General features: G+C 53.1%; 1 protein-coding gene and 2 long non-coding RNA genes across 3 annotated transcripts; 2 read left to right on the forward strand and 1 right to left on the reverse strand.

The window, feature by feature from the left end:
* Positions 1-27,167: 27,167 nt before the first annotated feature.
* Positions 27,168-27,810, forward strand: LOC135577668 (uncharacterized). Its single transcript, XR_010469338.1, has 2 exons — positions 27,168-27,311; positions 27,596-27,810. It is a non-coding gene; the product is annotated as an uncharacterized LOC135577668 (long non-coding RNA).
* A 997-nt stretch (positions 27,811-28,807) lies between these two features.
* LOC135577676 (uncharacterized) lies at positions 28,808-29,849 on the reverse strand. Its single transcript, XR_010469342.1, has 2 exons — positions 29,753-29,849; positions 28,808-29,297 (listed from the first exon to the last, which is right to left on the reverse strand). It is a non-coding gene; the product is annotated as an uncharacterized LOC135577676 (long non-coding RNA).
* A 13,309-nt stretch (positions 29,850-43,158) lies between these two features.
* LOC135577680 (uncharacterized) lies at positions 43,159-45,057 on the forward strand. Its single transcript, XM_065047803.1, has 4 exons — positions 43,159-43,268; positions 43,749-43,898; positions 44,095-44,249; positions 44,563-45,057. The coding sequence occupies exons 1-4, from the start codon at positions 43,164-43,166 to the stop codon at positions 44,801-44,803; spliced, it is 651 nt and encodes a 216-aa protein (XP_064903875.1). The 5' UTR covers positions 43,159-43,163; the 3' UTR covers positions 44,804-45,057.
* Positions 45,058-71,867: the final 26,810 nt, after the last annotated feature.

Raw genomic sequence — 71,867 nt, forward strand, 5'->3', positions numbered from 1 at the left:
CTGCCCCCCCCACCCTGAGCCCCACGATCAGCACCTGGTGCGGGAGAGGAGCAGAACTCGACAGACAGAACCAGAAATGCGACTGCGGGGAGAAGGAAACACCAAGAGAGTTACAGCTTCCTTGCTTGTGAGCGGCGGAGGAAAAAGCTGAGACGACTCAATGTGAGTGAAAAAGCATAGTTGATTTTATTGGTCCAGGGTACACATATTTATACAGATAAACTAGATAAAGCATCTTAGATACAGCATCCCAGATCCAGCATCCCGTATACAGCTTACTAGATACAGCATCCCAGATACAACGTCCTAGATACAGCATCCCAGATACAGCGTCCCAGATAGAGATTCTGAGGTACAGCGTGCCGGATACAGCATCCCGTATACAGCATCCAAGATAGAGCATCCTAGATCGAGCATTCCAGATACAGCATCCCAGATAGAGCATCCCGGATACAGCATCCTATATACAGCATCCTAGATACAGAATCCTAGAAACAGCATCCCAGATAAAGCACCCCAGATACAACATCCTAAATACAGCATCCAAGACTCAGCATCCTAGATACAGCATCCCAGATACAGCATCACAGATACAACATCATAGATATTGCATTCTAGATACAGCATCCTAGATACAGGATACCAGGTACAGCATCATAGCTACAGCATCCTAGATACAGCATCCCAGATATAGCATAACAGAAACACCATCCTAGATACAGCATCTCAGATACAGAATCCTAGATACAGCATCATAGATACAGCATCATAGATACTGCATCCTAGATACAGCATTCCAGATACAGCATCCTAGATACAGCATCTCAGATACAGCATTGTAGATACAGCATCTTAGATACAGCATCATAGATATTGCATCCTAGATACAGCATCCCACATACAATATCCCAGATACAGCATCCTAGATAGAACATCCCAGATACAGCATCCTAGATACAGCATCCCAGATACAGCATGCCAGATACAGCACCCCAGATACAGCATCCCAGATACAGCATCCCAGATACAGCATCATAGATACAGCATCCTAGATACAGCATTCCAGATACAGCATCCCAGATACAGCATCATAGATACATCATCCTACATACAGCATCGCAGATACAGAATCCCAGATACAGCATCCTAGGTACAGCATCCCAGATACAGCATCCGAGATACAGCATCCCAGATATAGCATCCTAGATACAGCATCCTAAATACAATATCCCAGATACAGCATCCTAGATACAGCATCCCAGATTCAGCATCCTAGATACAACATCCCAGATACAGCATCCTAGATACAGCATCCCAGATACAGCATCCCAGATACAGCATCCTAGATACAGCACCCCAGATATAGCATCCCATATACATCATCCCAGATACAACATCCTAGACACAGCATCTCAGATACAGCATCCCAGATACAGCATCCTAGATACAGCATCCTAGATACAGCACCCCAGATACAGCACCCCAGATACAGCATCCTAGATAGAGCATCCTAGATACAGCATCCTAGATACAGCAGCCCAGATACAGCATCCTAGATAGAGCATCCTAGATACAGCATCCCAGATACAGCATCCTAGATACAGCATCCCAGATACAGCATCGTAGATACAATATCCCAGATACAGAACCCCAGATACAGCATCCAAGACACAGCATCATAGACACAGCAGCCTAGAGACAGCATCCTAGATACAGCATCGAGATACAGCATCCCAGATACAGCATCCCAGATACAGCATCCCAGATACAGCATCCTAGATACAGCATCCCAGATACAGCACCCCAGATACAGCATCGTAGATAGAGCATACTAGGTACAGCATCCTAGATAGAGCATCCTAGATACAGCATCCTAGATACAGCATCCCAGATACAGGATCCCAAACACAGAATCCCAGATACAGCATCCTAGATACAGCATCCTAGATACAGCATCCCAGATACAGAATCCTAGATACAGCATCCTAGAGACAGCACCATAGATACAGCATCCTAGAGACAGCATCCTAGATACAGAATCTCAGATACAGAATCCCAGATACAGCATCCCAGATACAGCATCCTAGAGACAGCATCCTAGATACAGCATCCCAGATCCAACATCCCAGATACAGCATCCCAGATACAGCATCCCAGATACAGCATCCTAGATACAGCATCATATATACAGCATCCTAGATAACGCATCCCATGTACAGCATCCCAGATACAGCATCATAGACACAGCATCATAGATACAGCATACTAGAGACGGCATCCTAGATACAGCATTCCAGATACAGCATCCCAGATAGAGCATCCCAGATACAGCATCCTAGATACAGCATCCTAGATAGAGCATCCCAGATACAGCATCCCAAATACAGCATCCTAGATACAGCATCCTAGATAAAGCATCCCAGATATTTGATACCCAATAGAGAATCCCAGATACAGCATCATAGATACAGCATCATAGATACAGAATCCCATAAACAGCATCCTAGATACAGCATCCTAGATACAGCATCCCAGATACAGAATCCTAGATACAGCATCCTAGACACAGCACCATAGATAAAGCATCCTAGAGACAGCATCCTAGATACAGAATCTCAGATACAGAATCCCAGATACAGCATCCCAGATACAGCATCCTAGAGACAGCTTCCTAGATACCGCATCCCAGATACAGCATCCCAGAGAGAGGATCCCCAATACACCATCCCAGATACAGCATCCCAGATACAGCATCCCAGACACAGAATCCTAGATACAGCATCCCAGATACAACATCCCCAATACACCATCCCAGATACAGCATCCCAGATACAGCATCCCAGATACAGTATCCTAGATACAGCATCCCAGATAGAGCATCCTAGATACAGCATCCCCGATACAGAGTCCCAGATACAGCATCCTAGACACAGCATCAGAGATACAGCATCCTAGAGACAGCATCCTAGATACAGCATCCCAGATACAGCATCCCAGATACAGCATCCTAGATACAGCATCCTAGATAGAGCATCCCAGATACAGCATCCCACATACAGCATCCTAGATACAGCATCCTAGATACAGCAGCCCAGATACAGCACCATAGATACAGCATCCTAGATACAGAACCCCAGATACAGCATCCTAGATACAGCATCCCAGATACAGAATCCCAGATACAATATCCTAGACCCAGCATGATATATACAGCATCTTAGAGACAGCATCCCAGATACAGCATCCCAGATACAGCATCCCAGAAAAGCATCCTAGTTACAGCATCCTAGATACAATATCCCAGATATAGCATCCTAGATACAGCATCCCAGATACAACATCCTAGATAAAGCATCCCAGATACAGAATCCCTGATACAGCATCCCAGATACAGCCTCCTAGATACAGCATCCTAGATACAGCACCCCAGATACAGCATCATAGATACAGCATTCCATATACAGAATCCCATATACAGAATCCCAGATACAGCATCCTAGACACAGCATCCCAGATACAGCATCCCAGAAAAGCATCCTAGTTACAGCATCCTACATACAATATCCCAGATACAGCATCTTAGATACAGCATCCCAGATACAACATCCTAGATACAGCATCCCAGATACAGCTTCCCAGATACAGCACCCCAGAAACAGCATCATAGATAAAGCATCCCAGATACAGAATCCCTGATACAGCATCCCAGATACAGCCTCCTCGATACAGCATCCTAGATACAGCACCCCAGATACAGCATCATAGATACAGCATTCCATATACAGAATCCCATATACAGAATCCCAGATACAGCATCCTAGATACAGCATCCCAGATACAGCATCCTAGATACAGCATCCCAGATACAGCACCCCAGATACAGCATCCTAGATAGAGCATCATAGATACAGCATCCTAGATACAGAACCCCAGATACAGCATCCCAGATACAGCATCATAGATACAGCATCCTAGATACAGCATCCCAGATACAGCATCCCAGATACAGCATCCTAGATACAGCATCCTAGATACAGCATCCTAGATACAGCACCCCAGATACAGCATCATAGATACAGCATTCCAGATACTGAATCCCATATACAGAATCCCAGATACAGCATCCTAGATACAGCATCCCAGATACAGCACCCCAGAAACAGCACCCTAGATAGAGCATACTAGATACAGCATCCTAGATAGAGCATTATAGATACAGCATCCTAGATACAGCATCCCAGATACAGCATTCCAGATACAGCATCCTAGATACAGCATCCTAGATACAGCATCCCAGATACAGGATCCCCAACACAGAATCCCAGATACAGCATCCTAGATACAGCATCCCAGATACAGAATCATAGATACAGCATCCTAGACACAGCACCATAGATACAGCATCCTAGAGACAGCATCCTAGATACAGAATCTCAGATACAGAATCCCATATACAGCATCCCAGATACAGCATCCTAGAGGCAGCATCCTAGATACAGCATCCCAGATACAACATCCCAGATACAGCATCCTAGATACAGCATCCCAGATACAGCATCCTAGATACAGCATCCCCGATACAGAGTCCCAGATACAGCATCCTAGACACAGCATCATAGATACAGCATCCTAGAGAACGCATCCTAGATACAGCATCCCATATACAGCATCCCAGATACAGCATCCCAGATACAGCATCCTAGATACAGCATCCTAGATAAAGCATCCCAGATATTGGATCCCCAGTAGAGAATCCCAGATACAGCATCCTAGATACCACATCATATATACAGCATCCTAGATATAGCAGCCTCGATATAGCACCCCAGACACAGCATCCCAGATACATCATCCCAGATACAGCATCCTAGATACAGCATCCTAGATACAATATCCCAGATACAGCATCCTAGATACAGCATCCCTGATACAGCATCCTAGATACAGCATCCCAGATACAGAATCCCAAATACAGCATCCTAGATACAGCATCCCGTATACAGCATCCCAGATACAGCACCCCAGATACAGCATCATAGATACAGCATCCTAGACATAGTATCCTACATACAGCATCCCAGATACCTTACCCCAGATACAGCATCATAGATACAGCATCCTAGATACAGCATCCTAGATATAGCATTCCAGATACAGGATCCCCAATACATAATCCCAGATAATTATCCTAAATACAGCATCCCAGATACATCATCCCAGATACTGCATCCTAGATACAGCATCCCAGATAAAGAATCCCAGATACAGCATCCCAGATACAGCATCCTAGATACAATATCCTAGATACACCATCCTAGATACAGCATCCCAGATACAGCACCCCAGATACAGCATCCTAGATAGAGCATCATAGATACAGCATCCTAGATACAGCATCCCAGATACAGGATCCCCAACACAGAATCTCAGATACAGCATCCTAAATACAGCATCCTAGATACAGCATCCCAGATACAGAATCCTAGATACAGCATCCTAGACACAGCATCCTAGATACAGCATCCTAGAGACAGCATCCTAGATACAGAATCTCCGATACAGAATCCCAGATACAGCATCCCAGATACAGCATCCCAGATACAGCATCATAGATACAGCATCCCAGATACAGCATCCCAGAGAGAGGATCCCCTATACACCATCCCAGATACAGCATCCCAGACACAGCATACCGAATACAGCATCCTTGATACAGCATCCCAGATACAGCATCCTAGATACAGCATCGCCGATACAGAGTCTCAGATACAGCATCCTAGACACAGCATCATAGATATAGCATCCTAGAGACCGCATCCTACACACAGCATCCCAGATACAGCATCCTAGATACAGCATCCTAGATATAGCATCCCAGATACAGCATCCCAGGTACAGCATCCTAGATACAGCATCCCAGATACAGCATCCCAGATACAGCATCATATATACAGCATTCTAGATAAAGCATCCCATGTACAGCATCCCAGATACAGCACCATAGACACAGCATCCTAGATACAGCATCCTAGATACAGTACCCCAGATACAGCATCCAAGATATAGCATCCCAGATACAGCATCCCAGATACAGCATCCTTGATACAATATCCCAGATACAGCATCCTAGATACAGCATCCTAGATACAGCATCCCACATACAGCATCCCAGATACAGTATCCCAGATACAGCATCCTAGATACAGCATTATAAATACAGCATCCTAGATACAGCATCCCAGATACAGCATCCCATATACAGCACCCTAGATACAGCATCCCATATACAGCATCCCAGATACAGGATCCTAGATACAGCATCCCAGATACAACATCCCATATACAGCATTCCAGATACAGCATCCTAGATACAGCATCCTAGATACACCACTAGATACATTAGGTTTTTTGGGGGGGTTTTCAATTTCCTCTGTTGACACGTCGTATAACAACTGTTTGCTGCAGTGCTCATGAATTAACACGAGGATGACTGCAGAAACTGTTTGGCTTTTGGTTTATTGAAAAATTATGATTTAATTCAAAAAGCAATAAGATCTTGCAGTGGTCTTCTAATACCTAGTGACAGCTTTTTTAGGTACTGGTTTGGAACTTTGAGATGCTATTGGATATGCAGTGGCTGTTCCATTGTGGAATAGTGCAGGAGTAAACTCTTGCATTTCAGCATTCCGGGCAGATCTGCAGCTTGATAAAGACCTCAGGCTGTTTGGTTCAATCAGACTTTTGTAGATCCCACCTTCACTGCTCAAAGCACCGGCTGCCAATGTGTTTTCTGGTGTTGTCACTGCTTTCTGAGCAAAGACGGCAGAGGCAGCAGCTCTGCTGGTGGTGTCTGTTTGATTGAAACATGGGTATCTACAGGAACTTTAACCTGAAAGCTCAGAAAGCTGTGGTCGGTGGTATATCTGTGTAATGTTTGTAGATTCTTCTGCAGATGTTCTTATGCCAGCGAGCACGGAACGTTTGTGAGTGTGACCTGCTGTGCGGTTAGAAGGAAGAAAGATGTGTGAGCTGCAGCAGCAGGAAGGCTGCAGCCGTGTAAGCCGGGGTGCAAACGGCACGAAACGGGCTGCAGCGGCGGAGCCCTCGGTCCCGGGCCGTCCCGGGCGGGCGGCGGAGCCCTCGGTCCCGGGCCGTCCCGGGCGGGCGCAGCCCGAGCGCTCCCGGCCCCGCTGCCGCTGACCCGCCGGGGCCGGGGCCGCGCTGCGGGCGGACAGCGCCGCTCTGCGGCCGCCGGCGGCTCCGGGCCGGGAGGGGGGGCGGGGCCCGGTGGCGGGCGCGGACGGGATTGGCTCCTGCGCGGGATGGGCGGGGCCACGCTGCAGAAGCGCGCGGGCCGAGGAGCGCGTGCCGGCGGTGCGGCGGCGGGAGCAGCGCGCGAGGAGCGGCGGGGCCGGCGGTGAGCGAGGGGCGGGCGGACAGCGGGGAGACTGGACGGGGCCGCCCCGGTCCCGGCTGAGGGGGGAGGCTGGAGGGGGAGGGACGGGCTGGGTTCGGCAGGAGGAAGGCGAGGGGCAGCCAGCCGCGAGAGCGCGGCCCCGGGCCGGGCCGGGCAAGGGGCGAGGGGGAAACACGCGGGCGGCTGTGAGGGAAGGGAGCCCCGGGCTGAGCGCTGCGCGGGGCTCGGGCGGGGCCGTGGGGCGGAGGGGGGAGCCCGCGGTGCCGCAGGGCAGAGGGAGGAAAGCGAGCGGGAGGGGGCAGCGCCGGGTCGGGAGCGGCGCAGGCGGGGCCGGGGCCGCCGTGGGGGCGCCAGGGGGCGCGAGGGGCGGGGGCGGCGCTGCCGCGGGGAGGGGCCGGGAACGGGGGGAGCGGCGGGAGCGGCGGAGGAGCCTGAGGGCGGGACGGCGCGGAAGGAGCTTGGGCGGGAAAGGCTGAGGGGGCTCAGGGAGGGGTGACATCGGGGAGGCTTTGGCGGGAAAGGCTGAGGGTGCTCATGGAGGCGGTGACATCGGGGAGGCTTTGGCGGGAAAGGCTGAGGGGCCTCAGGGAGGGGGTGACATCGGGGAGGCTTTGGCGGGAAAAGCTGAGGGACCTCTGGGAGGGGGGGGACATCGGGGAGGCTTTGGCGGGAAAGGCTGAGGGACCTCAGGGAGGGGGGGACATCGGGGAGGCTTTGGCGGGAAAGGCTGAGGGACCTCAGGGAGGGGGGACATCGGGGAGGCTTTGGCGGGAAAGGCTGAGGGAGCTCAGGGAGGGGTGACATCGGGGAGGCTTTGGCGGGAAAGGCTGAGGGAGCTCAGGGAGGAGATGGCGTCGGGGAGGCTGCAGTGGGCAATGCTGAGGTAGCTCAGGACGGGATGGCACTCAGGTGTGGTTTCAAAGGGAAATGCTGAGGTACCTTGAGGAATGGACGCTGGGCTGGGAACTATGAACACATCAGGTTGGTTCAGAGAGTGTTTATGACAGAAATTTGTGCAGTGAAGGATTCCAGCAAAGAGAGGGAGAAGAGCCAAACTTAGATCAGGCCTCCTAGGCCGCCTGCAGGTTTGGGGACAGGGATGACGAGGTTGTTAATCCGGTCCTAACTGTTTCTTTCTCTGTCCCTCTCTTGCAGCACCTGACTGAATGGAGGAGCAAGTGGACGGGAAGCTCCTGCGCCACACACAGATCACATTTGTTATAAATAAGAGCCAATAGATGGATTCTGAGCCAATCAATCGATTTTATTTAGCAAGCGGTAATTAGGCAAAACTGCGCTGGGTGACCGGGGGAAGCTCAGTTCCGCCAACAGGCACACCACTCAACTTTTCGTGTGTGCTTATATATGTTATACGCTCGTTCACATGCTGGGAATTTCCGTCTCTGGAACTTTGTTACCTGTGGCACCATCCGGGAGTCCTGTTACCTGTGGCACCGTCCGGGAGTCCTGTTATCTGTGGCCCCATCCGGGAGTCCTGTTATCTGTGGCACCATCCGGGAGTCCTGTTACCTGTGGCACCATCCGGGAGTCCTGTTACCTGTGGCACCATCCGGGAGTCCTGTTACCTGTGGCACCATCCGGGAGTCCTGTTATCTGTGGCACCATCCAGGCAATCCAGGCATTGGCTTAACTACTACTACAAGGTTCTACAAAACATAATCAAACTTGCACAAGCGCAGTTACTGCTTACAACAATATGCATAATATAATTGAATCCTACTCGATTTGTTCAACATTAACTATTTTGACCATCACTTATTACAATTCCCCCCTTTTTTTTTTTTTACCCATTTATTTGTTGATCAAATCGAATTAACGCTTTTCGGGCTAGTAAGGTCATTTCAGCTTCTTCATCAGTTCCATGTTTCTGTAGCAGCATAAGGTGTACCCGCTCTACACGGTTTTTAACTAGTCCAATAAGTCGATTTAGGACACAGGGTCCAAAGGTTAGGGTGAGTAATAATATCATCAAGGGTCCAGCTACTGTGGATAGCAATGTAGTTAGCCACGGGGACTGAATAAACCAGGACTCGTACCAGCCTTTTGCAGCTTCTCTTTCCCTTTTTCTCTGTTCCAGTCTCTCCCTTAATTTCACCATCGAGTCTCGGACTACCCCTGTGTGATCTGCATAGAAACAACACTCTTCCTTCAAGGCTGCGCGTAGTCCACCTTGCTGTAAGAAAAGGAGATCCATCCCTCTCCTGTTTTGCCACACCACTTCAGATAGCGAGGTTAGAGATCTCTCTAAGGCGGTTACGGAGTTTTCAATTCTCTCTGGGTCCTCATCTATCGCAGTCTTCAAGGAACTGAATCCTTGATTCTGTTGAACAAGTGAAGCTCTCCCTGTTCCTGCTCCGGCTGCCCCTAACCCTAGCAACGTGGCTGTAGTAATGGCTGTAATGGGTTCCCGTTTGGTACGATGGAGCCCTGTATCCCAAATATCATACATTACATTTTCTTGATGATACAATATCCTTGGGATGATGGTAACTAACATGCAATACTCTCGGGAACTGTTCAACACCTTTAAAGACACACATGGAGTAAGTCCCGTCCTAGAACATATCCATTTTGTTCCATTCGGGGGAATAATATATCCTGTGGTTTCGTTAAGGCTCGGTACGATATTCCCACAAAGTGGTCTCTTGGAATTTGGTACTTTACCTATACAAGTCCCTATCCCAGTTCCATGTTGCATAGTTATCCCTCTTTTCTGCTTTTCCCAAGGACACTGAATAGGCACAGACTCCTTGTTTATGGTATACCGACGATTATCCCCTATAGCTTCATAAAAGGGTGGATTAACATTATAACACAACCAGCAACTACTGGTTAAGTTGGGTTGAGTATAGTTTAGGGTTTGATAAGCAGCCCGGATAATTTCCCGTAGAGGATTCAAAGATTCCGAGGCTTCAGTATTCAGAGATTTCAAGGCTTCAGTGACAGTTTCCTCTTTTACTATTATATTCTCCTTCTCTACTGTCCTTGTCTCCTTACCCAGAGGGGGAGGGGATTTTACTACTGGATTGGGACCTATCGCTCGAGGGGTCGGTTTAACTTCTTCCTTCTTTATGAAGAACATGCCTCCCCTATCATCACCCGGTTCATAATACCGCATTCCCCAGGTTTTCCCAACAAGCCATCCACTATGTTCAGGGTTTGTTATGTTAAGGAATATATATTCATACTCGCCATCACTGTCCCGCTCGTTTCGGTTGCGAGGATAACCGAGTTTTAGTCGGCGGCCTTGGTTCACGACTCCCGAAGGAGGAATGCATCCTACAGGTCCCCATCCAACCTTTAAGAACTTATCAGTATTTGCCGGAGGAATTGGCCAGCTTGAGGCAATCGTTTCACACCCCCAGTAAGCGCAGTAATAGTGTCCTGGGGTATTACAATACGAGGGCCCTGTGCTGGGGCACATATAAAACCCCATTTTGTTAAGGCATGGCTCAATCTGAACTAATTGGCAGAAGGTTGCAGTAAAAGAAGGTGACCCTGATGTGGTCTGTTGTTGTATTATCGTTTGGTCCTCCCATCGATAGAGGGTCCATTTAAAAGGTTGGTGAGAACTCCCCTGCTTTATTGCTATTATTACCGGTAAGGTAAGGAGGATTAGGGAGAGCGACCCGGCCCCTGGTTGGCTGAAAATCAGCCAGTGGAGGTTCATTTTGTTGAGGGTTGTTCTGCTTAACGGAGCTGCTTTATTTTAGGAGTTTTCGGAGGCACTTGCCAATCCCCACAAGGATACCCCTCTGCCTTGCCCTGGGCCTACTCTGTTGCTTCAGAGTAGCCGGGTAAGTTTTCTTCTCGGCAGCAGTTGTAGTCTTCAGGGGACTGCCTCCTGAATCCTCTCCTTGTTCTGTCACAACCCACTTTCCAATACTCAACCCAATAGGGCTATTTTCAAATACAAGGGTTTGGCCACTGTCCCGAATCCTCACAGGGTCTGGAACATTCCCGTATTTTTACTAAACGCTTCTTACACTTCCTCTTGGTTATTTCCCAAATGTCTGGACTTATCAGTGATTATTAATATCCTACTGGTATCTAAGGTTTTTCCCCAACGCTCATTACACCATCGTTCAACATAAGGAAACTTTTTCACTGCTGTATCCCGCACCCGTGACACACGCGACGTACCCACGGATTGCATTGCTTACATACAGGACATGCGATGTGCGACTTATGTAATTCCTTACAGTTGTCCATAAAAAGCCTGGTATCCAGGGCTATGCGTCATGTGTCTGTTTCCTCCTGAAGGTCAGCTTCAACTCATCCGGTTCCCCGGTGACTTCCCAGTCTGTATGTAGGATAGGACCTTTTACTCGACTAGCGTGTGTCCATCCTCTTTCTGCGGCGCGGACTGCGGTATCTGTGGTGAGTAAAACAAGGAAAGGTCCCTCCCAGCCAGGGGTTAACGATGATTCCTTCCATGTTTTTACGAGTACTTGATCTCCTGGCTTAATACTATGTATTGCTACATCTAAAGGTGGTCTTTGAACCACCAGGCCTCGCTTTAACAGTTCTTGCCTCCTTCTCATGAGTTCTATAAGATATTCTTGTAACATCTTTTCTTCCACTTTAGGGTGTTCGATTGGCTTCTCCAAATCATAGGGCATTCCATATAACATTTCAAAGGAGGAAAGTCCTGTATCGGCCCTCGGTTGTGTCCTTATGTTCAAGAGGGCTAAGGGGAGGCACTTCACCCAGTTCATTCTGGTTTCTATCATTAATTTGGTCAGGTGCTTTTTAATTTCTCCGTTCATCCTTTCAACTTTTCCTGAACTCTGGGGGTGCCAAGGAGTGTGATACTCCCACTTGGTTCCCAGAGCTTCTAACGTTTCTTTGATTATTTTGGAAGTAAAATGGGGTCCTCTGTCCGAATCGATAACTGACATGATCCCATATCTAGGTATGATATGCTCTAATAATATTTTTACTACTGTCCTCGCAGTGCCCCGAGCTACCGGAAAGGCTTCGACAAAGTGAGTTAGGTGGTCTACCATAACTAGAAGGTATTTATATCTGCCTACCTTTGGTAACTCCGTAAAGTCTACCTGAATCCCTTCAAATGGCTTTTTGGCTAGTTGTCTTCCCCCAGGGATTCTCTCCCTAAGGTGCTGTTTATTTATCCTTTGACATGTTAAACATTCTCCAACAATTCCTTTTGCTAGATCATACACCCCCATAACCATATACTTGTTAGCGAATTCATCTACCAGAGTCTGCACTCCCCAATGGGTTTGTCTATGAAACTCTCTCAGGACTTGCCAAGCCGCTCCTTTCGGGAGCATTTCCCTCTCATCCGGTAGCCACCACTTCCCCTCTCGTTCGACTATTCCCATTTGCCCCAATTTCTCCTTTTCCTGATTTGTAAATCTCATAGCATACTTAGTTTGTACAGGATCCTGTTCGACTGCTTTTATTGCCAGTAGTGCAGCTTTCTTAGCTTCTTCGTCGGCTAAATTATTTCCTCTTACTTGCGTGGAGGTTCCCTTCCGATGGCCCTTTACGTAAACTACTGCAATTTGTTTGGCCCCTCTTGATGCCTCCAGGGTTTGCTTTATTAAGGTCTCATGTTGTCGAGGGTTAAGATTGCGGGGTGACAATAAAACCCTGGCAGATGTATTGTTAACCCCCTCTCCCCCCCACTTCCCCCTTGTGCCCCTCCCTCTCCCCTTTTCCCACTCAGGACAGGCGATCGGGAGGGCAAGAAGGACAGAGAGAAGAGAGCTGGAAAAATTAAAGATGTTTTACTAATGCTACTAATAAGAATAGAGAAAATAATACAAAATATACAAAACCAATCTTGAAAGTCTCAGCAACTGCAGAGCCGGCACCCAAAGTCCTGGACTGGACTCTGCAGCCAACCGGAGCTGGATTCAGTCTGTCACTGGCCTCAGTTCGCAGGGACGACTAGCAAGGTCCTCTCCTAATGTCGGCCATGAGCAAAAGGGAAAAGCAAAGGCAAAAGGGAAAAGGGACGAGATCCTCGTGATCTCCCACTTTTATATGAAGTATTCACGTGAATGGAATGTTATACACAGTTGGTCAGTTTCTTGGTCACTTGTTTCTCGTCGCCCCTCTCGCGAGATGTCCATCCGTGCTTATCAATAAGTTTGCATTCCATTGCTAGGTTTACCAAAACATGTGTCTGGTTCTCCAGGAAAATGCAGTTAATATGAAGCTTTAGCTGACAGGCAAATTCACTGAAAGATAAACTTGTTTTTTAACAAAACCAGGACATTCCACCCCTTATAATATGCCATTCACTGAATGCTTAAACCTTATCAATACAATCTATCAATACAATCTAATTACTCACCACTACTATATATATATATACATATGTACATATATACACAGGAGTAATTAATCAGTTGACCATCCTTTGAAAAGTTCATTAAGTTCATTTTGTCACGACAGTCTCCAGGGCAGGAAAATGGTACAAGTGCATCTCACGACCACTGTTTGTGGGTTAAAGACATCAACTTCGAAGAAGTTGTCAGGCGCCACTCGAAGAAGCTAGCTCTGGTTTCATCATCACTGTTTTGGTCTGAAAAACACTTATTAAACACTGTTAGCATGGCAATTCACATCATGCAGTTCAGTATTGCATATTTTCACCTAAACTCAAATCCCCTTGGGGTGAACACCAAACTTCTCCATCCTTAAGCATCACCCACCAGGTGCTGCCAGGTCCCTGGGCAAAAACAATCCCGCGAATGGGCTTGACTTTGCTGAGCCAGGATTAACCCAGACTGCCTTTCCTAACATGTTTTTCATGTGTACTACAGGGACTTTATCTCCTTCTACAGTCCGCAGAATTTCTGATTGGGCAGATCCAGCTCCATTAGTTGATCCCCTGGTGTTGACCAACCAAGTGGCTTTTGCTAAATGTGAATCCCAGTTTTTAAAGGTTCCACCACCCAACGTCTTTAGTGCAGTTTTAACAAACCATTGTACCTTTCCATTTTCCCAGAGGCTGGTGCATGATATGGAATATGATATACCCACTCAATACCATGTTCTTTGGCCCAATTGTCTATAATACTGTTATTGAAATGAATACCGTTGTCTGATTCAATTCTTTCTGGCGTACCGTGTCGCCAAGGACTTGCTTTTCAAGCCCCAAGATAGTATTTCGGGCTGTAACATGAGGTACGGCATATGTTTCCAACCATCCAGTGGTTGCTTCCACCATTGTAAGTACATAACGCTTACCTTGACGTGTTTGTGGAAGTGTAATATAATCAATCTGCCAAGCTTCTCCATACTTATACTTTAACCATCGCCCGCCATACCGTACAGGCTTTAACCGTTTCGCTTGTTTGATTTTGGCGCAAGTCTCACATTCATGAATAACCTGTGAAATAGTGTCCATAGTTAAATTCACCCCTCGATCGCGAGCCCATTTATATGTTGCATCTCTACCTTGATGCCCTGAAGCATCATGGGCCGATTGGGCTAGGAAAAGTTCACCTTTATGTTGCCAGTCCAAGTCCACCTCAGCTACTTTAATCTTAGCAGCTTGACCTGCTTGTTGGTGGTTTAGATGTTCCTCGGTGGCTCGACCTTTAGGCACATGAGCATCTACGTGCCGAACTTTCACAGGCAGGCTCTCTAGCCGAGCAGCAATGTCTTGCCACAGTGTGGCAGCCCAAATGGGTTTAACCTCTGCGCTGCCAGTTGCTTTTCTTCCATTGCTGTAGCCACCCCCACAAGGCATTTGCCACCTTCCATGAGTCAGTATAGAGATAAAGTATTGGCCACTTCTCTCGTTCAGCAATGTCCAAAGCCAGCTGGATGGCTTTCACTTCTGCAAAATGACTAGATTCACCTTGTCCTTCAGTGGCTTCTGTAACTTGTCGTGTGGGACTCCACACAGCAGCTTTCCACCTTCGATGTTTTCCTACAAGACGACAGGATCCATCTGTGAACAGTGCACACTGCTTATCAGTCTATTATACTCTTATCAGAGTATTATACGGTGGTGCTTCTTCAGCACGTGTTACCTCCTCCTCATCTGGAGACATCCCAAAGTCTTTGCTTTCTGGCCAGTCTGTAATCACTTCTAAGCTCCCTGGGCGATTGGGATTTCCAATTCGAGCTCGTTGCGTGATCAATGCAATCCATTTGCTCCACGTAACTTCGGTTGCATGATGTGGAGAGGGAACCGTCCCTTTGAACATGCAGCTCAGCACCGGCAGTCGAGGTGCCAGGAGGAGCTGTGCTTCAGTACCGATCACTTCTGAAGCAGCTCGAACTCCTTCCTATGCTGCTAGTATCTCTTTTTCAGTTGGAGTATAGTTGGCCTCAGATCCTTTGTATCCTCGACTCCAAAAACCTAATGGTCAACCTCGGGTTTCTCCTGGTGCTTTCTGAGGCTCCAGGTAAGTCCATTATCTCCGGCTGCGGTGTAGAGCACATTTTTAACATCTAGTCCAGTCCGAACTGGTCCAAGGGCCACCGCATGAGTTATCTCACGCTTCATTTGTTCAAAGGCTTGTCGTTGTTCATGGCCCCACTCAAACTGGTTCTTTTTACGAGTCACTCGATAGAGAGGGCTCACAATCTGGCTGTAGTCAGGAATATGCATTCTCCAAAAACCTACAACGCCCAAGAAAGTCTGTGTCTCCTTTTTATTAGTAGGTGGAGACATTGCTGCGGTTTTGTTGATCACGTCCATTGGGATCTGACGACGGCCGTCTTGCCATTTTATTCCTAAAACTGGATCTCTCGGGGAGGTCCCTTGACCTTGCTTCGTTTTATGGCAAAACCAGCATCCAAAAGAATCTGAATTATTCTCTCACCTTTCTCAAAGACTTCTTTCGCTGTGAATTATTCTCTCACCTTTCTCGAAGACTTCTTTCGCCGTGTCGCCCCATACGATGATGTCGTCAATATACTGCAGGTGTTCTGGAGCTTTACCTTGCTCCAGCGTGGTCTGGATCAGCCCATGGCAGATGGTAGGACTGCGTTTCCACCCCTGGGGCAAGCGATTCCACGTGTACTGGATGCCCCTCCAGGTGAAAGCGAACTGCGGCCTGCACTCTGCTGCTACAGGAACAGAGAAAGATGTATTAGCAATGCATTGCGAGATGTCCATCCGTGCTTATCAATAAGCATTCCATTGCTAGTTTTACCAAAACATGTGTCTGGTTCTCCAGGAAAATGCAGTTAATATGAAGCTTTAGCTGACAGGCAAAATCACTAAAAGAGAAACTGGTTTTTAACAAAACCAGGACAGAAGGGCTTCGGCCTTTCATCGCAGGCTTAAGTGCTGCAGCCAAGGCCGCAGCGTGGGCTTGAGCATGTAGTTTTGCCTTTTCTACCTCCTGTTGCGTGATCGGTACCCGTGTGCAAGCTTCCACCATCTCTGCTAGAGAAGCAGTTTTTCCCAAAGCGGCTCATATCTGTTGGCATTGGGTGTTTGCATTCATCATGGCCAAATCTTTCCCCACAGCAGCTTTTGCCTCTGGAATCAGGTTAGGAGAAGCATCTATAGCTTCTTTTAAACGGTCCACAAACTTCATATATGGTTCCCCAGGATCCTGCTTTATTGTAGAATAGGGTGGCACAGGGTTACCTATATTGGGTAACTCACTGCTGCCAGAGCAAGCCCTTGCGCTTGCTGCAAAACCCTTGGATTATCATTACTATCACTGCTATACAATTCCCTTGTGCTTCCCTGTGGATCAGTAAGTCGACGCATATTTGCAAACCCATCTAACCCAGTCTCCAGCCCTTTTCCATACCACGATCTCAAATATTCATCTGCTCCTCTTACGGACCACATCCCACCTTCAACACATTGTCTAGCCCATTTTTGTGTTCGCTCCCTTTTAATACGGAGCTCCTCAGGAGTGAGGTCTAATTCCGCCCCCTCCCTTTCCTGTTTTCCCCGTTTTTCACATCCCCTGCCAGTTGCCTCCAGCCCGTCCTTCATCGCATCTGACGCCTTTTGATATGCTCTTAACCACCAAGTTTTACTGTTACCGCCATCTAGTCGCCTCACGGCGTCTAGAACTTCTTGCATCTGGCTCTCCTGCCGTCTCAGTAAGTCCTTCGGGCTCTGCACGTGGCTCTCCTGTCGCGGTTGAGACGGACAAGCGACATGGACCGAGTTCTTTCAAGATGAAAGGAATGGATGCTATTGATTGCTATAAGTGCATTTTTATACAATTCTACCAGTTCATGTGTCTTTTCACTATTGGTTACAAGTTACAGCACTAACATCTCACTGGTTAATTTTGCTGTCATCCATGTTATTCTTCTATCCCCTTCTCTCTCACGGGTACATCTCTCCTCTCTCACGGGTACAACTCCATATCTCCGGATACTCCTTTACTCCCATCCTTCTCAAGGGTAAATCTTAATATCTCCAAGGCTGATCTCTGCTCCCATATTTTCTGACAAGGATTCCACAGACCCGCTGTAGTTTCCCACACTCTCCTCCTGGAAGCCAGGGCGATTCTGCGGTGCTGCATTCTCGTGCTCCACCGGGTCCTCCGGCAACGGCACTTCAGCTGGATTAACCTGTCCGGGCTCGTTGAACCTTGCTGGTTGCTGCCGTTGCTCGTCGGAGGCAGGCGATGGCTCAAAGGGCGCAGAGGGTATAATTTGCTCTCCGCCCCAGAAATCCAAATCTGACACGGGACATACCAGCGGTATCGATTGTTCAGAGTCCTCGGAGGGGGGGCAGCTCGCGGCGGGCGGCTCCGGGGGGACGGCACACAGCTCCGGCTCCGCTGAGACCTCCTGCATCAGCCGCCTGACCTCCCGCCACGGCCCGGCGAGGTCGCAAGCCTCGCGGCTGCCCCTTGTGACCGCGTCCCACAGTTCGGTCCCTGTGTCCTCCCGTGTACCGGGAGAAAAAAATCCGTCGTCGAAGGGGACACACGCCTTCCGCTGGGCGAATCGCAGCAGGCGCTTTAACGCGTCTGTTTCAAAATACCTTCCTGTTCGTGCAGCCAGCTGCAGAATACTCTGCATTATGATTTTTTCTTCCGCGGATGCCGTGTTTCCCACGCCACCTGCTTCTCCGCAGGCCTGCTTTCCGCTATTCTTCAAGCGCAGGGCTAACTTCGCCCTCCAGGTGCCTTTCCTGGCGTCTTCATGTCCCAACGATCTTGCTTCGATACGAAGTATCAAGTCGGGGTCACCAAAATGTTGCTCTTTCCACGCGAGACACGGCACCTGACACAGCAATGTGATGTTCACAGAGTTCGCTTTATTGCCGGAGCGGGCTGGCTCTATAGCAAAGCTGCCCTGTCCACGCGCCTTACAACAACGCTCCTTTAGTTTCTTTTGTCTCTGGCTTCACCTCTCAGCCAGGCTGGCGACAGCCCCATCCCCCCGGGGCGGGGGGGCTCTGCCACTACAGAAAAGCAAAGATTGGTGAGAAGAAATAAGGCAAAAAGACAAGGGATTACAATTACCCACAGGAGGAAAACCCTGCTTATAGATCTTATGGAAAATAGCCCAGGAATCAAATGTCACCTCATGCTGGATATGTGGGGGGTCTCAAATGACTGATACATCGCATGAACCTCTTGTAAGCTAGTGTCGCGGGTAAATTCATCAAATACCTCTATTGCTCCCACTTGGTACCCAGGTCTACCTAATGGATATTGGTCTCGAAATGGTAGCCTGGTGGAAGAAAACAGGGTTCGTGATAGCATGTGCATTTCTGGGTTTACTGTTTGTGCCGTGTATGATCCTGTGCTTTATTCGGTTAATACATCCAGTAGTCCAAGGCATGCAAATCTCAGGCATGCCCTATAGATCCTAAAAAGGCAACTTAGCAAGATTTGTCAGGAAGCAAAAATTCAATGGGCTCAGGCCTTGCCAAGAGTGGTGTTGTGTATTAGAATTAAACCTAGGAGCGGAATGTCAGTAAGTCCGTACGGAATTCTGTATGGCAAGCCATATGAAGCACCGGATCCAGATCCAAGTGTACATGTCAAAGGTAATCAGGATTTCTACAATTATGTGTTGCCTCTCGGCAGGACACTGAATCAACTCAGATCCGCACTAGTGTGGAATCGCCCACTAGCACTTGAGAATCCGGTACATGATACAGAGCATGGAGACACGGTGTATACAAGAACCTGGAATAAAGGAACTTTAAAAGAACGTTGGGACGGACCCTATCAAGTACTCTTAACCACATTAACCGCAATTAAGGTTGCTGGAATAGACTCCTGGATACACTACACCATTCAACACAAGAACCGAGAGGTTTTTGACACCTGCTTTCTTGTCGGTGTCCTACTGAGCACTAGCACAAAGCCAAGAGTGTTGCTCAGCAGCACCAACCACGTCTGCCAGGAATTAGTCTTCAACATGAACCAGGGGCAGCAGAAGGCAATCACCAGCACCACAGACAGCAAAGGAGAAGTCTGCAAGATCCCGTAAGGCTGGAATAGACTGTTGGCATCTGCTCTCCACGGCAAAACCGGAGGAGAGCGTAGAGGGAAAAGAAATGAAAGTCATTGACCGTGAAAAATGCGTGGCGAAACACAGGAGGTTCTGACACAAAAAGACCCTCCCGGGAGCAAGCCATGACTTCTGGAGCCAGCATCTCTGGCCCGGGATGAAGGCTTGCCCATTGCCGTGCGGCCACTTGGGGTGCAAAACTGGGGTTTGAGAGGGGCTGTTGCCCCCCAGTGTCTTGCTCTGCCTGGAGATGTCTGTGCAGAGGTCCCTGGACAGGACGCCTCTTCCTCAGTCAGCGCTGGCAAAAGCCATCTGGGGACACGCTCCGTCCTCTGGAACTCTTCCTTGTGTGACTCGCAGCTCACGTGTGACAGCGCTGCTCCAAACTTGGCCATCTCCAAGGACCGGCTTTCTTTGGGATGTGGGGTTCACTCTCAGAGGAATCATGGCAGCCCTGCTTTCTGTGCTGGGGTCTCCCTTTCAGCTATGGAGCAGCTTCAGTTCTCCGTGCAAAAGGATCTTGCAATGGCTGTGTAGATAGCAGCAGCGTTTCTGAAGCATCAGAGGAGATGTCAGAGCCATCAGGCTGAGGGACGGGAATGCCAGCAAAAGATGGCCCGTGTTTCAAAAGGGAGGCAGCCGTGCCAGCTGGAGAACCTCTCTCGCAGCTCCATCCCCAGCAAAGAGCTGTCTCTAGAGCAGTTCGTGCTGCTTACAGGCAAGATCAGCCTTTGCATTTGAACCACCTCCTTGCAGAGGTGACAGGAAACATACTCTGGTTTATGTCGTTCTAGCTGCAAAGGCCAGGCCAGTGTTCATGAGGGAGCAAGCGATGAGCACATTTCCTGGTCGGCAGCCGCTGGCTCGTGCCAACGGTCAAGAGAGGCAGAAGAAATCCCTTCAGAACAGCTCCCTCTCAAAAGACATCCTTCTGCTTGATGAACCGCAGGGAAAGGCGTCCTAAACCAGGCACTTTGACCTTGTTTTCAGCCCAGGTTCCCAGTGCTGGTGCACTCGTGAGCCAGTCGCTGCACATCTGCCACCAAGGGGAATCGCCTCCGAGGCCAACTGTGCCGTGGGGAAAGGAAAGGGTGAAACGTCGGGAGAGTTTGATTTAGTGCACAACACGGATAAAGCCATTCTCTCTGCAATTAAAACTGAGGGTGTTTAATTCAGTGAAATGAGATTTCATTCCCCGTGACCTGTGCGATTGTCTTTTGAATCTGGGCACGGGCTGCAGTGACCTGCCACAACATTTGAGGTGTCACCAGCTGCATTGTGGGTGGTAAAGTGGGAAAGGCAGGAGGGAGCCTCAGCATCTCCCATCCCGTGGATGACTTCATCACAAAGGACCAGGGCGGCGCCCGCTGGCTCCTGGGGCGGCTGTTGCCGGGCAACAGAGACACTATATTGTCCCCTGTCGCCTGTGCCCCTCGCCCATTTGGTCACTGGCCGTGGTGGGATCACTTGCCGTGGTGGGATCACTGTGGTGGTGGACTCATTTTGGCAGTTGGATCGCTTTTGGTGGTGGGATCACTACTGGTGGTTGCATCACTTTTGGTGGTTTGATCGCTTTTGGTGGTTGCATCACTTCTGGTGGTGGGATCACTTTTGGTGGTGGAATCGCTTTTGGTGGTTGAACCGCTTTTGGTGGTTTGATCACTTTGGGCACTCGGATCGCTTTGGTGACTGGATCGCTTTCATCACTCGGATTGCTTTCGGCACTTGGATCTGTTTTGGTGACTGATCGCTTTCTGTGGCAAGAAGGAGCAGGAGAAAGGCTGCTGGCTGCCCATCCCTCCAAGATCAGCTCCGGACAGAAAAGCTCCCGTCTTCCCACACCAGGCTCCGTGTTTTCCGGCAGAGCAGCAGCGATGGCCACACTCGGTCTGCTGGAGATGCTGAACGCCGCCATCGGGACACCCAATTTGGGGGTTGTTGACTTCGTGGCGCTTCACAAGTTGCTCGAGGCCATCATCGGGCAGCTGGGCCAGCAGCAGCTGTCTGTCCTGGAGCCAGGGCAGAGCCCGGCCCCCGGCCTGGCAACGGACCAGGACAGCAAGGACCAGCCTGGCCAGGAGAAGGAGGAGGACGGAGCCCTGGGCACAGGGCAGCAGCTCTGGAAACCAGAGGAGCAGCTGGAGGGGACCGGGAGCAACTCCGAGGTCTCCTCCATGGCCAAGGAGCTGATGCCAACAACAACCGAAGAGGAGGAGAGAGCCGTCTCCAAGGTAGATGCTCTTGCTGGTCCCTGGGTGCTCCCCCACGAGACGCCCCCTCCTCCGGGCTCCGCGCTGCCGTCGTGCCGCCCTCAGCCCAAGGGCTGGGTTAAGCCCGAGCTCCCGCAGCAGAGCACAGCGGGGCCCAGGTCCCCAGGGACCCTCCCCTGGGCTCACCCCCCACCCGCTCTCCCAGAAAAGGGCTTCGCTCCAGCACCTGTGGGAGGAGATCAACAAGTTTAAGGAGGCGCAGTGCGGCCTGGCAGAGGACGTGCGGGCCATGCAGAAGGCGCACTCTGGCATGGCAGAGGACATGCGGGAGATGCAGGAGGCCATGCAGAAGGCGCATTCTGGAATGGCCCAGGACATCCAGGAGATGAAGGAGGCGCATGTCGGCCTGGCAGAGGACATGCATGCCCTGCAGGAGGCGCATTCCGGCCTGGCCGAGGACATCCAGGAGATCCAGGAGACGCTTGGCCTGGTGAGCATCCCCTGGTGCCCTGGGAGGGAGCTGGGTCCTCGTCCCTCCCCGCTCCTGCTGCCCTGTCACACTGTGCCCGTGCCCCACGGCCATCGGTGTCAGCAGCGTGAAGGGCAGCAGGAGGGAAGAGTGGGAAGGGTGTCCCAGGAGTTGCTAAGGCACTTTTGAACTAGAGAGCCCTCAAAACAGATCCAGGGGAGGGGAGGAGGGGAGATAAAGCTCTGCCCGTGCAATTCAGCCACGGCCCCCAGGCACAGCCCTGCCCGCCGTCCCTCTGTCTCCTGCCCCAGTTCATTTGGGGATACTCTTTAAATCCCGCTCCCACATCTGAACGGGTGTCCCTCTCCTCGCCCAGCTCCAGGGGAAGCCCCAGGACGCTGCCGGGCTGCGCAGGGACAGGAGGCGGCTGCGTCCCCCACTCCCTCGGGGACACCAGCCCTCCTGCCTCGGGGCACAGCCTGTGGGTTGGGGTGCTGGGCAGTGATGCTGCGGGTCCCATCCCTGGGTGTCCCATCCCCCCAGCTCCATGGCTGGGCTGACCCCGTGATCCCTTTGCATTTGGGCTCTCATGTTCAACACGAGTTTGGCCCTGTGAGATGGTGGTTTGGGGACAGGGACTGGGGACATGGCGGGGGGTTCTGGGGTCTGTCCTCACGGCTGCCCAGCTGCCAGTAAACGTGCTGCCCTTTGCCTCTTCTTCCCAGGAGGGCGGTGGGGGCCAGTCCGCCCCTGCTGAGCCCACCCAGGTGGCCATGGACAGCCAGGCCAGGAAGAGCTCAGCACTGGGGCCGAAGGGACGTGGGACACGGCCTGGGATGGAGACCGGCAAGGGGACTGCAGGGTCTGGCTCCCCAGGGATGCGAGCAGGGACACAGGGGGAACCAGCGACCCCTGTGAAGTTGTCAGGCGCTCCCTCTGATCACAAGAGGTCTATTGGTGCCGGCGCCACCACCCCGGGGATGCAGGCAGGATCCCGGGGCACCCAGGCCAGCACCTCGGGGCTGGAACCAGGATCACGGGGCACCCAGGCCAGGACCTGCCTGGGGACACAGCTAGGGGCCACTGATGCCCAGGCCAGCACCTCGGGGATGCAGCCAGGATCCCCTGGGACCCACACCAGCACCCCTGGGGTGCAGCCTGGGTCCTCCAGCTCCCAAGCCACCATCCCAGGGGATGCCCAAGAGCCGGCCAAGCCCTGGGGCTCCACCAGCACCTCCAGCTACGAGTCGGAGATGCGGGAGGTTCTCTCCCAGGTTGGGCAGCTCGGCCACCTCTGCACTGGTCTGAAAGAGCAGGTGGAGCAGCTTAAATCTACCAAAGCAGAACATGCGGATCTTGAGAACTTGCGCCGGCTCTTCCCGAAGGGAGGTGAGAGCACGGGAGGACTGGCGGGGGTTGTTTGGCGTGGGGTCACCCTGGGTCAGGGGCTCGTCATGCTCAGAGACCCCCTCACCGACAGCACATCCCCTTGCACCATGTCCCTCTAGGCCGGGAGAGCATCACCAGCATCCTGGCCGACCTCAGGTGCCAGGTGTCCTTCCTACAAGACATGGCCAGGGCCCTGCACGGGGAGGAGGAGAAGGTGAGCCGGCAGCAGTCCCCGAGGGGCTGCGGGGATGCCAGTTTGGGCAGGGAGGGGGCAGCCGAAGGGTCCCCGTGCCGGAATGACACAGGGGGCTGTGCCCTCACCGCCCCCACTGCCGTTCCCAGATCAGCAAGGTGGAGGATGCTCCCAGAAAGACGAGGGGGGCTGGAGCCGGCAGAAAAGCAGGCGGCAGCGGCCAGATGACCCGACAGCCGCGGTAAAAGGATGGGAGAGGGTTTCCTACCCCGCAGGGCTGCGAGGGATCCTGGGGTCTGGGAGCATCCCAGTTTGGGGGCCGAGGGACACCCCCATGAAGGCTAAGCCTGCCCCTGCCCCCATCTCGCTGGCCAGGCCCAAGGGACAGAAGGTCAAGGCAGAGCGGAAGGAGCTGGGGAAGCAGCCGGAGCCGACCCAGGCCGAGCTGGAGCAGTTTGCGGCCAAGTACGTGAATAAGTTGGTGATGGAGACAGCGCAGCAGCTGCAGGCAGAGGTGAGGCCCGGGGGCAGCGCTCCCAGCCCCCGCTGGCTCGGGGGGAGTCCTGGCGGGGTCCCGGCCACGTCCCCTGGCTGGATGGGGCCATGGAGCCTCCACGGCACCTGGGCTTGTGGGCGGCACCCAGCCCGGCTCAGAGCTGATTCCTCCTCCCCTGCCAGCAGGTGGACGAGCCGAGGGCGACGGTGCAGAGCGGGGGACACGAGCACGCAGGGTGCCACTTCTGCAGCCCGGACACCAGGGTGCTGCTGGGGAAGCTCCTCCAGCGCTGCGAGAAGCTCGAGGAGCAGGTGCAGTCCCTGGCCCAGAAGGCGGGCGGCAAGGTGGACAGTTATCCAAAGTGGAGGAGACAGGTAAGGAGATGCGGTGTAGGGGGCTTGAGCTGCCAGGACCCCCCAGGCATTTCTGCTTTGCTCTAACGTGGGGGAGCCCCTCGCTGCCCCCCTAATTGGCTTGTCGGAGTCAGCAGCACGGAAGGGAATTAAAGCCTTGGAGCAAATGTCCTGCTTGCACTGAGGGCCCGTGGCCATCAGCCAAAATACCCTGGGTCTGCCCCCGTGGGGCAGCCACCCCCTTGCTCAGCACCGCCTTGTCCTCTTAGTCCCTGCAGCAGGACGAGCAGCTCAAGTGCCTCCAGACCAGCATCGTGCAGCTCCAAAAAGGCTACGAGAAGTTGAGCTCGGACCTTGCAAACCTGCAGCAGGATCGCCAGCAGGAGCAGAATGACGTCAAGGTGGGTGGCTGTAACGCGCAGGCAGAGCCCAGGCTGGGACCCCAAGGGGTCTGTCCCCCTGCCACCCTGCTCGCAGCCCTGCACAGCTTCCCCATGCCTTTCCTGGAGGTTTCTGATGGGGTGGGGAGGCAGGGGGTGCTCGGCTGGCCGGGGGCAGCTCCGACCCTGCCGTGGCATCACGGGCTGCTGTCTGCCTTGGAAGGCTCTGTCCCAGGCCCTGGGGAGGCTGGAGAAGAAGCAAGCAGACAAGGAGGAGCTGCTGGTGCTGGGAATCGATGAGGTACGGGCTCAAGGGGCCCCGGTGCCAGTCAAGGGTGTCCCGGGCAGGGTGACAAACACCCCTTGTCCCTTGGGTGCCGGCTGGCAGAACCAGCCAGGGGGAGGGAGGATTTCTAGCCCGGCTGCAGGTCCCTTGCCAGGTCCCTCTGTGACCTCGAGTTCCTTCGGCTGGTGGGACCAACGCCACGGGGGTGATGGGGTGAACAGGACCACGTAGCCACTTCCCCTCTCCTGTTGTCTCTGCATCCTGTCCCCACCGCTCTCCTGCCTTTCCCTGTTGCTAGAAAGCAGACAAAGCCGCCCTGGCTGACAAAGTCAGTCGCAGCCAGCTTGAGGCGTGCGTGGAGCGGCTGACCAAGATGATGGAGGAGGTGACGAGCCGGGTGACGGGCCAGGAGAACGGCTGGCTCCAGTTCCAGAAAGAGCTGCAGAGACAGATGGACTGCAAGGTGAGGGCTCGTCCCCTCCACGCAGCACTGGCACCTTGGGGCCTGGCAGCCTAAGGCAGCATCCTTGCGAGGGTCCCCCCTCCCGGCTGTGCCCCCGGGGACCGCCATGTCCCATCCTGGGGTAGCTGGCTGAGGGTGTCACCCGTCCACAGCTGGACCGCCGGGAGCTGGGGGCGTTCCGGAAGCAGCAGGAGGAGCGGTGGAAGAGCCTCAGCGGGCAGCTCCAGGAGCAGGCGCTGCAGGCAGAGCGTGACAATGCCGCTGGGATTAGGAAGTGAGTGCCATGGGGACAGTGGCGGCTTTGGCAGTGCTGGCCCTGTTCCTGCTGGCTGTCCCGGCTCGTGCCGGTGTGGTACCTGGCGTGGGAGCCATGTGGGCAGCGCCCCTGGGGATGCTGAGCAAGCGGCTGTGCCTTGTGCTCCTGCCAGCTGCAGCTTCGCAGCGATAGAGGCGGCACAATGAGGGGCACGTGTGGGAGGAGCCCTCCTCAACCAGTCTTGGGGGGTGGGTGCAGAGGCTTTTTGTGGCTGGTGTGCAGGTGGGGCTGTGCCCCCCAGGAGCTCCCCAGCCCTTTTCTCCCCCCTCCAGGCAGCTGCTGCCCGGTTTCCATTGCCTGTCCTGTGACCGGCCCCTCCACATGCTGGCGCCTGGACCGTGAGTAACTGCCCCCCGAACAGGGAGCACCCCCCGACCCCTCCCTGGCGTCGAGTGACACATGGGGTGCCACCTGCCGGGCCCTGAGCACCCCCATGTCCTGTCCCACAGGGAGCGGACGGGCGAGTGCAGATACCCCACTGTTCCGCGGAGCTGCGGGGGCCCACACACCGTCACGCCCCCGCGCTTCCAGCCCCAACCGCCCAGCACCCCACGGCCGTCCCCATCCAGCGCCCGCCGCCCCAACAAGGTAGGGATGACAGAGGTGGGGAGGGGGATGCTGAGCCTGCGGGGGGATCTGTGCCTCGGTTTCCCCAGGGAGAGCTGGCTGGGGGAGGGTTGCTGGGGGATGCGGAACGGGGCCCCGTGTTTGGGTCACACGCTCTCCCCTTCCCAGAAGGACGCGATGCAGCTGTCGGGCCAGGACGGCACTGATGGGAAGCGGCAGGACGAGCAGCTCTCCATGATGGGGGGCTCTCAGCTGCCCACAACACCAACGGCCACCCCAGAGACCTCGACCTCGAGGAGCCAGAAAAGTATGGCCCTGTCAGGGCACCGGGGGGCAGAGGACACCCTGCTGTCTGGGGGGACGGGTCTGTGCCCACAGCTGGGCAGGGTTGGACGGGGGTCTGGGCTCTGGGCTGGGCTGTGGGGGCAGCACTGGCTGCTGGGGCAGCCGGTCCCTGTGGTGGAGCTGGAGGGAGCTGGGGGGACATGTGGGGTGGTGCTGGGCAGTGTGGGACAACAGCCTGTGTGCTTCAGGGTGGGGGCAGGACCCTGTTGGTGGGTGTCTGTGGCTGACCCTGCCCCTCGCCCCCAGGCACCGCCTCCCCGCTGCTGTTAGCCGTGCTGAAGCGCCGACCAGCCTCATCTCCCGGACGCCTCACCCAGGCACCGAAGCTGCTGCCGCCCATCCAGCCCCCCCGCAGCGAAACAACCCCCTGACAGCCGGGCAGGACGGGGGTCCCGGCCCCGGTCCCACCGCCCCGGGCGCTGAGCAGGCAGCGGCTGCAATAAATGGCGATGGGCAACCAAGCGCCGGTGTGGTCTGAGTGGGGGTCCCTGGGGCAGGATGGCAGAAAGCCCCCTGTGTTTGCTTTTCCAGGAGAAAAATAAGTGCTAAAAAGGTGCTTTGGGGGTGCCCAGGTGGATCCAGTGGTATCCAGGGTCCCCAGAGGGAGCACGGGGAGCAAACCAGTGGGCACCAGGGCAGAGCCAGCAGAGGCCCATCCTGCACCCCGGCTGGGGCTGAGGTGTCCATGGGCTTCAGAAGCACCCCCTGGGACTAACTGGGGGGACGGGGTGAGGGGGGAACCAGGGGGCTGTGCAAGAAGCCAGGCTGGCTGTCGGCAGCCGGAGGAGGGGAGCGCTTTGCTCTGGGTCGGGGGATCCAGAACTGGGGGGACGCAGCAGCTTCGTGCCCCGCCCCGGGGTGCCCACAGCCGCCGTGTCGCAGCGCTTTGCAGTGGCAGGAAAGCACCGGGCAGCTCGAGTTGATGGGCGCTCAGTTTCCCCAGCCAGGCGATGCCGGCGGTGCCAGCCCAGCCACGCAAGGCCCTACAAGAGACAAGGGCTGTTCATACAGCCAAGCAAAAGTGTGGCCCGTGGGCAGGGGAGCTGCCAGCCCTGCCTGCCCTGCCTGCACAGGCAGGAGGAAAGCCCCTGAGCAAACCTCCTGCATCCCAAAACCGGGGATGCTCAGCCCAGCAGAGCTGGCACTCTGCACTCTCCAACTGAAGCGGAGCAGCTGAGACCGGGGAGTGGACCAGACATGTCCCTGATGGAGCCACGTGCCAGGGGGTTCCCACCAGCCCCCCAAGGGGCAGATGCGCACGGAAAGTTACTCATGCATATGTGCACGGGAGGAAAATACACCCGCGATTCGGCGAGGGTCAATTTATACGCGCTCAAATGGAGCGCGGAAAGTTCTACGTGCATATGTGCACGGAAAGTATAAATATACTCGCAATCCTGCGAGAAGTTTTACTTACACCCGTGGCGGTGTCAGCATTCAGGACACAGAACCACGGGCGTAGTTATATGCGGTGCTTTATTTCAGCGCTGGGAAACCAGGGGCTCGCACCCAAAGCTGGTTCCGACCACTGATTCAAACTTCACCATTCTATACAATTTGGTTACATACATATTCATTGAAGTTACAACGTGTATATTGCATATTCATTAGGTTACACAATTATTTCACAATATCAGTTGCAACACCTTGGAACTACTCTAAGCATGCGCAGTGTCCTCTGGTGGTCGTTCAGGGGTCGTTCCTGACAGCGCAGGAAAAGCGTTAGTCTGAGAACCCGCTTTGTGATGGTTCTCCCGCAGGTTGCTCTACCTTCAGTCACTGACAAAGAGCAGGACAAGGACAGAATTGGAGTCACAGAGCTGCTACTCACCATGCTCAACTTCTTCTTCTGGGGCCCACAGGCAGTCAGCACCTTGCTGCTTGTGTTCACTTTCAGGACATCTCCACTCGTCGTGCCAAGATGAAAATCACCATCATCGTCTGTCATCTATAAGAAAGCATAAAGAAAAAGAGATCACGGTCTGGATCCTGAGACCCGTGTCCCACGCCTGACACTGGGCTGCATCAACAGCTTTAGTTCAGTGGATTGCCAAGAGTTCACCTGGGGGAACCCAGCCAATGTTTCTGTTCCATCACACGCACAGATCCAGAACACTGCTGAACGCCAGACACTTTCTAACCAAATCTAGATCATATTTGGAAGCATAAAAATACGGGTGCCGGAGCCCGTGACCGTAAGACGTGCTGCTTCTCTTGAGGAGCATCCAGAACACTCTTTCCCAGAGGCCGTGGGAGATCAACTGCCATGGCCAATGCTGAGGAACTTCACTGCCGTCACGCGCTTGGGACCAACATTTCCAGCATTATTAGAGAAACTCGTGGTTTTTCTCTAGTCTGTACAGAGTTTCTTAGTTTAGCAAAGTCATCTTGGCTGAAACGTACCTGAACACACACGCTGATTCCTCTCAGTTGCCCCGCGTAGCATTCAGATGGATGGATTGTTTTAGTTGCTGTATCGAGTTCCCACACTCGAATGGTGAAACTATAAGAACAAACAGAGTGGGATCAAATCCACAGATGCAGAAACCTCCACGTTTTTTCAGTGCTACAAGAAGTAAAAAGCCTTCACAAGGCTCCGTTATTCTGATCTCTCAATACGGAGAAAAAGAACAATATCAGAGAAGTCTCTTATGGAAACTTTTTCCAGGGAAATCAAAAATCTTAAGGCTTCAGCAAAAACATATGTGAGGACACTTTCAACTCTTTTCTAGTGCAATTTAATTGACGATGTCAGAGACGATGTCATATCTTTAAGCAGAGTCACCCTTACATTTACCAAAGTGCTAAAATTGCAAAGGCGAGCACTCATAAGTGCGAGTGCAGCCAAGAGCATCCAAAGCCGTCCCTGATGTACAGGGAGGTGCAGGCCCTCAACGCGTTTAAACGTCAGCCTGGATATATGGGCGCTGCCGCAAATCCTTGCAAAACGCGACGTTTTGTACAACTTTTGTTACAAGCCAGTGACCAACTGTACATCACATCTGGTGAGGACAGGAGATCATCCAACGACCGGCAAGACATCCTTGTTTCGACATTAATTAGCCATTGTTCAGGGGCACTCATTGACTGCTTTTCTTGTGTAAACACTGGCAACTCAATATGTTAAACACCGCACGGGGAATGCTGAGTACAAAATCCTGCTATCAGGAGCAGAAGTGACGCACGTGGGCCCCTGTGTGCTGCTCTGAAAACATATTGTTACATGGAGAACAAGCAGAAATGCCTTAAAGCTACAACCTGACGGGTATTCATGAGTCCATTCAGAGTAAAAAGAAACAACACAAGCACACAGTTGCTTAAGTTTCCTTGTAGTTAAACAAAGACTCTTTGTCAAAGGAAATAGGGCCAGGGGTTCTCTCGCTCTGCTCGTTCCTCTCAACAAACCCTTACTTTCCAGCAGTGACAAACACCTCGTCCCTGCAGCTGGAGAACATGACGACGTTGGCATTGCCGGCGCTGCGCGGCGAGGCCGGGCTCCCGCACACAGCCTCTCTCTTACTGACGTCCCACACCATCACCCTGCAGGAGAAGAAAGCCTTGAAACAGCTTCGCTTTTTGACATTGCTTGGAAGTCAATTACTAAAAAACAAAAGCAAGACAAAGCCTATTGTCCTGCAGTCTGTTCCTACCAGGACACACAACAGAAGTAACTTTGTAGAGATTCTACCCAAGAAAAAACTTGTCACCAAAGTGTGGAATTGCAGTTTACATCCCCTGCTCCTGAAGCAAGGCTACGTGGATTTATCAGATTCCTTCTGCGGAGCACGACTCACATCATACAGAATCACAGAACAGCTTGGGTTGGAGGGACCTTCCCAGCTCCCCAGTGCCCCCCTGCCATGAGCAGGGACATCTTCAGCAGCTCAGGGTGCTCAGAGCCCCGTCCAGCCTGGCCTGGGATGTCTCCAGGGATGGTTCAGCCACCACCTCTCTGGCCAACCCGGGACAGGCTCTCACCACCCTCCCTGGAAAAACGTCTCAGGCCGCCCATAGAATCTGATTCTTGTCAAAAATCTTGTGCCAAGAAGCGGAAATCCTTACCTGCCGTCGTCCTGGCCTCCCAGGGACACAAGATAAATGCCTCTGGGCGAGAACGAGAGTCCCTCGACTTTGCCCTCGTGCAGCGAGAGCCGAGCAAGTAACTCCTGCTTTGGGAAATCCCAGAGGATGACGTCTGCCTGCGGGGCAAAGCAGAAGGGGGGGATGGCAGAGCATGAGCTGTAACTCGCAGGATCAGGGAGAACAACGTTCTCTGGCAGGAAAGTTGTTCGAAGGAGCCCAGCCCAAGCTTCTCTGCAGCCCTGGGCACCCCTGACACAAAGAGGCTTCAGACTGGGTGCTGTAAGAAGCATTATTCCAGCTGAGCACTTGAGTAGCTCTGCTTCATTTCAGCACCTACATTTACCCTGAGACACTGAGTATTTGACTTAGGTTTTAAAATACTGAAAGCACTAAAACCTGATCCCTTCCAAGTGTCTTGAGGTCTTTCAAATAGGCAAAAATAAAACGAAAAGAACTTCAGAGGTCTGAAAATGCAGGTAGGTACCTGTCAAGGGCTTTTGAAAGTCCTAAGCAGCTCTGGAACTCAGGTCTCACTTGAAATAAACCAGCATTTATTAATTAATGTCTAATGAGATTTTGGCTGCCACACACCCACAACACTTTGGATAAAAAGGACTGGAACTAAAAATCCCTCAATCCTAGGGAAACTGCTTCATGTTTTACAAAAACATAAAGGCACATCCAGCAATGGAGTAACTACAATTTCCCATTCCCTTCAACATCTTCCCATTGCAGATATTTATTTTCCAACCAAAGAAAAAATAAACGAAAGGTGTTCCCACCACTGGCAAGCCAACTCCAATTTCTCTGGTCAATACTAAGCGGTTAAAATCAGAGCATTACCCACCTTGAGTCCAATGCAGGTGACTTGTCCTGAAGCGACGTACATCCCATCCCTGGACACGACAGCGCAGGACACGTTATCGGCGTGGCCATGCAAGAAACTCTGTTTCTTAGTGTCCAGGTGCTGAATCAGCACCGTACAGCCCAGGGGGTACAGGATGTGCTCCCTGTCGGGGTGGCAGATGAGGCCACAGGGAACATGTCCTGCAAGAGAAACGGGTGAAAGATCCGCTGGCTGCCAACAGTTCAGGGGCTGCAGAAACCACTGGCTCCCCACGGTTTACCTCACAAGGCGAGGGGGGGGAAGGAAAAGAACCTTCCAGTTCTCCCCAGAGCTGTTCAGCAGAACAACCCCGTGTCGAACAGCACGGTCACCCTTGTAATAAGTGATGGCCAAAATGGTTAATGTTGAACAAATCGAGTAGGATTCGATTATATTATGCGTATTGTTGTAAGCAGTAACTGCGCTTGTGCAAGTTTGATTATGTTTTGTAGAACCTTGTAGTAGTAGTTAAGCCAATGCCTGGACTGCCTGGATGGTGCCACAGATAACAGGACTCCCGGATGGTGCCACAGATGACAGGACTCCCGGATGGTGCCACAGATGACAAAGTTCCAGAGACGGAAATTCCCAGCGTGTGAACGAGCGTATAACATATATAAGCACACACGAAAAGTTGAGTGGTGTGCCTGTTGGCGGAACTGAGCTTCCCCCGGTCACCCAGCGCTGTTTTGCCTAATTACCGCTTGCTAAATAAAATCGATTGATTGACTCAGAATCGATTCATTGGCTCTTATTTATAACAAATGTGATCTGTGTGTGGCGCAGGAGCTTCCCGTCCACTTGCTCCTCCATTCAGTCAGGTGCTGCAAGAGAGGGACAGAGAAAGAAACAGTTAGGACCGGATTAACAACCTCGTCATCCCTGTCCCCAAACCTGCAGGCGTCCTAGGAGGCCTGATCTAAGTTTGGCTCTTCTCCCTCTCTTTGCTGGAATCCTTCACTGCACAAATTTCTGTCATGAACACTCTCTGAACCAACCTGATGTGTTCATAGTTCCCAGCCCAGCGTCCATTCCTCAAGGTACCTCAGCATTTCCCTTTGAAACCACACCTGAGTGCCATCCCGTCCTGAGCTACCTCAGCATTGCCCACTGCAGCCTCCCCGACGCCATCTCCTCCCTGAGCTCCCTCAACCTTTCCCGCCAAAGCCTCCCCGATGTCACCCCTCCCTGAGCTCCCTCAGCCTTTCCCGCCAAAGCCTCCCCGATGTCACCCCTCCCTGAGCTCCCTCAGCCTTTCCCGCCAAAGCCTCCCCGATGTCACCCCTCCCTGAGCTCCCTCAGCCTTTCCCCCCAAAGCCTCCCCGATGTCACCCCTCCCTGAGGTCCCTCAGCCTTTCCCGCCAAAGCCTCCCCGATGTCACCCCCTCCCTGAGCTCCCTCAGCCTTTCCCGCCAAAGCCTCCCCGATGTCACCCCCTCCCTGAGCTCCCTCAGCCTTTCCCGCCAAAGCCTCCCCGATGTCACCCCTCCCTGAGCTCCCTCAGCCTTTCCCGCCAAAGCCTCCCCGATGTCACCCCCTCCCTGAGCTCCCTCAGCCTTTCCCGCCCAAGCTCCTTCCGCGCCGTCCCGCCCTCAGGCTCCTCCGCCGCTCCCGCCGCTCCCCCCGTTCCCGGCCCCTCCCCGCGGCAGCGCCGCCCCCGCCCCTCGCGCCCCCTGGCGCCCCCACGGCGGCCCCGGCCCCGCCTGCGCCGCTCCCGACCCGGCGCTGGCCCCTCCCGCTCGCTTTCCTCCCTCTGCCCTGCGGCACCACGGGCTCCCCCCCCCCGCCCCACGGCCCCGCCCGAGCCCCGCGCAGCGCTCAGCCCGGGGCTCCCTTCCCTCACAGCCGCCCGCGTGTTTCCCCCTCGCTCCTTTCCCGGCCCGGCCCGGGGCCGCGCTCTTGCGGCTGGCTGCCCCTCGCCTTCCTCCTGCCGAACCCAGCCCGTCCCTCCCCCTCCAGCCTCCCCCCTCAGCCGGGACCGGGGCGGCCCCGTCCAGTCTCCCCGCTGTCCGCCCGCCCCTCGCTCACCGCCGGCCCCGCCGCTCCTCGCGCGCTGCTCCCGCCGCCGCACCGGCGGCACGCGCCCCTCGGCCCGCGCGCTTCTGCAGCGTGGCCCCGCCCATCCCGCGCAGGAGCCAATCCCGTCCGCGCCCGCCACCGGGCCCCGCCCCCCCTCCCGGCCCGGAGCCTCCGGCGGCCTCAGAGCGCCGCTGTCCGCCCGCAGCGCGGCCCCGGCCCCGGCGGGTCAGCGGCAGCGGGGCCGGGAGCGCTCGGGCTGCGCCCGCCCGGGACGGCCCGGGACCGAGGGCTCCGCCGCTGCAGCCCGTTTCGTGCCGTTTGCACCCCGGCTTACACGGCTGCAGCCTTCCTGCTGCTGCAGCTCACACATCTTTCTTCCTTCTAACCGCACAGCAGGTCACACTCACAAACGTTCCGTGCTCGTTGGCATAAGAACATCTGCAGAAGAATCTACAAACGTTACACAGATATACCACCGACCACAGCTTTCTGAGCTTTCAGGTTAAAGTTCCTGCAGATACCCATGTTTCAATCAAACAGACACCACCAGCAGAGCTGCTGCCTCTGCCGTCTTTGCTCAGAAAGCAGTGACAACACCAGAAAACACATTGGCAGCCGGTGCTTTGAGCAGTGAAGGTGGGATCTACAAAAGTCTGATTAAACCAAACAGTCTGAGGTCTTTATCAAGGTGCACATCTGCCAGGAATGCTGAAATGCAAGAGTTTACTCCTGCACTATTCCACAATGGATCAGCCGCTTCATATCAAAAATCATCTCAAAGTTCCAAACCGGTACATTAAAAAGCTGTCACTAGGTATTAAAAGACCACTGCAAGATCTTATTGCTTTTTGAATTAAATCACAATTTTTCAATAAACCAAAAGCCAAACAGTTTCTGCAGTCTGTTGCTCATCCTCCTGTTCATTCATTAGCACTGCAGCAATCAGTTGTTATACGACGTGTCAACAGAGGCGATTGAAAAACCCCAAACAAAACTTATTGAAGCCCACGGACCCCCCGCCCTCCCTGCCCCCCTCACCCTGAGCCCCACGATCAGCACCTGGTGCGGGAGAGGAGCAGAACTCGACAGACAGAGCCAGAAATGCGACTGCGGGGAGAAGGAAACACCAAGGCAGTTACAGCTTCCTTAACGTTCCAAATCTGATGTCTTTCAAACCAAAGCTTGCGAGCAGTGGAGGAAAAAGCTGAGACAACTCAATGTGAGTGACAGAGCATAGTTGACTTTATTGGTCCAGGGTACACATATTTATACAGATAACCTAGATAAAGCATCTTATATACAGCATAAAGCATCCCGTATACAGCTTACTAGATACAGCATCCCAGATACAGCATCCTAGATACAGCATCCTAGATACAGCATCCCAGATATAGCAACCTAGATACAGCATCCCAGATACAGGATCCCCGATACAGAATCCCAGATACAGCATCCTCCTAGATACAGGATCCTAGATACAGCATCCCAGATACAGGATCCCTGATACAGAATCCCAGATACAGCATCCTAGATACAGGATCCCAGATACAGCATCCCAGATACAGCATCCTAGATACAGCATCCTAGATACAGCATCCCAGATACAGGATCCCAGATATAGTATCCTAGATACAGCATCCAGATAGAGCATCCCAGATACAGGATCCCCGATACAGAATCCCAGATACAGCATCCTAGATACAGGATCCTAGATACAGCATTCCAGATACAACATCCTAGACACAGCATCCTAGACGCAGTGTCCTAGATACAGCATACCATATACAAAATCCCCGATAGAGCATCCTAGATACAGCATTCCAGATACAGCATCCCCGATAAAGCATCCTAGATGCAGCATCCCAGATACAGGATCCTAAACTGAGCAACCCAGATACACCATATCCGATACAGCATCCTAGACACAGTATCCTAGATACAGCATCACAGATGCAACATCCTAGATACAGCATCCCAGATACAGCATCCCAGATACAGCATCCTAGATACAGCGTCCCAGATACCGCATCCCGGATACAGCATGCCGGACACTGCATCCAAGATACAGCATCCTAGATCCAGCATTCCAGATACAGCATCCCGGATAGAGCATCCCGGATACAACATCCTATATACAGTATCTTAAATACAGCATCTTAGATACAGAATCCTAGAAACAGCATCCCAGATACAGCACCCCAGATACAGCATCCTAGATACAGCATCCCAGATACAGGTTCCCAGATATAGTATCCTAGATATGGCATCCAAGATACAGCATCCCAGATACAGCATCCTAGAGAGCATCCCAGATACAACATCCCAGATACAGCATCCTGGATACAGCATCAGAGATGCAACATCCTAGATACAGCATTCTGGATACAGCATCCCAGATACAGCATCCTAGATACAGCATCCTAGATACAGGATCCCTGATGCAGAATCCCAGACACAGCATCCTAGATACAGGATCCTAGATACGGCATTCCAGATACAGCATCCTAGATACAGGATCCTAGATACAGCATCCTAGATACAGCATCCCAGATACAGCATTCCAGATACAGCATCCTAGTCACAGCATCCTAGATATAGCATCACAGATACAACATCCTAGATACAGCATCCCAGATACAGGATCCCCAATACAGCATCCCAGATACAGCATCCTAAACACAGCAACCCAGATACACCATATCCGATACAGCATCCTAGACACAGCACCACAGATGCAACATCCTAGATACAGCATCCTAGATACAGCATCCCAGATACAGCATTCTAGATACAGCATCACAGATACAGCATCCTAGATACAGCGTTCCAGATACAGCATCCCAGATACAGCATTCTAGATACAGCATCCCAGATACAGCATCCCGGATACAGCATGCTGGATACAGCATCCAAGATACAGCATCCTAGATCCAGCATTCCAGATACAGCATCCCGGATAGAGCATCCCGATTACAGTATCCTATATACAGCATCTTAAATACAGCATCCTAGATACAGAATCCTAGAAACAGCGTCCCAGATACAGCATCCCAGATACAGCATCCCAGATACAGCATCCCAGATACAGGTTCCCCGATACAGAATCCCAGATACATCATCCCAGATACAGCATCCCAGGTACACCCTCCTAGATATATCATCCAAAATACACCATCCTTGATACAACGTCCTGGGCCAGGATAAGAACGTCTGCACCACGACAGGTCAAAGCCCCCGCGGGGCAGCAGGAAGGAAGCTGCTGATCGAGGCCGTCGCCTTGGCACTTCTGTCAGTGCTCACGGGCCAGAGAGGAAAAGGCGACTCATTTCTTCTTGTCCTTGCAGAACGAGCTCCCTGGGGTTGTGAATTACATCAGGCTGCAAGTGCTGAGCAACTGGGGCCACCCGGACTACACCTGCCTGTGTCAGTTCAGGGTGCACGGTGATCCGCCCAGAGATGGGGGAGACGTTCCTGTTTCTTCTGTCAATAAATTCCATTAATATTCACCCAGTCGAGTTCCCGTCTGCTTTGCCTGTGATGCTGCCTGGTCCTCCCTGAGCTCACTGGAGCTCCCCAGCCTTCTCTCAACCACCAGCTTACGGGAGACTTCAGGAGCACACAGCAAGATTGTCCTTGTTAGGGAAAATGGAAAACTCAGTCACAAATCTGCAGAAAGCCTGACATGCACACACTTGCTGCGACACAGGAACATCAGCAAGGCCCTGCCCAGACACCAGGGATGAAATTAATGGACCATTTTCTTGTGCAGGGATAAATTAAGGATCGACTGAATGGAACCATCTGTTGTTACCTGTTTTCACAAGAGGCACATGCTGCTTCAGCTTCCATCTTTCAGTCTGTTGCCAATGAGAAAATGGAAGTGTGTTTTTTTGTAAGAAGGAAGCCTTAATTGGAAAGTTGATTCATGGACTTATTTGCCTCTCTGGGCACATATCGATTTAATAGCTCAGGAAACGTTACAGAGTGATGAGCAAAGCAATCCCAGGACACTTAAGAGATCACATACCCACACCAGTCTGTCCTTCCTTTTCACCTGAATTCCCCAAGCCCCAAGGCCACAGAGACCCATAGAGATCCATAGGGACCCATAGGGACTCATAGAGACCAATGGAGACCATAGAGACCCATAGAGACCCATAGAGACCTTAGAGACCATAGAGACCATAGAGACCATAGAGACCCATAGAGACCCATAGAGACCATAGAGACCCATAGAGACCATAGAGACCCATAGAGACCTTAGAGACCATAGAGACCATAGAGACCATGGAGAGCATAGAGACCCATAGAGACCATAGAGACCATAGATACCATAGAGACCCATAGAGACCTTAGAGACCATAGAGACCATAGAGACCATAGAGACCCATAGAGACCATAGAGACCCATAGAGACCCATAGAGACCATAGAGACCCATAGAGACCCATAGAGACCCATAGAGACCCATAGAGGCCACAGGGCAGTTGTGCGCTCGGGCCACACCAGGGAGGAGAGAGCAGGACCAGCGCTTGGCACCCAGGGCTGGGAACAGCGATTTGTGCTCTGAGCTGGGGCTTAGTCCATGTGCAAGCCCAGCACGGGTCCAGATACCAAACTGAGGGTGTCGGTTCATCCCTGGTGCCACACACACGGCACCTTCTTCCATCGCCTCCTCCGATGAGCTGTTTTGCAGCCCCTTTCAGCTCAGCCCAGCTCAGACAGCTGCACTCTGGCTCAGGGCTGCCTGGGGCTGGTGACCCTCGGGGCAGCAGCAGGAACCGCTCTGACCCTGGTTGTGGGGCTGTCCCTGGGCTGAGCCCTCGGGCCCGGGGCTGCTGAACTGGGCCATGGTGGGGCCCAGGGGTGCTGGGGTCGACAGGTCCCCATGGCCTGTCTGTGCTGGGAGACACCTGCTCCTGCAGCACCCCTGGTCCTGATCCCGAACCTGGTCCATCCTCACCCAGAAGTACACTTTAGTTTGGGGTTTTTTTTGTTAAAACTGAAGTTAATTCAGGTAGAGGCAGAGCCTATTTAGGAGTTTTGGTAGTTTGGGGACAGAGGCCAGTGTGGGGCTGGGACCCTTGGGGGTGAGGGCTCTTTCTGCCCCGTGCCCTTGGCCTGGCGCTCACAGCTGGGAAGGGACTGTCCAAACTCCTGCCGGGAGGAGCCAGATGTGGCCACCCCCGGCACAGCCTCAGGGTCTGCTGCCAACCTGCCCTCAGATCATCTCTGCCCAGCTGGACATGGCCCAGGAGTCACTGCCAGTGCTGCTGTTCTCCATGGGGCAGCGTGGTGCTCAGCAGGCACAGCCAGAGCTGCTCCTGTGCCTTATCTTGTAAGCGATCAGTGTAGTTTGTAGTTGCTTTTGGTAGATATGAGCAGAACTTCACAGCTTAAAATTGTAGCAAATCCAGCTTACAAGTAACACGAAGCAAAGAGTATATTAAAAATCATACCACCTTAAGTCCCTAAAGAATTGATTATATTTAGTGTGCATCTACTTAAGGTAAATGATTAATATGAAACTTAAATTGATCTCATCCACTGACCTGTGAGTAGTAAAACCATTGCCATACAGCTCACTTATTTAGCAGGGAGAGCTCACAGTGGCTCATCCACGCTGTCGTATTTATGGAATGAAGTGATAGACTCGTAGTCACATTGCACACGGTAAGAAAAGTGTCTGAGACTTGTGTGCCCACAAGTTCCCGGCGTTCATCTGCTCTTCTGCTTCCCTGTGGGTCTCCTGGCAGGAGTTCTTGGCCTGGGTACGGCTCAGGCCCTTCCCTCCTCCAGAGCCTGGACCCAAGTGCTGTGGGTTTGGCTGGGGGTGACTGGGGGATCGAGTGCATCTGCCACCCCTGGCAGCCCAGAGAGAACTGAGCCAGACAACGGGACTCCTTTCCGCAACATCCTCAGAGATGGATGCTCCTGGAGCAAGGAGATGGCACTGAGTGTGTCTGTGACATCCCCACCATGCACCAGCCGCTGGGGAAATGGAGCGGTGCAGCAGGCTGTTCAAGACTGTGCTCAGAGCAATGGGTGCTGGAGATTTTAGAAACGGATTGAAACTTGAATCAGACAGGTGCCCAGGGCTGAGCTGGTCTGAGCCTCCCAAGGGGACCTCCTGACCCTCCCCACCCAGGCACAGGGTCACAGTGGGGCCCTTTGTGACCTCACTTGGTGACACCCACTGCCCCGCATGTGATCGGTGCAGCTGCGGGCCCAGCCCACACTGTCCGACAGGACGGTGACGGGACAGGGTGCGAGCACGGAGCTGGCGAGAGCCCCGAGCGTAGCCCACGTCTGTCAGAGAACCAGAGAACCTTCTTGGTTGGAAGCGACCCTTACGATCATCGAGTCCAACCACAGCCCAGCTCTAGCTGCCCCCGGCAGACTTGGAGCAAGGAGCTCCTGAGCTCACGTCTTTCCCCGACGAGGAGCACACGGGCGCATTGCACACCCTTCACCGCTGCCTCCGGCAGAGCTGCAAGACCGAGGCATTTTGACAAAGCGTCCGCCTTCCCCATTTTTCGTCCTTCCCTTTGTCTGAAAAATGGCAGGAAGACCCCCCATCCGCCCTAGGCTGGCCTGGCAGGAGAGACCCCCCAGCCGCCCCAGGGTGGCCTGGCAGGAGGAGGTTGGGGCTCCCCAGGAGGTCACATCTCCACCGCAGCCCAACCAGGTGGATGTGGCACAGCCACCACAGATCGGTGAGTGAGGGGCCTTGGTTGTTGGGCAGGGTGGGGCCCAGCGATCGCTCCCCGCTCGACACCAGGGTCGACACCAGGTTCCCCACACGCTGGCAGGGGGTTCCATGGGTGGTGATTATGCTGCCTGAAGCCCAGGGCTGCTCGGAGCTGGGAGCCGGCCCCAGCACAGCCTCTGCGGGCAGAGGGGACCCAGCTCCTGCTGCAGGGCACGGGCAGCGAGAGGCAGCTGGGCGGGCAGGAGGCAGCCGTGCTGCGGGACGGGGACCTTTCCTGCCCGTCTGAAGCGAGTTCCTCACCCACTGCACTGGGCGCTTTCCCTGTCCTGCCTGGCTCCAGCATCGCAGCCCGTCTGCCGGTCACCCTGCAGCCCTGACACGCACGGGGAGATTGTGCCGGGGCAGCAGGCACTGGGATGGACATGGGGCAGAGCTCCTTCTGCTCTGTCCTGCCTGCAAACCCTCTCTGCAGCCCTCCCTGCTCTCCTCCTTTATTAGATGCTGGCTGGTTACCTGTCTACCAATTTGAAAGGAGACGCGTGGACTCCATCGTGTCCTTTGTCAGCAGCCCAGAAAAGGTAACCATGGCCGTTTGGAAGGCGGCTGAGCCGGTGTCTGCTGACAGGGGCTCTGCTGCGGGTGCTGGAGGGTGCTGGCTGGGCAGAGCTGCCTCTCCCAGGGCGCTCATTGGCACTGCACCCCCATGCTGTGGTGCCGCTGGCTGTGTGTCCCCATCTCACACTCCCTGTTTGTCTCTCTGTCCCCTGGCTGCCAGGAGGAGAGCCAGAAGATTCCGTTTCTTCAGAACATTTGTGACCTGTGCTACAACAGCAAGCGCCACGGCCCTCCACAGGGCCTAGATCTCTTCTGCCAGAGATATGGTCTGGCAGAGAATATCAAGGTGAGGGGATACGTGGCGCCTCTGGGGAAGGGGGCGATGCCCCCGGCACCCTGTGAGGACAGCGCTGGGCAGGGCCAGGGGCTGGTGGCGCTGGGTGCTGGCAGCTGCAGGTCCCATCCCGGCTGTGCTCTGCAGGTGCTGCTGGAAGAGGAGCCCAGAAACAAACTGCGCACGGCGGTGCGGTGGAACGCCATGCTTGCCATTGCCGAACTGAGGTACCTGCCCATCCCTCCCGGGGACCCTGCACGAGATCTCGAGGCCCTGCTCCAAATACCAAAGTGTGACTGGCTCCTCTCTCTTTGCAGTGCAGTGGAGAGGGCGCTGGAGGGCAAGGAGGCAAGCCTCCTCCAAGCCTGCTTCTCTAGTGTCTTCTTGCTTCCTCCAGAAGAGAAAATGCAGGATATGGGCCGCTATCTCTTCTTAAAAGTAAGTGCTTGGTGAACTGCAGGACCCAACAGTCCCTCTGGCTGCTCCCTGTTCACCCCATGCTGATATATAACCAGAAAGACAAGGCAGGGCTGGTCTCAGCTCTGCTTTCACACCCTCATGCCTTCATCTGCTGACAGTTGGCCTGGCCACATCCAGTGCCAATTGCTGCTCTGCCCGTAGCAGATTATTTGCCCCTGAGTCTCTCCCAGACACAGAAAATCAGCACAGGAGTTGCCTCTTGGCACTGAGAGTTCATATCAGTCCCCCGTGTGTGAAACAGATGGCAGGAAACACGGCCAAAACTCGTTGTCTCCTTGCAGACCATGGAAGCCATGGACAACATGCTGCAGGCATTGGTGCTCGGCTCTTCAGCCTCCAGAGTCAGCGAGCTGCTCCAGAATATCTTCCAGGTCTGGCGTGTGCAAAGAGTGGGCTTCACAAGGGCTGTTCTTCACCCTGGGGGATGGGGTGTCCCCTCTGGAGTGGACAGTCCTACCCGGTGCTGTGCAGAGAGCGCTGCCGGGAGGGTGCCCACCTCCCCGGGGAACCAGGGGCTGCCCGCCAGGCTCTTCTGCAGCACAGTGGCCGCAGAGGGTGACATCTGCCTCCCTGCCTGGCCACAGGGCGGGCCCAGGGCATTTGTTCCAAGCCTGCCAGGGGCCTGAGGGTCAGAACCCCACTACAGGCTTTGCTTAAGAACAGAGTCCAGCCCAGGAGTGGAGCGGTGCTACTTCTGCTGGAGTGCTGGCTGCTCCCAGGGCTCACCAGCAGCTTCTCTCTTCCCAGATGCTCTTGACCTTCACCACCTCTGAGAGAGAATGTGTGCAGGAGAGGGCTGTGGGGAGGATTGAGAAGATGAGCTCTGCGCTATTCAGACATCCCACACTGGCGGTAAGGAGCCAGGCACCCTCCAGCCAGGCCGTCTCCCCATCCCTGCACCCCAGAGCAGCCTGCAGCTGCCCCATGCGGGGCTGCTGCCCAGGCAGCTGCTTTGGGAGCTGTGGCCGGCACGGGCCTGCAAAGCCCTGACTACCCACAGAGCCAGCCCTGGACACACGCTTGGGTTCTGGGCTTTGGCACCAGTGTCCCAGCAGCAGCCCCAGTCCTCCTGGCCACCAGCAAGCCCTGGTTCACGGCAGGGCCAGCACCCTGTGCCCATGAGTCCGACCCTCCTCCCTCATTCCGGGGCCTCTGTTCTCATCCTCCCCGTGCAGTCACTGCCGCCCCTGCTGCCAGCTTTGCTGCGGGCTCTGCCACCAGCGCTGTCGGGTGTCTCTGCAGGGCTGCTGGCACTGCCTGCCTAAGCAGCAGCATCAGGGCTCTCGGTGTGATTTGGCTTCACTTCCTTCTTTTCTTTCCTTCCTCCTGTAGTCCTGTGCGAGATACCTCAGAACTTCTGAAAGGACAGACATCGTCCTTGTGTTCATCGAGGCCATGAGAGACTCCAGCACCTTTGACAAGAAGCGGGCAACAGACTTGCTGGACATGGTCATGGAATTCCCTGACTTCTGGCTGGCGGATGTAAGTGGCCAGTGGCTGGATTGCCCTGCCAGGCTTCAGCCCTGTCAGGACTTGTTCCTTCCTCCATCCCTACCCCCCAACCCCTGGTGTCTCAGGAATCTGAAGCCACATGAAGGTGGCAGAGAGGAATGGGAAGGACAGCTGAGGAAGTGGCTGCACTCAGTGACAGCGCCATCCTCACCTGTATCTCCTCCAGCTGCCAAAGATCATGAGATGCATCCACAAAAACCTGGACAGCATCAACACAGCACCAGCTCGGCAGAGCGTGGCGTCCCTGCTTCTGCTCATGGCTGACAGGAGACCTGGGAAGGTGCTCACAACGCTGCTGAGGATCGCTCCACCAGGAGACAGGTACTGGCCCCAAAAGCCACGAGGGCTTGTTCACTGTGGGGAGAGGGGCACAGAGCCAAGGAATCCTGCAGGACACCCCCGAGGAGCAGGACCCTCCATCCCACCACATTTTCCAGCGCTGGGGGTCAGCCAGGCCCGCAGCAGCCACAGCTGAGCAAGCCAGCCCAGAGCCCCCCACTGCGCTCCTGCCAGCCCCACGGGAGCAGCAGCTCAGCCTCTGCTGCTGCCCAGGGCATCCCAAGCGTCCTGCAGCGCGGAGCCGGACACGCTGCTGTGGCCCAGGCTGCCCTGCTGACAGAGCGCTCTCTCGCAGGACTGCCCTGGACATGTGGGACATGATGATCTCCACACCCCGGCCTCTGAAGAAGATCTTAAGAAACCTGCGCAAAAGACTCCTGGTCATAGACTCCATGTTGCCCGAAGGCATCATCAGTGGGTCAGAAAGTCCTGACATGGTGAGCGGGGCGGTGTCAAGCGAGCCATGTTGGCAGGTGGGGCTGGGGCATTGGGTGAGGTGCTGGCTTGGCCTTGGCTGGGGGTCAGGCAGTGGGTGAGAGCTCCACACGCCCTCCCTGCCGTGCTGGGGCCTGATGGCTGCCTGGGGAGCTTTCCAGGCACGGAGTCTCTCCAAGACATCTGCCCATGGGGGCCTGTGGGAAAAGGGGACGGCTGAGCAGGACACAGGGAGTCATTGCTTTTCAACCCTCCCTGCCCTGGCCCTGCTCTCCTGTATCTCCGTGGCTGTGCCCATGGCCACCACCTGCCAGGAGGCTGCCACAGAGATTCCTGTGCCACCACCTGCCATGAAGCTGGACAGGAGGCTGGTACTCAGTGACTGGCTTTTTTGCCAGGGTGGTCTTTGATCCTTTCACAAAAATGAAACTGTTGTTCATACAGGCAAGAAAAATACAGTCCCTCCTGCCACAAGTTGTGGGGTTGCTCGACTACAGCAACACAGAAGTGAAAAGGAGAGTCCTGACATTCTTCCGCAGCGTGATGGGACACCTGAAGAGCGAAGAGGCCAGACCCACTGTCGAGCAGCTGGAGGAAAAGCTCCTGCCCCTCTTTGATGATGTAAGGCTGATGACGGAGACTGAGCCCTGGGGGTGGGCAGCCTGCAGTGACAGCTGCCCTTCAGCCCAGCCCCGTGGACAGCACTGGGAGCAGGCTCTGCTCCCCTGGGCTCTCGTGGGATGGCTTCTGGGCTTCTGCACAGCCTGACCCTGGAGCATCTCCCCTCACGTCAGCCCCGATACTGCCCCTGCTCACCACGGGCAGAGAGCTGCTGGGATTGAAGTCCGGCTTTCCTCCTTCCTCCCAGGAGTCCAGCCAGCTGCGAGAGCTCTCCATCTGCCTGTTCAGAGAGCGGGTGCAGTCAGTGATGGCGCACGACAAGAAGAGGATTAAGAGCTACGTGCACCGTGCACTGCTCCCCCTCTTCTTTCGTTTGAGCGATCAGAACAACAACGTGGCCAAGGTACAGATTTCCACGCTGAGCACTGAGGCAGAGAGGGGTGTGCTGACAGCACACAGGTGGCCTGGGCACCAGGGGACAGGGCTGCTGGCAACTGGCAGCCTCCTCCAGCCCATAGGAAGGGTCCTTACAGACCCAGCACGAGTAGCGGTAGAGAAGTTGCCATGGCAATTTCCACCACCTGCCATAGCTGGTCTCACAGGGCTCAGCAGCAGCCTGTGGCTACCGAGGCCTGAACCGGCGCATCCCTACGGGCTCCTCAGCTGTCCCTGCAGGTGCTGGGTCTCGAGCTTTGAGCCTCAGTCCCTGTCCCCCAGGGCTGTGCCCAAGAGAGCCCCAGATGTTTGGGCCAGGGCAGGTCGCTGCCCCCAAAGGGCAGGTGTTCCAGAAACAAAGCCAAGAATGGGGGGACGCCAGGTCTCCTTATGCAGACTGTGGGTGCCATGTCCCAGCTTCTGCTGTTCCGCAGGCCGCCAGGGAAGCCCTCCTTGGTGCAGCAGAGCTCCTGAAATGGAAGCAGCTCAGACACCTGGTGCGGACTCAGCAGACATGGAGGATTGGAGAGAGCTTGGTGAGAACAGCGAAGGCCCAGGCTGACTGAGGGCTGCCCCACATGTCTGGGCTGTGGGCTCTGCAGATGTGCCTCGCCCGCCCTGCTGCAGCCCCGAGCTGCACCCTTGTTCCCTGTCGTCAAGAACAGAACCCCCAAGGGCTCTTCCCTCTGCCCCAGGCCTGGCGGGAAGGAGGACTCTCAGCACCCCTGGGACCACTCTGCTTGTGTCTGTCTCTCAGCCTCAGCCCAACAGGGCTACTGGCTGGGGGGCAGGAGTGGCCTGCGGGGAAAGGGAAACCTGGGTTACTGGGAGGAGGGACTGGTCCAGCCAGCTCGGGGTGGGCTGCAGACAGTGACATGCTCACACCCTTGTGCTCTCTCCAGCTGGAGCAGGACAGGAGCAGGGCTCAAGAGTTCTTGAGCCAGAGCCTGCCATACCTGAGGGATGCTCAGGCCAGCTTGCGAGAGGCGGCCGTGAGGTTCATCGGTGAGTCACAGCCCCAGGGTCCCTCTCTTGGCAGCCTGGCACCAGTCCCCACTGCTGCCCTGGCACAAGGAGCAGCCCTGTGGCTTCAGAACCCCAGCTGCCCCGTGCAGGGCCTTGGCCTCTCCTCCCAGCCCTGCCCACACAGGTGGGCTTGGTGGCTGCCTCACTCAGTCCTGCTATGTCAGCTCTGGGGTATCCCCTGGGGCCAGCTCTGATGAGGGGGAGGGAACAGGGGTCTGATGGAACTCTGTGCCCAGGGCTGGCTGCGCGGCCCCTGAGGGACCGAAGGGAGGAGGAGAAGCTGGCTGAGATCTGCAGTGGTGAGTAGGGAGCCTGGTCAGGAGGGGATGCCTGGGTGTCTCTGCAGATGTGGGAGATCATCTGGGCTCTGCTTCTTTCTGTTGCAGCCCTTCGGCCCTTGGAGACGGACAGTAAATCCTTCGTCCGCTCCCTCGCTGCTCAGACCATTGCCATCCTGAGCAGTCCAAGGGAGCAGCCACGATCACGATGGGCCCTGCAAGCCCTGTGCTGCTGGCGTCGCTGACCCAGGTGGAGGAGCAGCTCTGCTTGCGGAAAAATGGCTGGATTTTAATAAAGAGCCCTTCTTGAAGTTGGGTTGGATGTCTGGCTTTTCCAAGGACCCCAGAACCTCTCTGATTGCTGTGGCACTTTTGAGAGCACAGCCCAGCATCATGGGCAAGGGTGACGTAGCAGACAGGAGCACTTGCAATGAGGTTGTCCAGGGCAGCTGAGATGAATCTCACTGGGCCAGTGGGGTTTGTTCCTGGAGTCACACACAGAAATGTCAGGGTCTGTCAGGCATCCACATCTGAGCTGGCATCCTGGACTCCTTCTGCACCCAGGGATGTTCAGAGACAGAGTCTGTCCCTTTTACACACAGAGGCAGGAGTCACAGTGTCTGTCTGGCCTTCTGTTGATACTGACAAGGGTTGGGAGGCACCTCAGCCCTGTGGTGTGTCACCCTGCTCTGCACTCAGCTGAGATGTCCCACGCCATGAGGAATGGACATGGGGACATTGGTTAAAGGAACCACAGCCCAGTGCTGATTTTAGGCAGTTTGCACGGGATTTGAGGCAGTTTGCTGGGGGAAATCCCATGGGCAAGAGTGCTTGAAGGAAAAGGGGCCCAAGATAGCTGGATTGCATTCAGAGATTGCTTCATCCACGCTCAGGATCAGAGCATCCCCACACGTAGGAAGTCAAGAAAGGGAGCCAGGAGGCCTGCGTGGTTGAATAGGGACCTGTTGGGTATGCTCAAGCAGAAGAGGAGAGTTTACAGGTCATGGAAGCAGGGGCTGGCCCCTTGGGAGGAATATAAGGCTGCTGTTAGAGGATGTAGGAAGGCAGCTAGGATAGCCAAGGCCCCCTAGAATTACAGCTGGCAAGAGGGGTCAAGGACAGCAAAAAGAACTGTTTCAAATACATAGCAGATAAAACTAATAGCAGAGGCAATGTAGGCCCACTGATGAACGGGGTGGGTGCCCTGGTGGCAGAAGATACAGAGAAGGCAGAATTACTGAATGCTTCTTTGTCTCTGTCTACTCTGCCGGAGGCTGTCCTGGGGAGCCCTGTACCCCTGAGACCCCCGATGAAGCCAGGTCAATGGAGGAGTTTGCTTTAGTCGATGAGGACTGGGTTAGGGAGCAATTAAATAGTCTGGACATCCATACATCCACGGATCCGGATGGGATGCACCCACGGGTGCTGAGGGAGCTGGCTGAAGTCATTGCTGGACCGCTCTCCATCATCTTTGCCAAGTCTTGGGAAATGGGGGAGGTGCCCGAGGATTGGAGGAAAGCAAATGTCACTGCAGTCTTCAAAAAGGGCAAGAAGGAGGACCCGGGTGATTACAGACCGGTCAGCCTTACCTCTGTCCCTGGGAAAGGAATGGAACAGCTTCTCCTTGGTGCCATCTCTAGGCATATCAAGGATAAGAGGGTTATTAGGGACAGTCAGCATGGCTTTACCAAGGGTAAGTCGTGCTTGACCAACCTCATAGCCTTTTATGAGAATGTAACAAGGTGGATGGATGATGGCAGAGCGGTGGATGTGGTCTACCTTGACTTCAGTAAAGCCTTTGACACAGTCTCCCACAGCATCCTCACAGCTAAGTTGAGGAGGTGCGGTCTAGCCAATAGAGTAGTGAGGTGGGTTGCAAACTGGCTTAAGGAGAGAAGCCAGAGAGTGGTAGTCAATGGTGCGGAGTCTAGTTGGAGGCCAGTATCTAGTGGAGTGCCTCAGGGGTCAGTACTGGGGCCAATATTATTCAATATATTCATTAACGATTTAGACGAGGGAATAGAGTGCACTGTCAGCAAGCTTGCTGATGACACCAAGCTGGGAGGAGTGGCTGACACACCAGAAGGCTGTGCTGCCATCCAGCAGGACCTGGACAGGCTGGAGAGTTGGGCGGGGAATAACCTGATGAAATTTAACAAGGACAAGTGTAGAGTCCTGCATCTGGGCAGGAACAACTCCAGGTTCCAGTATAGGTAGGGAAGTTACATGTTAGAGAGCAGTGTAGGGGAAAGGGACCTGGGGGTCCTGGTGGACAACAGGATGACCATGAGCCAGCACTGGGCCCTTGTGGCCAGGAAGGCCAATGGCATCCTGGGGTGTATTACAAGGGGGGTGGTTAGTAGATCGAGAGAGGTCCTCCTTCCCCTCTACTCCACCCTGGTGAGACCCCATCTGGAATATTGTGTCCAGTTGTGGCCCGTCAGTTCCAGAAGGACAGGGAACTGCTGGAGAGGGTCCAGCGTAGGGCAACCAAGATGATTAAGGGAGTGGAGCACCTCCCTTATGAAGAAAGGCTGAGGGAGCTGGGGCTCTTTAGTTTGGAGAAGAGGAGACTAAGGGGGGACCTCATTAATGTTTATAAATATATAAAGGGTGAGTGCCATGAGGATGGAGCCAGGCTCTTCTCAGTGGCAAACAATGACAGGACAAGGGGTAATGGGATCAAGCTGGAACACAAGAGGTTCCGCTTAAATTTGAGAAAAAACTTCTTCTCAGTGAGGGTGCCAGAGCACTGAACAGGCTGCCCAGGGGGGTGTGGAGTCTCCTTCTCTGGAGACATTCAAAACCCGCCTGGACATGTTCCTGTGCGACCTCACCTGGGCGTTCCTGCTCCATGGGGGGATTGGACTAGATGATCTTTTGAGGTCCCTTCCCATCCCAAACATACTGTGATACTGTGATATTGTGATTTGTCACAATGGTCTCCCAGGGCAGGGAAAATGGTACATCTAGTGCCTCTCATGACCACTGTCTGTGGGTTAAAAGACTCTATCAACTTCGAAGAAGTTGTCAGGCGCCACTCGAAGAAGCGAGCGCTGGTTTTATCATCACTGTCTTGATCTGAAAGACACTTATTGAACACTGTTAGTACGGCAATTCACATCATGCAGTTCGGTATTGAATATTTTCACCTAAACTCAAATCCCCTTGAGGTACACACCGAACTTCTCCATCCTTAAGCATCACCCACCAGGTGCTGCCAGGTCCCTGGGCAAAAACAATCCCGCGAATGGGCTTGACTTTGCTGAGCCAGGATTAACCCAGACTGCCTTTCCTAACATGTTTTTCATGTGTACTACAGGGACTTTATCTCCTTCTGCAGTCCGTAGAATTTCTGATTGGGCAGGCCCAGCTCCATTAGTTGATCCTCTAGTGTTGACCAACCAAGTGGCTTTTGCTAAATGTGACTCCCAGTTTTAAAAGGTGTCGAGGGTTAAGATTGCGGGGTGACAATAAAACCCTGGCAGATGTATTGTTAACCCCCTCTCCCCCGACCCTCCACTTCCCCCTCCCTCTCCCCCCTTTCCACTCAGGACAGGCGATCGGGAGGGCAAGAAGGACAGAGTGAAGAGAGTTGGAAAAAATTAAAGATGTTTTACTAATGCTACTAATAAGAATAGAGAAAATAATACAAAATATACAAAACCAATCTTGAAAGTCTCAGCAACTGCAGAGCTGGCAACCAAAGTCCTGGATTGGACTCTGCAGCCAACCGGAGCTGGATTCAGTCTGTCACTGGCTTCAGTTCGCAGGGACGACTAGCAAGGTCCTCTCCTAATGTCGGCCATAAGCAGAAGGGCAAAGGGACGAGATCCTCGTGATCTCCCACTTTTATATGAAGTATTCACGTGAATGGAATGTTATACACAGTTGGTCAGTTTCTTGCTCATGGGTTTCTCGTCGCCCCTCTTGCGAGATGTCCATCCCTGCTTATCAATGAGTTTGCATTCCATTGCTAGGTTTACCAAAACATGTGTCTAGTTCTCCAGGAAAATGCAGTTAATATGGAGCTTTAGCTGACAGGCAAATTCACTAAAAGAGAAACTTGTTTTTAGCAAAACCAGGACACTATCAAAACCAGCCTTTAAAGCTTGGTGTAGGAAAGAAGCAAACAGATTGATGTCTCCGGGAGCTCTGCGGTGCGATCAGACCAACTCTCTGGGCACTACCCAGCGAGACACATAAACCTTCCCGCACGGACACAGCTCCCGAGCACGACTCCAGCCCTCCCTCATTGCTCCCTTGCATTTTTCAGCATGGCTTTTGCTGTTAATTTAGCAAGAACTCCTCCTGTTGGCAAATTACTGTTGGTAATACATAACACATAATACATAATACATAATACATAATGCATAATACATAATACACAATACATAATACATAATACATAATACATAATACATAATACATAATACATAATACATAATACAGATTAAAGTGAAGTACACATTGCTGAGTCAATACCTTGAACTGGGCACCTGCTGAATTGGAACTGGGAGGCTCAGAGGAGTCAACGCAGCTGTGATTTAGGGCCCAGCAAGCCCCGTGTGTCAAAAGTGTTCCAAATCGTGCCGAGGAAACAGATGCTTCCCACTGAACGATGTGGGTATCTCTAGATGTACATCACTACCTTTCTGGCCACGGCCCCAACTGACTTGTTGCGGCACAGCCCCGCAGCACCAGAACATGTTGCCGGTCACCTCCCGCCTGAGGAGTGCAGGTTGGACAGCTGTGGCAAGTTACTTGCTTTGTTCCATGTCAGTTTTACTCCTTTGGCTTTTCGGGAAGTGAGGCTGTTTCATGTCCCCTCCATCATGACGTTCCAATTTCCCTGAAAGTGCTGGCGTCACCTTATCCCAGAGAAGGACCGCGCTGTGAGCAGGAGGAATACACCAGTCCAAGCCAGGAAAAGAAGGGCTCTGCTCCGGGGACGTGGCGGTGCTGTGCTTTGTCCTGAGCCCCCGGCCGATCGCAGTACAACTCTGCCCTTCCCAGGCAGAAATTCCCTGCAGGGCAACTGGGCAGCTGGAGGCTGGGGAGAGAGATGCTGCTGCTGCCCGGTGCTGCCCCAGCCATTGCAATCAGCTCTGGGTCTGTGCAGTGCACGGGGGTGCTGGGGAAGAGGAGGATGCTGCGAAGGCTGCAGCCCGGGCCATGCAGCAGCCACAGACAGCCATGGCTGGTTTGCAATGTGCCACACAGGGATCAGCAGCTGCTGCAGCTCTTGGCTGACTGGGTTTATACCTGAGCCTCCCTCCATTTCTGGGCCCCAGAAACCCAGGGCAGAGTAACTCGCATCTGAGACGAAGCTCTGAGCGGGTGGATTTCTTGTCAAGACCAGCACTGTTTGCGGCGCTTCTCCCCGGTGTCTCAGGCCTGAACGTGCTCTCGTGACGCTGGAAGCCTTGTGCATCAGAGCCTTGTGCAGAGATGGGTCATGGCTCAGATTTCCAGCAAGGGAGCGAGCAGCCGGCTCTTCCTGACTTGGAAGACCCTCGGTGGAGGAGAGGGACCACATGTGGGTTTGGAGGGTCTCGCCTGTATCAGCTCATGCAGGTGCTCTGAAACACCCCCGCAATGGGGAGGTTCCTTGTGAGACGAAGGGGATGCCGTACGGTGCAGGTCAACCAGGCCAAGTCGGCAATAGATCTCAAATGTTCCAAGTCCTGGACTGGAACTGGAGACAGGCGGGTGGGAAGGGAGCTTGAGGGGGATCCAGCCAGACTGCCGGCTTGCGGCAGCACCAGCCCAGGGCTTCCGGCAACCAAGGCCGGGACACCCCGAGGACAGAGATTTCCTGCAGCCTTCTTTGTCCCGAGATGGAGCAGGAACAGAGGAGCACAGGGGGAAAACTGTCATTTTTTTTTAATTGGCTTTATTGATTTTGAAAACAATCCAAGGCCGAGCAGAGGCTGGCAGCACCATGTCCTCAGGGCAGGTGAACGCCGCGGTCGCGGCTCTACTCCTCTTGCTGTGCCGCGGTGCAGCTGCAGCGGAAAGCCCTGCGCAGAGCCCGGAGCGCCCTCCTGAACCGGGAAGGCCGTCGCCGTGGAGCTGGGCCCTGCGCTGGGCAGGCGATGTCTGCGCTGGTCTCTCCCCCATGCTCTGCAGACATTGGAGAAACCGTGTTCTCTTCTTCCTCCTTTGCAGCTGGGACGAGAGGGGCTGTGTTGGCCTGTCCCTCATCCTCTCCTGCCAAATGAGCCTCAATGGCTTCTAGTCCTGCAGGTGCTGCTGCTGCCACTGGGACATCCGTGCATTGGGCCAGGTCCTGCTGTTCTACCGGTTGCTGGCCAGGTCCCTGGATCTCAGCCTCAGCCCTGCGCACCGCCTCACTGACGATGTACTCCACAATGTCTGACAGGTCCACATCGTCCTCTGTGGGGCTGTGCTGGGCAGGTGCCGGGCGCTCTGCCTCTGCTGCCACCTCCGTGTCTGTGCTGGTCAAGCCAGACCCCTCCTGGGGACCTGCAGGGGCGTCCTGCAGGTGCTCCTGGACCGAGGGGTTGATCCAGGTGCTCTGGATGGTGTCTCCGCCTTGGCACCCCTCTTTGCTGTTCTCATCTTGCAAGTCCATGTGCTGGGCCAGGTCCTGCTGTTCCTCTGGTTCCTGGCCAGCTGCCATGATCTGGGCCACAGCCCTGCGCACGGCCTCACTGACGATGCGCTGGGCTGTGTCCCACAGAGCCGCGTCGTCGGCTGTGGCTCCCTGTGGGGCAGGTGCCGGGCACTCTGCCTCTGCTGCTGCCTCGCTGTTGGTGCTGCGAGGGCAGCCAGACCCCTCCTGGGGACCTTTATGGTGGTCCTGCAAGCGCTCCTGGACCGAGGGGGTGACCCAGGTGCTCTGGAGGGTGTTCTGGCCCAGGCTGTGGCCGATCTGCGGGCAGGAGGAGGAGCAGGACACCTCCTTGTCAGTTGGCATCTTGGGTCTCCTCTATCAAAGAGCCGCAACGGGCACCCAGTGGAGATGCTGCCTCGTGAGAAGCTGCTGCCTCCTGAGAAGCTGCTGCTCCTGAGAAGCTGCTCTCCTGGGAGTGAGCACCCCAGGGCTCTCGCTCCTTAAATACCCCCACGGTCAGGGCGGGGACCCCCGTGTCACAATGGCCTCTGGTGACGTCGACCCCGTGTCACAATGGCCTCTGGTTATGACGTCACAGAGCCCGGGCGGTCGTCATGGAGACACCCACCTCCGGGCCCGGCTGGGACTGGCGGTGCGCGGCGTGGGGCAGCCCCTGCTTGAAGGAGGAGGGAGCAGAGAATGGCGAGGGAAGCTGTCCCCAGCACACAGGACCCTGTCCCCCAGAGCTTTGCTCAGATGCTGCTGCCTGCTCCACTGCACCTGCAAGAATCCGCATTCAGAGGTTGTTTGCAGGACAAACCAAGGGCCACTCGACAGCCTCACCACGCTGATTCTTTTTTTTTGTCGTGGTTTGATCATGGGGAGACAATCAAAACTGTGGGAGAAGGTTTCCCTTCACCCTTTTTCCCCCTTCCCCCTTCAGGCCACAGTAGTCTACAGTTAATCTCCACTCATCGCTAGACTTACGCACTGGCCAAATTGGGCTATTGAAAGGTGAGCGAGTCTTACTGATCACACCCTGGCTTTCCAGTTGACGAATCAATTTCCGAATAGGAATCCAAGGGTCCCGGTTGGTGCGATACTGTTGACGATGCACCGTTGTGGTAGCAATTGGCACCTGCTGATCATCAACCATCAGCAGTCCTACAACAGAAGGGTCATCTGAAAGACCAGGCAAATCAGACAGCTGTTCAATTCTCTCAGTGTCCACAGATGCTGTACCAAATGCCCACCTATACCCTTTTGGGTCCTTAAAATACCCTCTCTTAAGGTAGTCTATGCCAAGGATGCACAGAGCATCTGGGCCAGTCACAATGGGATGCTTTTGCCAGGTTTTTCCAGTTAGGCTCATTTCAGCCTCTACAACAGTCAGCTCTTGGGATCCCCCAAGTCACTCCAAAAATACTGTTGAGTTGTGTCCCCTTACAGCCTGAAGGAATTATGATGCACTGAGCAGCAGTGTCCACCAAAGCCTTGTACTCCTGGGGGTGTGTTGTACCAGGCCATCCTATCTGTACCGTCCAGTAAACTCTGTTATCCCTTTCCTCCGCCTGGCTGGAGGCAGGGCACCTCTAATCTCGGTCTTCCATGGTCACTCGCTGTGAATTAGAGGTTCCTTCACGAGCATCAGAATCTCTTTTGTAAACCAGGCAGCCCTTTTCCTAGAAGCCTGCCCTGTTAACTCATGCACTCGTTCTTGAAATTCCCCAGTAGGTTTACTGTGCCACTTACTCATATCTTCTCCCTGCTCACGTAGGAAGGACCGCAGCAAACCTCTGCTGGTGGCCTGCCTGTGTTCTCTCTCTGGAGATTGGGAACGCCTTCTCTCTCTCTCTGGGGACTGGAAACGCTTTCTCTCTCTCTCTGGATATTGGAAATGCTTTCTCCTAATAGCTGAAGCATTGGTTCGTACAAATCGAGAGCCATGTGTGTGTTCCCTGAGTGCTTTCATTTCTCTCAACAGCTTTTCAAAACAGTCAACAGTCGTTTCACTCAGTTTCTCCACCCTAGAGACATAAGCCCCTAGGGGATCAGAAAGGTTTTCCTCAAATTCCCGGAGCCGCTCAGTCATGTCAGTAACACTTTGTCTACCGCCAGTTGACACGAACGTTCCTGCCAATATCTTAGCATATGGAGCTGGTGCACTCTGTGAGAATCTGCGCCACATAGACCGTGTACACTCAACTCTATCTGGATTCACCCCCTCCTGGCTATCTGGCCCAAAATAGATAATCTCTCGCACAGCTAACTCTCTCAGGAACTGGATACCTCGCTCCATAGCATTCCATTTCCTTGATGTGCATTGACAGTCGTCCTTGTTACAAAATCTTGTTTTCATGGCTGTCAAGAGTCGGGTCCAGAGGGCCGTGGGGTTGGGCTCACTGGCAATTGCCCCAGCAAGGGTGGAATCCCTTGACAGAGATCCCAACTGCTTGGCTTCTCCGCCCTCCAGTTCTCTTGTGTCAGCCCCGTTATCCCAGCATCGGAGCATCCAGGTTAACACATTCTCACCATCTTTATGAGTACAGTCTTTTCGCAACTCTCTCAGCTCACTTGGAGAAAAAGACCGGGTAACGGTCACTTCCTCCCCTGATGATGCCCCTGGGGATGAATGCGGCCCCTCGCTATCATCTGCAGCCCGATTAGTCTTCTTAGCCGCTTCTTACAAGCAGCTACTGATGCCAATATGGGCATAAGATTATCGCTGGGCTTGTTTTTGCTACAAGAGGAACAATGCCCCTTTGCAGCAGAGGATCTGCCCATGGGCATGTCTTTACTCTTCTGCAGTTAAGGAAGCTCTTCCAACATGGCACCACCTTGCATTACCCCGAGTGCTTGAATTAGGGATAATTACCATGTCTGAGCTGTCAGGCAGCCATTTGCCAGCCCACAGAACCTGCTGCCTGAGCCCAGAGGCTATGCCTATGCTTTCACACCTATGCTTTCCATAGCAGGTGCCCTGGGGTTTAGCTGAGACCTGCTCCCCCACCTGTTTTCCTACCTGGACATCTAGGAGGTGAGAGAGGCCACATGCCAAACACATGGAGCCAGCACCAAAAGGTTGAGATTCTTTAATGGAATAGACGTAGGCTGGCAGGTTCCTGCACCTATGGCAGCACTTTCGCAGAGCAATTCATTACCATCATGTACTAGAGGATTGTTTTTCATAGTTTCTTTTAGTAACTTTAAAGGAAAAGAGAAGTTCCTATGTATGTGAATAACCTCCTCAGTAATTTCATGCCACCGCCATTCCCAGGTGGTTTCAGCCATGCCCACTGCGTGACCACCCAGAGCAGGGACAGCCCCCTGGGCCTCCTGGGCACAAGGACAGCCTCGGGGCCAGCAGCACCCCGAAGTCCTTCCTCCAAGGAGTGCTGGGTGCATGGGCAGTGGGTGGGGTGGGATACTGGGGGCCCATGTCACCTCCATGTCCCAATGCGACCACGGGGCAATGCTGATGTCACAATGCCCCGGGACAGTATAAAAGGGAGCAGGCTCCCGTGTCTGCTGCCAGAGCTGGCCTGGAGGCAGCCTGAAGACATCGGAGAGGAAGTCCTTGAGGAGCTGGTGGAATCCCTTGACAGGGGCTGAAGGAGGAAGAGCTGGACGAGGCAGCTGGAGTTTCTCCGCTGCAAGGCCATCTCCCAGCAGGGCAACCTTCCAGGTTCATCTGATGGATGAACATCCTTTTCAGCTGGTTAGCAGTAGCAAAATGAAGGGAATGCCTTCTTGAGGAGCACTGCAGAGCTCGCCGTCCTGATGGAGTGGGGAGCTAGGGTCAGCAGCTGTAGGAAGTGGAATGCAGAGTGGTTTGAAGGGGGCCCGGTGCTCTCATGGGCACCAAGAAGGTAGATGCGTCTTTGGCACAAGGCGTTGGAGCAAATGGCTAAGCTGGGCAAGGTTCCAAGTGTTTGTCTGGGATTTCCCCAGCATGTATTGGTAGTGAAAGGAGGGGGAAGGAAAAGAGGGAGAGAGAAGAAGAAGAGGGAGAGAAAGAGAGAGAGAGGGAAGAGGTGAAGCAAGAGCAGAAGAGAGAGAAGAAAGAAGAGAGAAGAGAGGAAGAGGAGGAACAGGAAGAGGAGGAGGAGGAGGAGGAGGAGGAGGAGGAAGAGGAGGAGGAAGAGGAGGAGGAAGAGGAAGACGAGGAGCAGGAGGAGGAGGAGGAGGAAGAGGAGGAGGAAGAGGAGGAGGAAGAGGAAGAGGAAGAGGAAGAGGAAGAGGAAGAGGAAGAGGAAGAGGAAGAAGAGAAGAGAAGAGAAGAGAAGAGAAGAGAAGAGAAGAGAAGAGAAGAGAAGAGAAGAGAAGAGAAGAGAAGAGAAGAGAAGACATCATCATCCTGTCATTCTATCCTTCTATTATTCTGTGGTCTTCTGGGAGGCATGACCAGCCTGTGGGCCGAGGAGCCAGGTCTTGCTCAAATGCTCAGGGAACAGCCGATCGCCAGTGTTGGGGTCAGGAAGGAATTTTCCCCCGGGGCAGACTGGCCCTGGTCCCCGGGGTTTTTTTGCCTTCCTCTGCAGCATTGAGCATGATCACCTGTCAGAGCTCCTCTGGGCCCGGTTCATGCCCACTGCTCTTGCCCTCCAAGGCACCACTCGTGCCCTGGCTTTCTCGGGTTCTTTCTCCCAGGGCAAGCTTGCAGCAGGAGCCAGCTCTCCTCCTTCTCCTTCTATTAAAATTTGTAATTTTAATAAAATAAATATAAATATTAAAAAATAATTTTAAAATTCTGTTTCCAGTTGTATCCTTTGTGTATGTGTCCCTGAAACTGCTTTTGGATCTAAAACCTGTCTGGCATTTCAGTCGAACAGTCACATCTTTATTGGACTCCTTGTGAGCGTACAGAATAGAGCAGCACAGCACAGCACAGCATGGTTGTGCTCAGTAGCTGTGCCTGGAGCACGATGAGCTCTGAGCCAGGCCTGAGGACTCCATCCAGGAGAGCCGCTCTCTGCAGGGCAGGGCCCAGGCCCGTCCAGGAGATGGGGCACAGACAGGCACACACACCTACAACATGGCTCAGGCAGGCACCAGAGGTCCCAGGCTGAGCTGAGACACGTCCCCTGGGCCCCTGCAGGAGATGGTCCCCAGGGAGGCCGGTCCCAGCCACTGAGGCCTTTGAGCACCCCAAGACCCTGTAGACACGGATGGCTGGCAGCTTTGGAGACTGAGTCTTGGCCCAGATGGACCTTCTCTCTGATCAGGACTTTTGTTCTCAGATTCTTTTGTTTAGCTATGTTTTTTCCAAAGCAAGGATCTCAGGCATTACTAAAAAGGAGAACAAGGAGAAAAAAATCCATGTCACACACCGCACACTATCCCATGTGTGTATGAGTTTTGACGCAAATGTCCAAAATGGCAGTAGCTTCCTTACTCTTTCAGTACTCCAAAGAGTATCTCTTAAAGGCTTTCCATAAGTTCTGAACCTCTTCCCACCAATCAAGGTAGGCAAATAACTCCGAGAAAGGTGCAAGTCACACAGGAGGTGTGGAAGGTTTACCCTGCAGCTGAAGTGCATTTTGCATCCCCTGTACAGATGGCCAACTGTGGATCTTGGTTTGGGTAGAAAAGGAAACATGACTGCAGTAGCAGCAATGGACTCTTTTTGCTCATCCTACCCCAGATACAGCATCATAGATACAGCATCCTAGATACAGCATCCTAGGGACAGCATCCTAGAGACATCATCCTAGATACAGCATCCCAGATACAGCATCCCAAATACAGCATCCTAGATACAGCATCCCAGATACAGCACCCTAGATACAGCACCCTAGTTACAGCATCCTTGATATAGCATCATACATACAGCATCCCAGATACAGCATCCTAGATACAGCATCCCAGATACAGAATCCCATATACAGCATCCTAGATACAGCATCCCAGATACAGAATCCCATATACAGCATCCTAGACACAGCATCATAGATACAGCATCCCAGATACAGCATACTAGTTACAGCATCCCAGATACAGCATGCCAGATACAGCATCCCAGATACAGCATCCTAGATAGAGCATCCTAGATACAGCAGCCCAGATACAGCATCCCAGATACAGCATCCCAGATACAGCATCCTAGATACAGCATCCTAGATACAGCATCCCAGATACAGAATCCTAGATACAGCATCCTAGATTCAGCATCCTAGATACAGCACCCCAGATACAGCACCCCAGATACAGCATCCTAGATAGAGCATCCTAGATAGAGCATCCTAGATACAGCAGCCCAGATACAGCATCCTAGATACAGCATCCTAGATACAGGATCCTAGATACAGTATCCTAGATACAGCATCGCAGATATTGGATCCCCAATAGAGAATCCCAGTTACAGCATCCTAGATACAGCATCATATATACAGCATCCTAGATAAAGGATCCCATGTACAGCATCCCAGATAAAGCATCCCAGATACAGCATCATAGATACAGCACCCTAGATACAGCATCCTAGATACAGCATTCCAGATACAGCATCCTAGATAAAGCATCCCAGATACAGCACCCCAGATACAGCATCCCAGATACAGCATCCCAGATACAGCATCCCGGTAATCATCCCAGTTACAGCATCCTAGATACAGCATCCTAGATACAATATCCCAGATACAGCATCCTAGATACAGCATTCCAGATACAGCATCCCAGGTACAGCATCCTAGATACAGCATCCCAGATACATCATCCCAGATACAGCACCATAGATAAATCATCCCAGATACAGAATCCCAGATACAGAATCTCAGATACAGCATCCTAGATACAGCGTCATGTATACCGCATCCTAGATAAAGCATCCCAGATACAGCATCCCAGATACAGCATCCTAGATACAGCATCCTAGATACAGCATCCCAGATACAGCATCCCAGATACAGCATCCTAGATACAACATCCTAGGTACAGCATCCCAGATATTGGATCCCCATTAGAGAATCCCAGATACAGCATCCTAGATACAGCATCATATTTACAGCATCCTAGATAAAGCATCCCATGTACAGCATCCCAGATACAGCACCATAGACACAGCATCCTAGATACAGCCTCCTAGATAGAGCACGCCAGATACAGCATCCCAGATACAGCATCCCAGATACAGCATCCTAGATACAGCATCCTAGATACAATACCCAGATACAGCATCCTAGATACAACATCCCAGATACAGCATCCCAGATACAGCATCCTAGATACAGCATCCCAGATACAGCACCCCAGATACAGCATCATAGATACAGCATCCTACATACAGAATCCCATAAACAGCATCCTAGATACAGCATCCCAGATACAGCATCCCAGATACAGCACCCCAGATACAGCACCCCAGATACAGCATCATAGATAAAGCATCCCAGATACAGAATCCCAGATACAGAATCTCAGATACGGCATCCTAGATACAGCGTCATGTATACCGCATCCTAGCTAAAGCATCCCAGATACAGCATCCCAGATACAACATCATAGACATAGCATCCTAGATACAGCATCCTAGATACAGTACCCCAGATATAGCATCCCAGATACAGCATCCCAGATGCAGCATCCTAGATGCAGCATCCTAGATACAGCATCTCAGATAGAGCATCCAAGATAGAGCACCCTAGATACAGCTCCCCAGATACAGCATCCTAGATACAGCATCCTAGATACAGCATCCTATATACAGCACCCCAGATACAGCATCATAGATACAGCAACCTAGATACAGTATCCTATATACAGCATCCCATATACACCACCCCAGATACAGCATCCTAGATAGAGCATCCTAGATACAGCATCCTAGATACAGCAGCCCAGATACAGAATCCCAGATACAGCATCCCAGATACAGCATTCTAGATACAGCACGCCAGATACAGTCTCCCAGATACAGCATCCCAGATACAGCATCCTAGATACAGCATCCTAGATTCAATATCCAGGATACAGTATCCTAGATACAGCATCCCAGATACAGCATCCCAGAAACAGCATCCCAGATACAGCACCCCAGATACAGCATCATAGATACAGCATCCTAGATACAGTATCCTAGATACAGCATCCCAGATACAGCACCCCAGATACAGCATCATAGATACAGATTCCTAGATACAGTATCCTAGATACAGCATCCCAGATACAGCACTCCAGATACATCATCCTAGATACAGCATTTTAGATACAGCATCCCAGATACAGCATCCCAGATACAGCATCCTAGATACAGCATCGTAGATACAGCATCCTAGATATAGCATAGTAGATACAGCACCCCAGATACAGCACCCCAGATACAGCATCCCAGATACAGCATCCTAGATACAACATCCTAGATACAGCATCCCAGATATTGGATCCCCATTAGAGAATCCCAGATACAGCATCCTAGATACAGCATCATATTTACAGCATCCTAGATAAAGCATCCCATGTACAGCATCATAGATACAGCATCCTATATACAGTATCCTAGATACAGCATCCCAGATACAGCATCCCAGATACAGAATCCCATATACAACATCCTAGACACAGCATAATAGATACAGCATCCTAGATACAGAATCCCAGATACAGCATCCCAGACACAGCATCCCAGACACAGCATCGCAGATATAGGATCCCCAATACAGAATCCCAGATACAGCATCCTAGATACAGCATCCCAGGTACAGCATCCTAGATGCAGCATCCCAGGTGCAGCATACCAGATACAGCACCCCAGATACAGCATTATATATACAGCATCCTAGATACAGTATCCTACATACAGCATCCCAGATAGAGCACCCCAGATACAGCATCAGAGATACAGCATCCTAGATACAGCATCCTAGATACAGCATCCTAGGGACAGCATCCTAGATACAGCATCCCAGATACAGCATCCTAGAGACATCATCCTAGATACAGCATCCCAGATACAGCATCCCAAATATAGCATCCTAGATACAGCATCCTAGATACAGCATCCCAGATACAGAATCCTAGATACAGCATCCCAGATGCAGCATACCAGATACAGCACCCCAGATACAGCATCATATATACAGCATCCTAGATACAGTATCCTACATACAGCATCCCAGATAGAGCACCCCAGATACAGCATCATAGATACAGCATCCCAGATACAGCATCATAGAAACAGCATCCTAGATACAGTATCCTAGATTCAGCATCCCAGATACAGCACCGCAGATACAGCATCCTAGATACAGCATCCTAGATACAGCATCCCAGATACAGCATCCTAGATACAGCATCCTAGTTACAGCATCCTTGATATAGCATCCTAGATACAGCAGCCCAGATACGTCATCATAGATACAGCATCATAGATACAGCATCCCAGATACAGCATCCTAGATACAGCATCCCAGATACAGAATCCCATATACAGCATCCTAGACACAGCATCATAGATACAGCATCCGAGATACAGCATCCTAGATACAACATCCCAGATACAGCATCCTAGATACAGCATCCCAAATACAGCATGCCATATACAGCACCCAAGATACAACATCCCAGATACAGCATCCCAGATACATCATCAGAGATACAGCATCCTAGATACAGCATCCTAGATACAGCATACTAGTTACAGCATCCCAGATACAGCATCCCAGATACAGCATCCTAGATAGAGCATCCTAGATACAGCAGCCCAGATACAGCATCCGAGATACAGCATCCTAGATACAGCATCCTAGATTCAGCATCCTAGATACAGTATCCTAGATACAGCACCCCAGATACAGCACCCCAGATACAGCATCCTAGATAGAGCATCCTAGATACAGCATCCTAGATACAGCATCCTAGATACAGTATCCTAGATACAGTATCCTAGATACAGCATCCCACATACTGAATCCCAGATACAGCATCCTAGATACAGCATCCTAGATACAGCATCCTAGATACAACATCCCAGATACAGCATCCAAGATACAGCATCCCAGATACAGCATGCCAGATACAGCACCCCAGATACAGCATCCTAGATACAGCATCCCAGATACAGCATCATAGATACAGCATCCTAGATACACCATCCCAGATACAGCATACTAGATACAGCATTTTAGATACAGCATCCAGATACAGAATCCCAGATACAGCATCCCAAATACAGCATCCTAGATACAGCACCCCAGATACAGTCTACCAGATAGAGCATCCCAGATACAGCATCCCAGATACAGCATCCCAGATACAGCACCATAGACACAGCATCCTAGATACAGCATCCTAGATAGAGCACGCCAGATACAGCATCCCAGATACAGCATTCCAGATACAGCATCCCAGATACAGCATCCTAGATACAGCATCCTAGATACAATACCCAGATACAGCATCCTAGATACAACATCCCAGATACAGCATCCCAGATACAGCATCCTAGATACAGCATCCTAGATACAGAATCCCATATACAGCATCCTAGATAAAGCATCCCAGATGCAGCATAACAGATACAGTACCCCAAATACAGCATCATAGATACATCATCCTAGATACAGTATCCTACATACAGGATCCCAGATAGAGCACCCCAGATACAGCATCCTAGATACAGCATCCTAGATACAGCATCCTAGAGACAGCATCCTAGAGACAGCATCCCAGATATAGCATCCTAGAGACATCATCCTAGATACAGCATCCCAGATACAGCATCCCAAATACAGCATCCTAGATACAGCATCCCAGATACAGCATCCCAGATACAGCATCCCAGATACAGCACCATAGAAACAGCATCCTAGATACAGTATCCTACATACAGGATCCCAGATAGAGCACCCTAGATACAGCATCATAGATTCAGCATCCTAGATACAGCATCCTAGATACAGCATCCTAGAGACAGCATCCTAGAGACAGCATCCTAGATACAGCATCCTAGAGACAGCATCCTAGATACAGCATCCCAGATACAGCATCCCAGATACAGCATCCTAGATACAGCATCCCAGATACATCATCCCAGATACAGCATCCTAGATACAGCATCCCAGATACAGCATCCCAGATACAGCATCCCAGATACAGCATCATAGATATTTCATCCTAGATACAGCATCCCAGATACAGCACCCCAGATACAGCATCCTAGATAAAGCATCCCAGATACATCATCCCAGATACAGGATCCCCAACACAGAATCCCAGGTACAGTATCCTAGATACAGCATCATAGATACAGCATCCTAGAGACAGCATCCCAGATACAGAATCCCAGATACAGCATCCTAGATACAGCATCCCATATACAGCATCCCAGATACAGTACCCCAGATACAGCATCACAGATACAGCATCTCTGCTCTGCGGCCGCCGGCGGCTCCTGGCCGGGAGGGGGGGCGGGGCCCGGTGGCGGGCGGGGACGGGATTGGCTCCTGCGCGGGATGGGCGGGGCTACGCTGCAGAAGCGCGCGGGCCGAGTAGCGCGTGCTCCTCGTGCGGCGGCGGGAGCAGCGCGCGAGCAGCGGCGGGGCCGGCGGTGAGCGAGGGGCGGGCGGACAGCGGGGAGACTGGACGGGGCCGCCCCGGTCCCGGCTGAGGGGGGAGGCTGGAGGGGGAGGGACGGGCTGGGTTCGGCAGGAGGAAGGCGAGGGGCAGCCAGCCGCAAGAGCGCGGCCCCGGGCCGGGCCGGGCAAGGGGCGAGGGGGAAACACGCGGGCGGCTGTGAGGGAAGGGAGCCCCGGGCTGAGCGCTGCGCGGGGCTCGGGCGGGGCCGTGGGGCGGAGGGGGGAGCCCGCGGTGCCGCAGGGCAGAGGGAGGAAAGCGAGCGGGAGGGGGCAGCGCCGGGTCGGGAGCGGCGCAGGCGGGGCCGGGGCCGCCGTGGGGGCGCCAGGGGGCGCGAGGGGCGGGGGCGGCGCTGCCGCGGGGAGGGGCCGGGAACGGGGGGAGCGGCGGGAGCGGCGGAGGAGCCTGAGGGCGGGAAAGGCTGAGGGAGCTCAGGGAGGGGGTGACATCGGGGAGGCTTTGACGGGAAAGGCTGAGGGACCTCAGGGAGGGGGGACATCGGGGAGGCTTTGGCGGGAAGGGCTGAGGGACCTCAGGGAGGGGTGACATCGGGGAGGCTTTGGCGGGAAAGGCTGAGGGAGCTCAGGGAGGGGGTGACATCGGGGAGGCTTTGGCGGGAAAGGCTGAGGGAGCTCAGGGAGGGGTGACATCGGGGAGGCTTTGGCGGGAAAGGCTGAGGGAGCTCAGGGAGGAGATGGCGTCGGGGAGGCTGCAGTGGGCAATGCTGAGGTAGCTCAGGACGGGATGGCACTCAGGTGTGGTTTCAAAGGGAAATGCTGAGGTACCTTGAGGAATGGACGCTGGGCTGGGAACTATGAACACATCAGGTTGGTTCAGAGAGTGTTCATGACAGAAATTTGTGCAGTGAAGGATTCCAGCAAAGAGAGGGAGAAGAGCCAAACTTAGATCAGGCCTCCTAGGACGCCTGCAGGTTTGGGGACAGGGATGACGAGGTTGTTAATCCGGTCCTAACTGTTTCTTTCTCTGTCCCTCTCTTGCAGCACCTGACTGAATGGAGGAGCAAGTGGACGGGAAGTTCCTGCGCCACACACAGATCACATTTGTTATAAATAAGAGCCAATAAATCGATTCTGAGTCAATCAATCGATTTTATTTAGCAAGCGGTAATTAGGCAAAACAGCGCTGGGTGACCGGGGGAAGCTCAGTTCCGCCAACAGGCACACCACTCAACTTTTCGTGTGTGCTTATATATGTTATACGCTCGTTCACACGCTGGGAATTTCCGTCTCTGGAACTTTGTTACCTGTGGCACCATCCGGGAGTCCTGTTATCTGTGGCACCATCCGGGAGTCCTGTCATCTGTGGCACCATCCAGGCAATCCAGGCATTGGCTTAACTACTACTACAAGGTTCTACAAAACATAATCAAACTTGCACAAGCGCAGTTACTGCTTACAACAATATGCATAATATAATTGAATCCTACTCGATTTGTTCAACATTAACAATTTTGGCCATCACTTATGACAAGGGTGACCGTGCTGTTCGACACGGGGTTGTTCTGCTGAACAGCTCTGGGGAGAACTGGAAGGTTCTTTTCCTTCCCCCCCCTCGCCTTGTGAGGTAAACCGTGGGGAGCCAGTGGTTTCTGCAGCCCCTGAACTGTTGGCAGCCAGCGGATCTTTCACCCGTTTCTCTTGCAGGACATGTTCCCTGTGGCCTCATCTGCCACCCCGACAGGGAGCACATCCTGTACCCCCTGGGCTGTACGGTGCTGATTCAGCACCTGGACACTAAGAAACAGAGTTTCTTGCACGGCCACGCCGATAACGTGTCCTGCGTTGTCGTGTCCAGGGATGGGATGTACGTCGCTTCAGGACAAGTCACCTGCATTGGATTCAAGGTGGGTAATGCTCTGATTTTAACCGCTTAGTATTGACCAGAGAAATTGGAGTTGGCTTGCCAGCGGTGGGAACACCTTGCGTTTATTTTTTCTTTGGTTGGAAAATAAATATCTGCAATGGGAAGATGTTGAAGGGAATGGGAAATTGTAGTTACTCCATTGCTGGATGTGCCTTTATGTTTTTGTAAAACATGAAGCAGTCTCCCTAGGATTGAGGGATTTTTAGTTCCAGTCCTTTTTATCCAAAGTGTTGTGGGCGTGTGGCAGCCAAAATCTCATTAGACATTAATTAATAAGTGCTGGTTTATTTCAAGTGAGACCTGAGTTCCAGAGCTGCTTAGGACTTTCAAAAGCCCTTGACAGGTACCTACCTGCATTTCCAGACCTCTCAAGTTCTTTTCGTTTTATTTTTGCCTGTTTGAAAGACCTCAAGACACTTGGAAGGGATCAGGTTTTAGTGCTTTCAGTATTTTAAAACCTAAGTCAAATACTCAGTGTCTCAGGTAAATGTAGGTGCTGGAATGAAGCAGAGCTACTCAAGTGCTCAGCTGGAATAATGCTTCTTACAGCACCCAGTCTGAAGCCTCTTTGTGTCAGGGGTGCCCAGGGCTGCAGAGAAGCTTGGGCTGGGCTCCTTCGAACAACTTTCCTGCCAGAGAACGTTGTTCTCCCTGATCCTGCGAGTTACAGCTCATGCTCTGCCATCCCCCCCTTCTGCTTTGCCCCGCAGGCAGACGTCATCCTCTGGGATTTCCCAAAGCAGGAGTTACTTGCTCGGCTCTCGCTGCACGAGGGCAAAGTCGAGGGACTCTCGTTCTCGCCCAGAGGCATTTATCTTGTGTCCCTGGGAGGCCAGGACGACGGCAGGTAAGGATTTCCGCTTCTTGGCACAAGATTTTTGACAAGAATCAGATTCTATGGGCGGCCTGAGACGTTTTTCCAGGGAGGGTGGTGAGAGCCTGTCCCGGGTTGGCCAGAGAGGTGGTGGCTGAACCATCCCTGGAGACATCCCAGGCCAGGCTGGACGGGGCTCTGAGCACCCTGAGCTGCTGAAGATGTCCCTGCTCATGGCAGGGGGGCACTGGGGAGCTGGGAAGGTCCCTCCAAGCCAAGCTGTTCTGTGATTCTGTATGATGTGAGTCGTGCTCCGCAGAAGGAATCTGATAAATCCACGTAGCCTTGCTTCAGGAGCAGGGGATGTAAACTGCAATTCCACACTTTGGTGACAAGTTTTTTCTTGGGTAGAATCTCTACAAAGTTACTTCTGTTGTGTGTCCTGGTAGGAACAGACTGCAGGACAATAGGCTTTGTCTTGCTTTTGTTTTTTAGTAACTGACTTCCAAGCAATGTCAAAAAGCGAAGCTGTTTCAAGGCTTTCTTCTCCTGCAGGGTGATGGTGTGGGACGTCAGTAAGAGAGAGGCTGTGTGCGGGAGCCCGGCCTCGCCGCGCAGCGCCGGCAATGCCAACGTCGTCATGTGCTCCAGCTGCAGGGACGAGGTGTTTGTCACTGCTGGAAAGTAAGGGTTTGTGGAGAGGAACGAGCAGAGCGAGAGAACCCCTGGCCCTATTTCCTTTGACAAAGAGTCTTTGTTTAACTACAAGGAAACTTAAGCAACTGTGTGCTTGTGTTGTTTCTTTTTACTCTGAATGGACTCATGAATACCCGTCAGGTTGTAGCTTTAAGGCATTTCTGCTTGTTCTCCATGTAACAAGATGTTTTCAGAGCAGCACACAGGGGCCCACGTGCGTCACTTCTGCTCCTGATAGCAGGATTTTGTACTCAGCATTCCCCGTGCAGTGTTTAACATATTTAGTTGCCAGTGTTTACACAAGAAAAGCAGTCAATGAGTGCCCCTGAACAATGGCTAATTAATGTGGAAACAGTGATGTCTTGCTGGTCGTTGGATGATCTCCTGTCCTCACCAGATGTGATGTACAGTTGGTCACTGGCTTGTAACAAAAGTTGTACAAAACGTCGCGTTTTGCAAGGATTTGCGGCAGCGCCCATATATCCAGGCTGACGTTTAAACGCGTTGAGGGCCTGCACCTCCCTGTACATCAGGGACGGCTTTGGATGCTCTTGGCTGCACTCGCACTTATGAGTGCTCGCCTTTGCAATTTTAGCACTTTGGGAAATGTAAGGGTGACTCTGCTTAAAGATATGACATCGTCTCTGACATCGTCAATTAAATTGCACTAGAAAAGAGTTGAAAGTGTCCTCACATATGTTTTTGCTGAAGCCTTAAGATTTTTGATTTACCCGGAAGAAGTTTCCATAAGAGACTTCTCTGATATTGTTCTTTTTCTCCGTATTGAAAGATCAGAATAATGGAGCCTTGTGAAGGCTTTTTACTTCTTGTAGTACTGAAAAAACTTGGAGGTTTCTGCATCTGTGGATTTGATCCCACTCTGTTTGTTCTTATAGTTTCACCATTCGAGTGTGGGAACTCGACACAGCAACTAAAACAATCCATCCATCTGAATGCTACGCGGGGCAACTGAGAGGAATCAGCGTGTGTGTTCAGGTACGTTTCAGCCAAGATGACTTTGCTAAACTAAGAAACTCTGTACAGACTAGAGAAAAACCACGAGTTTCTCTAATAATGCTGGAAATGTTGGTCCCAAGCGCGTGACGGCAGTGAAGTTCCTCAGCATTGGCCATGGCAGTTGATCTCCCACGGCCTCTGGGAAAGAGTGTTCTGGATGCTCCTCAAGAGAAGCAGCACGTCTTACGGTCACGGGCTCCGGCACCCGGATTTTTATGCCTCCAAATATGATCTAGATTTGGTTAGAAAGTGTCTGGCGTTCAGCAGTGTTCTGGATCTGTGCGTGTGATGGAACAGAAACATTGGCTGGGTTCCCCCAGGTGAACTCTTGGCAATCCACTGAACTAAAGCTGTTGGTGCAGCCCAGTGTCAGGCGTGGGACACGGGTCTCAGGATCCAGACCGTGATCTCTTTTTCTTTATGCTTTCTTATAGATGACAGACGATGATGGTGATTTTCATCTTGGCACGACGAGTGGAGATGTCCTGAAAGTGAACACAAGCAGCAAGGTGCTGACTGCCTGTGGGCCCCAGAAGAAGAAGTTGAGCATGGTGAGTAGCAGCTCTGTGACTCCAATTCTGTCCTTGTCCTGCTCTTTGTCAGTGACTGAAGGTAGAGCAACCTGCGGGAGAACCAGCACAAAGCGGGTTCTCAGACTAACGCTTTTCCTGCGCTGTCAGGAACGACCCCTGAACGACCACCAGAGGACACTGCGCATGCTTAGAGTAGTTCCAAGGTGTTGCAACTGATATTGTGAAATAATTGTGTAACCTAATGAATATGCAATATACACGTTGTAACTTCAATGAATATGTATGTAACCAAATTGTATAGAATGGTGAAGTTTGAATCAGTGGTCGGAACCAGCTTTGGGTGCGAGCCCCTGGTTTCCCAGCGCTGAAATAAAGCACCGCATATAACTACGCCTGTGGTTATGTGTCCTGAATGCTGACACCGCCACGGGTGTAAGTAAAACTTCTCGCAGGATTGCGAGTATATTTATACTTTCCGTGCACATATGCACGTATAACTTTCCGCGCTCCATTTGAGCGCGTATAAATTGACCCTCGCCGAATCGCGGGTGTATTTTCCTCCCGTGCACATATGCACGAGGAACTTTCCGTGCGCATTTGCACGCGTACTTTATCTCTTTAAAATAATCCCGCACCGTGTTAGGCAAGTGTGTACTTCTCCGGGACTCAGGGCCAGCTCCGGCATTTGTTTTGAGTGAAGCCCCGTGTGTGCACGCTGTGCACCGCCTGATTGGTTGTATCAGTTGCTGCCCCTGAAATAATTTTCCTCAGCTGATATCCGAACCTTTATTTAAGTCACTTTGGAGTGCTAAAACCCTGTTCCTCGCCGGTTTAATGAAAGTTGTTTTGGACTCTGTTGTCCCTTAGATGAAGCTGCGAGGACTCTCCGTGACACACTGCCCTTGGGGGGCTGGTGGGAACCCCCTGGCACGTGGCTCCATCAGGGACACGTCTGGTCCACTCCCCGGTCTCAGCTGCTCCGCTTCAGTTGGAGAGTGCAGAGTGCCGGCTCTGCTGGGCTGAGCATCCCCGGTTTTGGGATGCAGGAGGTTTGCTCAGGGGCTTTCCTCCTGCCTGTGCAGGCAGGGCAGGCAGGGCTGGCAGCTCCCCTGCCCACGGGCCACACTTCTGCTTGGCTGTATGAACAGCCCTTGTCTCTTGTAGGGCCTTGGGTGGCTGGGCTGGCACCGCCGGCATCGCCTGGCTGGGGAAACTGAGCGCCCATCAACTCGAGCTGCCCGGTGCTTTCCTGCGACTGCAAAGCGCTGCGACACGGCGGCTGTGGGCACCCCGGGGCGGGGCACGAAGCTGCTGCGTCCCCCCAGTTCTGGATCCCCCGACCCAGAGCAAAGCGCTCCCCTCCTCCGGCTGCCGACAGCCAGCCCGGCTTCTTGCACAGCCCCCTGGTTCCCCCCTCACCCCGTCCCCCCAGTTAGTGCCAGGGGGTGCTTCTGAAGCCCATGGACACCTCAGCCCCAGCCGGGGTGCAGGATGGGCCTCTGCTGGCTCTGCCCTGGTGCCCACTGGTTTGCTCCCCGTGCTCCCTCTGGGGACCCTGGATACCACTGGATCCACCTGGGCACCCCAAAGCGCCTTTTTAGCACTTATTTTTCTCCTAAAAAAGCAAACACAGGGGGCTTTCTGCCATCCTGCCCCAGGGACCCCCACTCAGACCACACCGGCGCTTGGTTGCCCATCGCCATTTATTGCAGC

Source organism: Columba livia, unplaced genomic scaffold (genome assembly GCF_036013475.1).
Source record: "Columba livia isolate bColLiv1 breed racing homer unplaced genomic scaffold, bColLiv1.pat.W.v2 Scaffold_133, whole genome shotgun sequence".
In the NCBI taxonomy this organism is placed as follows: Eukaryota; Metazoa; Chordata; class Aves; order Columbiformes; family Columbidae; genus Columba; species Columba livia.

Coding starts and splice junctions, on each gene's coding strand:
- LOC135577680 (XM_065047803.1), top strand. CDS start 43,164: ATGCTCTTGACCTTCACCACCTCTGAGAGAGAATGTGTGCAGGAGAGG. Junction 43,269..43,748: donor TCAGACATCCCACACTGGCG/GTAAGGAGCCAG, acceptor TTCCTCCTGTAG/TCCTGTGCGAGATACCTCAG. Junction 44,250..44,562: donor ATCGCTCCACCAGGAGACAG/GTACTGGCCCCA, acceptor GCTCTCTCGCAG/GACTGCCCTGGACATGTGGG.